The 72,089-nt window shown below is 46.7% G+C and overlaps 1 protein-coding gene across 1 annotated transcript; it reads left to right on the forward strand.

Moving 5' to 3' along the window:
* The first annotated feature begins 3,945 nt into the window (after positions 1 to 3,945).
* acj6 (abnormal chemosensory protein 6) lies at positions 3,946 to 58,840 on the forward strand. Its single transcript, XM_075689234.1, has 5 exons — positions 3,946 to 4,805; positions 50,466 to 50,546; positions 51,785 to 51,910; positions 52,958 to 53,192; positions 53,895 to 58,840. The coding sequence occupies exons 1-5, from the start codon at positions 4,626 to 4,628 to the stop codon at positions 54,548 to 54,550; spliced, it is 1,278 nt and encodes a 425-aa protein (XP_075545349.1). The 5' UTR covers positions 3,946 to 4,625; the 3' UTR covers positions 54,551 to 58,840.
* Positions 58,841 to 72,089: the final 13,249 nt, after the last annotated feature.

Here is a 72,089-nt window from a genome sequence, read left to right on the forward strand (position 1 = left end):
AGTGCTTCTGCTCTGATTAGAAGAGACTTCTGGACAGCGTGGGAAGAAGAGGGACTGCTCACGAGTCTTCGGAAGAGTTACATTTTCTGCGAGGACCATAGACGGTGGGCAAGCAAGTTTCGCGTACTCCGCGCACATTTCTGCGAGAGAGTGAATTGAATGACCTGTGGGGACAAATATCCGTAACACCAGATAAGACGCTGGAACGGAGCCAACTGCCGACCAAGTCTGCCAGACCAGCACCACCTGTAGCAACTCCACCACCGTCACCGCCACCTATGCATTGCCTCACAGTCCTTGCGAGAATTTAGAAAGGTGAAGCGTGTACTCGGGATTCGCACAGTGTATACAATATCATCTTCTCTTGTAATTACTATTGTTTTATTACTAATAATGTGAAATGAAAGGAGAAGTTGGAACCATTACAGGCGCCGTCTACTCCTATTCGCAGGGCAAGCAAAGAAAAACACACAAAAATACTTGGAGGACGCTTAAGAGGAAGCTTTAGCTCGAGTGCTCCTATCTAAATACATGTAAAAGGAGAATTCGTTTTTCTCGGTAACCACTGCACCAAATTTGACGAGGTTTGTTGCATTTAAAGGACAAACTTAAAATCTAGTGACTGTTGGTTTTGAATTTTTGAGTAAGATTGTCAATTTTTTATTAAAAATTGGCAAAAATTGGAAATTTTCAAAAAACGAAACTATCAAGTTTACAACTCTGTAACTTAACCACTAAAAATGATAATACAATTCTGTGAATTGCATCTAATAGTACATCTAAAGCGGACAAAATTGATATGTTACACATGAATATAAAAAAATTTAATCATAGGGAAATACAACTTTTGCAAAACCGTTGTAACCAACGTAACAAATTCACGTAAGATGTAAAATGATATTTTGAATTTGTCCGCTTTGAATGATCTAATGAATGTCGTTTACAGAACCGCGATATCAGTTCTTGATGCAAAGCTATGAATTTCTAAACTTCGTGATTCTATTTTTTTCAAACGGTCAAATATTTGAAAATCGTTTTAAGAAAATTCAAGCCCTAAATCGAAATTGCGCTTCCAACAGTCACTAGAATTTAACTTTTTCTTTCAAATGCGACAAATTTCATCAAAATCGGTCCAGGGGTTATCTCATAAAAACGTTTTTGCGTTTTACATGTATTTGAATAGGCCGCGTCGGAGTTGGGCCCGAGCTAAAGCTTCCTCTTAAGCTTCGCCTTTAAGAGAGGAACGTTTAATCAGTACATGCCTCTGACACACTCCATTAAGACAACAACTCACTCACTAGGTCCCCATAGTATCCAGACCTAGCGTCCGCGTCCATTAAGACAGACCTTAAACAGCAGCTAGAAAATTGGTTTGTATTTAAGTTTCCGCGTAACAGAATTATGTTTTCTCGCATATTCAAATTAATATCCGACGCTATCGTGCGTGTAGGCTGCGTGTAGGTTGCGTGTAGGCCGTACTTTACAAATTTTCTGGCGTATTTTATTTAAGGAACTCAATTAGTTCAGCACCGCCTATGCACCACTCGGACGGCCTGCGCGGTTCGTGATGACGCTTCTCTAACGGATAACGAACTTCGACACCGGATTTTCTGCGAAACGCGCCCTTAAACGATATCGCGTTAAATGTGATATGCACTGGTGACAACCAAATAGCACGAACATTTCCAAAGTTCTACCCACAGAAAAAGTAGGAGGACACTAAGAGACATGCACAGTTCCATAAACCGGTGAAAGTGTACGAAAGAGATCGAAAGCACTCACATAAGTTCCGTTCATATCCACATAACAAGATGCGTAACAAAGTATAACAACGCTAAGCGTGAGCTGCATACATACAACACACTATACAACCGGTGACATTCAAATAAGGTGTAATAGTGGGGTCGACCACAATATGTTAATATATTAGTTTCTAATACCTAATATATTAGTTTTTTTTTCATAAAAAGGTTTAAAAGCCACAAGTGTCATTTTCTGTAGCTGCGTAGCTGTATTGTTTGCCAGCTTGAGAGTAAAATGTCCGTGGTCTAACTACATTAAATTGGCCTGTAGTCTTCGCCTCATGACATAGTGTCGGGAGCGATCGAGAAGGAGATGTTGTACGTCTTTTTTATGTCATTACATTGTTCCCACTCGTTCCCCTTCCACCTTGGGTTACGCAAAGGGGAACTGCAGTATTGTGTAAAAAAATTATGATAACAAAGCCAAAGAAAGTAGCGCGATTGACAGCAGGAGCTCATTCGAAATATTGCTCCGGGCTTTCATGAAATTATTCCAGAAATTTATTTTAATATGATTGACAATTCTCGCATTGTCTTGTTTTGCCATGATGATATTGTTACAGTTGCTCTGGACGATCACTTCGCTTTCCGTCTTGAGGTGACCCATTCCATCCTTCATGTGCACTAATCTATTCACATCTGTAGATAAAGACTGTGTGCTAACGTGGAAATTAGAGCTGCATCAAGGGACGTGTTCTGCGACGATCACTTTCGACGGTCGTTTCACCTCGGCGTTAGTATCGCAGTCAGGCGCGCGCTGTTTGGCTGGCTGAGCACCATGTCACGCGAAGGCGATAGTATCGCCGAAGCGATCGTCGCAGAATACGTCCCCAGTCGTCATTTTCTGTATTGATAAAATATAGCCGGAGTAATACCTCATTTGTTGCGATAAGCGAGGCAAAGTGCCATGAGAGCACTGAAATTGTGTAGTGGTTCCACAACTTCAGTACTTCGTACGGCTTATTAAATACGTTGCACATTAGTTTACACGTTATAGTGTGCGGTGATATATTCCGCAGCAGTTGGTCGTAAATCTACGTTTTATATTCTTTGCGCAGTACTAATCACTTTGGTCTAAAGGTGAAATTTCTAGACTATATGGAACTCTTTGTCCTCATCCCTTCTTTTAGATTTAACAAAGATTTTCAGCAATTTTTTTTAAAAAGCCATGAAAAAAGAGCGTGCTTATTTTTTTGACAGTTCAACATTTTTCTAAATTCCTGTCCACGTGGAGGCCAATACACGCAGTTTGAACATTCTTTCTGCCTTGTTAAAGTGTATCTGTTGAACACAAATGTGCAATAGTGACTTGTCTAGTGTTCGATACACATAGGTTAAGCTATCTATTTGCATCAAAGACTAGCAGTAGGTTCGTGTAGATGAATTCTTTTTGTATTCTGTTCCAGGAAAAAGTAAAACACCGCTCCTTCATGCAGATGAATCCTTTTTGTATTCTGTTCCTAAAACTAAACTACTAAAACACCGCTCCATCCAACTGGACTGTTCGTATGACGGTGCATCCAACAAGCGAAATTTCCAGGCTGGCACCCTATGCTTGCTCGACAGCCACGGTTAGTCCGCAGCTATGGGCGCACGGCGACTGTTCGCCGTGCAAGCGTGCCACATGGATTCCGTTCCTCCTCTCTTCCTCCTCTGGATCCACTTGAACGTGACGTCACGTGCACCTGACCTGCGCACGCGCAGAAAGGAAAGGCGCAAGCAAGCGCTCACGCCCAGCCCGCTCGCTCCTCACGCCTTCTCTCGCAGCGCCGCCAAGCGACGCGACGTGCCTACGCTTCCTTTCTCTCTCTCCCGAAGGAGACCAAGGGAGGACGCTGCGCCCGCTCTCCCGTAGATCCCGAAAAAAAAAGTACTAGCGGCGGGGAGAAGGGAAGGCGGTCAGAGCCGGGTGCCGGAGAGGAGGAAGCTCCGACAGCTGCCGCGTCGGAAACCATGCGCTCTCTGCCACTGCTACTTTCGGGAAAGGAAAAAAAAGGATGAAAGAGGAAAGGCTGGGACTGGCGTTGCGCGCGCGCGGAGGAAAGGCCGCCGCGAAGACGTCGGGTCGTCCCGCACCGCTCCCGAAAAAAGGCGGTGCCTCCGAGTTGCCAACTCCACAAGAACCCGGGGCGCCTCCGTCGCCGGCCGCTGTTGTGTGGCTCCACCGTCGCGCGGCGCAGCACGACGACGACGACGACGAGGCTCGGAACCGCCGCTGACACGGTGCTCGGCTTCCCCTCCTCCCCATTTCGAGGCACAGCTGAAGCGCCACCCTGTGAATCGTGCGCGCGTGCGGTATCGGCCAGGTTTCTCAAATGCGTGCTGTACAGAAACCACAACACTCGTCGGTGAAGCAGGACCAGTGAGCCGAATGGAGCACGGAAAGCGGGGATAACCGCTGAAAACCGTTCCGAAGCTGTGTTCGAGGAGCACGTACGAGACAGACAAAAAAGGTCGCGTGTTCGTTGTAGCCGAAGCTCCTGAGACACTCCGAAACTTCGCCTTCGTCGAAGTGCGTGCGCCCGACGCGCACGGGGCGGTCGCTAGCTCTCCACTGTCGGAAGCAACGAGTCGGCGCTCGCCCTCCGCCCGGTACGGGCGGCAAGACCAGCCGTGTACCCAACCGTGCCCCCGGGGCTCGACTTTGGCTGCGGAAGCGGCGAAGAATGCCGCGCAAGCGGCGCGAGTTATGAGGTGGGCGGCGGCGGGGGCCGACTGAAGTGATCGGCGCCGGAGAGGCGGCGAGGTTTTAGCGGTGCGCGGTGTGCGAGCACGGCCGCCACGACGAAGCACGAGGGCGGCTCGTCGCTCAACTGGGACTGCATGGCAGCCATCATGAACGGCGGCAAGCAGCCGGCCTCGATGCCGCTGCCGCCTCACCTGGGCTCGGCGGCGGCCGGCTCCTGCTTCTCGGGACGATACTCGCCCACGTACCGAGCCGCGCCCCCAGACCCCATGCGGGCCAGGCACTGCGCCATGGCCGCCAACGCCGCCGCGGCGCCAGTAAGTATTGCCTGCCAACCGCGCGTTATTTGCCGTTCCTCGTGCCGACCCGTGTGTTCTGCATTCTTCTATTGCGGACACTGTGGTATTAATTATTACTGACTGCTCCCACGTTCCGAAGTGCGCTTTTACAAAGGACTATACTTTGCAGTTCGGTGTTGGTTGTCTTGATTCAAAGCATCGAAAAAAAGAAAGGACTGCGTAAATGTAGTGACGGGGAAGGAAATACAAGTGGGGAAAACAGCAGCCAGATCAATTGGCGCCAGGAAAGTGTACATAACTCCCACGACACATTATGATGGTTTCTGGCATTTTGCGTGAAAAAATGCGCCATTTTTGAAAATTTTTCGTACTGAGATGGGGCTGGGGTGAGGGGGGGAGGTGGGCTTTATGACGACAGAAAACCTTAGCCTCAGCGCTTCATTGCCTGATGGTGGTGGGTACAGCCCAATCCTGTTTGTAGGATACTTTCTTTTTCTAAGTGTGATCCTTCTAAATGCAGTAATGCCAGCGGGAACATGTAAAGGTAAATGCAACGTTCGGCTATAGAAGCAAGAAAAGATACAGGCAAATATTTTGTTATGAACAGTACTTATTAACCTGTACAACATTGGCCTAAATTTCGCCTCTCCCGGATGATAACTTATTCAGGCACACATTAATGATATGCATTTCCGCATGAGAATGATCTCACAAAATATTAAGTCTTGGCTCTCTGGACGGTGCTGAAGGTCGTGTGCTTCCAGTGTGAAATGTCCCGCTGACAGCCACCCACTACCATTGAAGTTTGCACTGGCAAATTCATTTTAATAAAACGTAGCATAAAGCCGCACTATGGTTCCATTTTATTAATGTGAGATAATGACTTCATATTATGCAATCGTTACTACTGTTAATTGAACACGCCTACCTGATTGGCTGAGCTCAGGCTGTCACCTCTGACACCATTCCGCTTACATAATAAAGGTAACATTGCTAGAGGTTGTATTAGCCCCGATCGCTAATGCTTTATACGAGCAGGAAATGCCGTATTTCTTTATGTATTGTTCAAATAATGGCAATATTCTTACAATATTATTATGCACGTTTTTGTACAATGTCTACTGATGTCGTTGCTATCTTCTTCACATGGCCCTCTCGGACATACTATCTTATGCCTATCTTTGCTGGCTACCTGATTTCTTTTCATTAGATGCTGTTTTCCTTGACATCCTCTAGTAGGACGTGAGGAATTAGCGCATTTCACGCCACAGATTGCCAACTCATGCTTCAGTACCCTGTAAAGCTTGCTTTGGCGCCTAGCGACAATCTGTGAGGCAAAGTTCACACTAGGAACTGCAGGGTAAATTGGAACGCAATGGGGTCGTTCGGCTGAGCTCAGGCTGTCACCTCTGACGCCGTTACGCTTACATAACGAAGGCAGCATTACTAGAGGTTGTATTAGCCCCGATCACTTATGCATTCCACGAACAGTAAATACCGTATTTCTCCGTGTATTGTTCAAATAATGACAATATTCTTACAACATTATTAGGCACGTTTTTGTACAATGTCTACTAATGTCGTTGCTATCTTCTCCACATGACCCTCTCTGACATCCTATCTTAGGCCTATCTTCGCTGGCTACCTGATTCCTTTTCATTGGATGCTATATTTTTTACATCCTCTAGGACGACGTGAGGAACCAGCGCATTTCACGCCATAGAACGCCGCCAACTCATGCTTCAGTACCCTGTAAAGCTTGCTTTAGCGCCTACCGCCGTTGTATGAGGCAAAGCTCACACGAGGAACTGCAAGGCCAATTGGAACGCAATGGGGTCGTTTGGCGCGAGACCTGACTTTCCTGGAAGATGAAAGAAGTAAACAGAACTGAGTCGAGAACAGACGCTAAAATGAATAAAATAAACATCTTGCGCAGGAACCATGAACAATGATCGCCAATGTAATCGAATAGCCGAACGCTTCGAGAAAGCTACACCCCGTATAAAAGGAATGGTGCGTTTGACGGCATTCATTTGTTGCAGTGAAGATATTTAGGCTGCGTTTGTTGTTTCATTGCGCATCTGTATCCATGGTAAAGGTGGGCAGCGAGGGCGTCTCACAAAGCTATGACAGTTGGCGATCGGCAACGAACGCGCCCCCGCAACTCCTGTGTGCGATCGCACGCGACGTGTCGGCGCAAGAATCCGACCTCCGGCCACCACCCACCACGAAAACGGGCGAGAGAGCAAAATAAAGCTATTCGCTTTGAATGTTAATGAGCCGGAGACATGTGCAAGGCGCTGCGGCATGCGTGTTGCGGTCAGTGTGATTGTGCGCGTGTAGAGTTAAAAATTAAAAGAAAGCTCAATAACGTATTGTGGCGATTATGTGTCAGCTGCGCAGATACGAGCTTAATGGCCTTCTTTCTTCGCGGTATGAGTAGACGGGGCAAGTATGTACAATATTCAACGTCAAAATAAATTCAACACATAAACTTCTGCGCAATAAGTAGCATTCGGGGCTCCTTTTTTCAATTTTTTTTTATATGGGACTTTCACCAGAAAGTGGAAGACAAAGGCTGATGAGGTATCTTAGTAAAATATATGCCGCTCATTTTGAGCACTGATACATTTCCATGTCAAGCCCAAATAGACAAATTCGGGGAAAAAAAGTTACTAGGTTTAGTTGTGCACTTCTTTTTAATACCTGCGGATGTCAACGAGTATAAGAGACGAGTACAAGGGACAATTCAAGTTTCTTCAAGGTAAAATACTATTAAAAATACTATGCGCAAGGTACTAAATCTAGCTCTTTTATCTTATTGGTGCGTCAAGGCTTATTCGGTAAATAATACCAATACAGCTTCGCACAGTGGCCTTTTCCTGCGTCAATGTCATTTACAGCTTAACCTGCAGCCACTGTGGCCTGCAATCGAACCATTGGTTGAAACACCAGTTCATTACAGTTCATTATACGACTGCCTTAAGTAGGTTGCTTCATTCCTCTCTTTTTTATGCGATCACAAAAGAGAGAGAGTAGACGTTCCTTAAACCACCGAAGTTATTGAATGTGTAGTATTCCACGCAGGTTCCAACAGTTCACAAACGTAATTTACCTTTAAAGTACTTTTCGGAGGGGCCACCTGGACAGTCACTGATGTGGCAAATAGCGACAACTAAACAAATACAGATCGCAGCTAGTCGGCCGAGATATCTGCTGTCTGACTGGGGCGCCGAACAGAAGTGCTAATGTGAGCTTCGTTGCGTAAAACGAAGTTAAACGCAGCGAAAGATAAAAAGGCAGGGTTGTGAAGGTGAGGGAAAGCGGCCATGGAGAGGTGCTCTTAAAGTAGCTGTGCGTAAATAACCCTTGTTTATCTCCCCTCCTGACATTCTCTCTCTTTGCTACTCATTTGCATTCGTCGCGACAGCAGAGAGAGGCGACGCACGTTCCGAGTACTGCCTTGCCGAGCGTCACGCTTTTCACGCCTCGACGACGCGGTGAATAAATCATTCATAACAGGATGCACTATTAAGTAACAATCCCCCCGCGTCGGAGAACGAAGACAGAAACGAGCGTCAGCAGATAGACAGAAATCCAATTAATTATGAAACAAGACCGGTTGGGTTTTATTTTTACGTTTCTTCCTTCCGCGAGAGGAAAATTGTCAAACACGCAGGCAGTCTATGCTGCCGGCATTTTCCCTCTTATGGTGCTGAGGAAATGCACACTTGTTACCGGTTTCTCATTGTGTATAAAAAAATATTTGAGATCCGCTTAAACGTAGATTGTTGCGTAAGGAAACGAATTCACACATAATTTCTTTGGTAAGAAACGTCTCGCTGTTGCGACTTTAGTAAGAAATGTCCTGATTTGACAGCTTCAGCCATCCACCTTCGCTGATACGTTTCCTATTACGAACCACCGCCTCCTACTTTTTCGATGCGCTCTAGCGTACAAACTGCCTTGTGTAAGGCGGGCCCAGATCAATAAGCTAAATATCCTCAAATGCGGGAGGCCGGAGAACTGTGTGCGTGCGCGGAACTCAATAACATCAATGATTATTCGTAAACTATCGAGCATATTTCTTGAAACTGAGAGTGAGGAAGAAAGAAAACGAGTGGCATTTCAACTGTCTTTGTTATTAAAGCAACAACGCAGTTTTAAGAATTCAGACAAGAGTGGCAGTCCCTTAAAGTTTCTCCACTGAAATTAAGCAAGCGAGCTTTAAACCCACAAAACAAAGATTGGCGTCATCTTTGTGCTCGTCGATAAGGAATTATGTTTGCTGCAAGGAGGCGAAGGCAGATGAATGAGAGACCTATTTGAACACTTCTGCGTTTTCATTTTGTTCCGCATCATGTAACATCACGCACTTGTTAGACACCCAGAAAGTATTTTACTAATACGAGTCAACATATCAGCAATGCTAATTCCCACGTAGCCTTGAATTTCGTTCACATTAGCCCGGACTATAGATCTCGCTCACGATCATTATACGGTGTGTTTTACTACGACAGCAGTTAAAGTTCTCAACAGGGCTTGACTGTGTCCGCCATTCTGTCCTTCCTGTTACGCCGTCGTCGGCGTTATCGTGTGATCGTCAGTTCACGTCACCATTTTCGGCATCACACTTATCACGGGGGGGGTGAAGAAAAAAATTCGGCTGATCTCACGCATGCATGGAAATCACATTTAAGCAAATCGTGATGTTTGCGCAAATATCAAAGCAATCGTTATGCATTTGTTGCGCTAATGATAGAAATGTGTGCACATGCTCAGGTTAGCATGCTCAGGGTAACATGCTGAGTTTGCCGTAATCAGCAGCCCAAGTTCTCTATTCGACCACATGCCCTGTGGCCCAATTTTTTCTCAACTCGCCATGTGGGAGGAAGAGGCAAAGAAAAGTTTTCTTTAGGACAAAACTTTGCTCAGCACAACCGCCGGCAGCACTGGATATCAAAATCATACCTTAGCGGCATGCCGGCAATGCATAGTTCAGAGCTGGGCGCCCTAACCACTAAGATACCATGCATAGTTCGTGCTTGCTAATTTGTGCGAAGTCTTGTGCGCCACTCAGATTCTCCGACTGGTGGTGTCTGGTGTTTGCGAATTCATTTTTTGAGGCCAATGCAAGCCATACTCAGGCGGACAAAGTCGACGTTGGGCGCACCACGAAGAAGTTATTTTCAAGATTATGGCAGTGTTCGCTATGAAAATATTATGTTGTCGCAGTAAAGGAGTCCCGAACGGAAGAGATTGCTTGTCTGCTAATTTCTGTTTCTCCTTAGGGTACCTAAGCTCGCTTTCCCTAACGTAGACAACGCTTTGCATTCAAGCAGCCAGATCTTTAGCGTATTTTCTGACGAAACAACAGCTAAACTGTGATTAACAAGGTTGTGCTTCAGAAGAAAAATTCAACGAATAGACTGAAGCTAGCAAAATAAATGAGCAAATAAAGAAGGAACGAAAGGAGGAAATACAACGAAAAACACCTGTCTCGGTCGCCGATCTCGTGTTTTCTGCATATCTTGATTATACAGCTAGCCGCCCCGACAAAGCTGGCTTTGCTGTAGTCAAACTGCATCCATACTAGTTAAGGTAGCTCCTACGTAGAGTACAGTTATTCAAATGTGAATTAGCGTCACGCTATTTATTATCTGCAGTGGGGTACTATAGAAATAGCACTCAAGTTCTGAAAGCTGTCTGAGTTGCTTTCCGCAAGCATATACGTCGAACAATTTTCAAAGCTTTTATCTTCATCTCAGGGATGTTAATAGCCGTATTTCGTTGCATACATGAGCAAGATAGTTCACATTCTTCTTCTGAATCGGGCAGATTTGTTCGAAATGGTGCAAGATATTGCAGCATTAGCTGATTTCTCTAAGTTGTATTGCAAAATATGTGGTCTTGACAGTCGCAGGAGCTCACTGCATTTCTTGTACCTTGTTAGTCAATTTTTCTGGCTTTAAAACGGTGAAGTTCACTCACACGGGAGACTCAGATGGGTGAAATACTTTAACCTGTTGAATTTTTGGCACCTGTCCCACTGGATCAGCGTCTTCTAGGTTCTACTTTTGAGCACAAAATAATGTTAGGTTTACGAAGTCAATCCTTGTCGGCACATGTCAAGGCGAGGTATAGCGCCAAAATTGCACCTGCACAAAACGCCACATTCGACGCGCACGACACTCTGTCTCCTTATGTCGTTGTGGCTTTATGGGCTATGCCTTTCCGTAACATGATGAATCAACAAACACCTATAATTTTCATTGATGTTTCAATGGCACCATTTTCTCTGACAAATCATATTGCGTGCTTTATTGACTGCGCGGTAGTACAACAGTTTGATTTCTAGTGATTAGTTATTCTTTAAGTTCATGTTAGATGACGTACGTTATGTTCCCGAAAACTACCTTCATAATTGCAACAAATGTGAGTCTGACAACGCAACGATCGACTCTACGAATTTTTGAATAATGAATCTGAGAAAGTGCGCGTTATAAACACTTGAGTTGCAATCTCATTGTCTCGCCCGCGAAACAAACAGAGGTAAGGTTTTCAAAAGCCCCTGTCAGAGTCAACGAATGAGCAAGAATCAATATCTGATCTTAGAATTAGCTGTCCTACTTTATGCAAAAAAAAATACAGATGCACCGCACATGTAGGAATGTGCGTTAAGCTAAGCTTTAGTAAAACTCCTCATTAAATCCTTCACAGCTAACGGCGATGCGTACAATTGCTTGACTTTCATTCTAAACAACGTGTACTCTCATGGAATGTGTATGTTTATCAACCCCAAGGGTGGCAATTTTATTGCCATGTAATTTTTTATGTTTATGCACTGCGTCATTCACAAGCTAGCTATGCCGATGACAGCAACGACGACAGCAGTTGAAGTTCGAAATCCGTGCTATGCACCAGGCGGATGGATGTACAGTGTGAGACGTATACGCAGCGACGTCACAAGGACGAAGGCGATGTATCATGCTTGTGGTGGAAAGAATTGTGATGACAAGTGTATGTGCAGATAAGTACGACACGTATCAAGCCACATTTAGGGATCATGTACCTCTTGTGTCACAGTGGGATATGCCCTTGCTGGAGCATTGGTCAAGAACGGGAACACACACCCAGTAATACATGCCGATAGGCTAAATCAGAGAAAATAAAGTAGATCAAAGAATCCATTAAACATAATTCACCGTTTCAATAATAGATCCGTATGCTTAGAGATGCCTGCGAGCCGACATTATATGTTCAGGTTTTATGTCAGAAGTTATTATATTTTTTTTTTGTTACGCAGAACAAAGGTGCGCATATTTGGCCAGCATACACATAAACCAGCTTGCCGGTACTTTCATTCGGCGCACATATAGCCTTTGCATATATATCAACAAAAATATCCGCCGTGATAGCGACCGACCCAACAGCACCCAGCAGCCAGGAAGCTGCGGCAAATCCAAGAACTCGGCTCCAATCCACGCTGGAAAGTTGATTGACTAGCGAAGCCGAGGTATATCACCTGATCCGATAGACCAATGTGACGTAGCCTTGAACGATTGAGTAATGCACTACATGAAATGACTGACAGCAAGACAATTAAATGGGCACGACGCCGCTGTGCATATTGACGTTGCTGTTCCCTTCGTCGCTAATCGTATTCGCACTGCCCGTAAGGCGTCCTAAGTGTGCGTGGCTTGGTTTGGGCAAGAACCGCTGCGTGATGCCTAGCCTTAGCACGATGCCGTCGGTTATATTGACGTTGCTGTTCCCGTCCCCGCTCAACATGTTCACGCTACTCTTCAGGAGTTCTAGCTATGCGTGTCCTTCCTATAGCGCTATCCCAACACAGATTCAGCCACTTGTCAATCAGGTTATTATTTTACATATGAAAGTGCAATGACGTCACTTCCTGCTTCGTTTGCTACAGCTGTCGCTTCCCGGAAACTGCAGTTTATGCAGCCGTAATCTTTATCGCGAAACGCATGCTGCGAACGCTACGTGTTTCGCATTGCTTGAACGCGCCTTATTATCTATCATGTGGCTTTGACACTCGTTTTGTGCTTTTGTTTATTGAAACGAATACGGGGGTGTGTTTTGCATGTGTGATTCCAATGGAGATAGACACCTTTCGCTTCAGTTCGTGGAATGGTTTATTGTCGACTGTCCTATCGACGGAGATGAGGAAATTCCAGGACCCGAGTCACATACAGCTTCACTGTGAAGCTGCTCGCTTTAAATTGACGTTCGATAGTAAAAGAATGCCGGGGCCATTTCACAGCCGAAATGATTCAGCATGAACCATAGTAGGTGTTTTCACATGTTCCCCGCTCAAGCTGATCTATTATAAGGTTATGCAAAGAATATAAAAATACCACGCCTGGCTTATCTACGCGAAAATGCAGTTTCTAGAGCATAAACCCAAACATAGCACGATAATGTCCACACCAAGCTTTAGCTAGCCCAAACGAAGTGGGGGACCTTTTTCAGAAGACAAGCGGGAAGTTAGAGAGTTCATAATGCAAGATTGCTTTCTTCCCTTAGGTTATTCTTATTGTCGCCGCATGCACAGTTCCCTCATTCCCCAACCGACCCCAGTTCCCGTGCAAGCTGTCCCATGCCCATTCATCATACCTTCTCATAATCTACGGTAGAAAGCAGTTAGTTACCAGTTCAGCTTTTTATTTTCGGTTTCTTTTTCACAAAGCATGCCTGATTAAATGTGGTAAGCAACGCTGAAGAAGTGAAAGCACGTGAGGAAAGTGATGTGGCCAGGTCGTAAAGGAATACTCCTGTCACATGCGCGCTTTAATGGAACCTTCAAACCGATGGCGAACGATACCTGCGAATTCCCTTTGGCTCCCTTCCACGAGTTTGAGCAAAGTAAGCAACAAGACTCGCCGATTTCAATTTTCTTTGTTTTTACTTCTCTTTAGATGTGCCCTTGTGACAAAATTATGACATAAAAACTAAAGACAGATAGGAAGTACCAAAAACGCCTAAAATCACTACCCCGCCCCAAAAACGTAATATTTTTACAAGGAATCCTGCTCCTGCCACGGTAGCGGCCTGTTGGGGATAATTATGCTTAGAGGCAATCTAGATTTTGGCGTTGGTTTTGTTCCGCTGTTCTTTTTTCCTGCTGCACGATGGTATATAGTATAAGTAGGGCCAAGCGCAATAATCAATCAGTTATTAGTAGCACTGTGTCTGCGTCTTCTCTTTCGCCTTGAGTGCACTTCTGCACTGTACAAGTCATGAAGTACCGACTATCCCACCAGACTGTTCCATTTGATCAGTTACTCCATTTCTCAAACTTGATTCTCCTTCAATGTTGCTTAGCTTGCGCCTCTCTCGAAAAGAACCGTATAATTTATTTCGGAAGTCCAATATTTATCTTGTATAAGTTTGTCGCGTTGTGAGGGTCTTTGTTAAAATCATGGGCTAGCGTCATGGAACCATGACGTTGCATTTCCATAAATTGTATACAGAAGAATGAAACTCATTAATAAGTGAACCTGTGCCTTGGAAAGCAAAACAATAATTCAGTGACGGTGATGCGGCGATCGTGGTCGGTGGCTGTTTAATCGAATTCCACTGGTCAGTTCTGTTCGCTCTTTATAGATGCGGAATAGTATGCTCCAGGGTTGTCGGGGATGCTTGCCTACATTCGAGAAACTGCCGCGTTTTTCACGTCACGCGCACAATCTCTTCAGACAAAAATTTCTTGCTGACGAGTTCGCGACAGCCTTTACAAAAGATCTGATAAAGCAAACGTGTTTCACGAGAGTGCAGTAAGAAGATAACAGTGATGATCCTATGAAAAAGATCTCCTAAGAAGAGTAAAACGAAGCAAGTGGAACAGTATGTTCTCTCGGTCAGCATTTAATATAGTTACGCTGCATTCGGATAACTCTGCAACAACCTGTTCTCCAAGTGATGCAGTTCGGTATTTCGGGATACATTTAATCGTCTATACTAAGTCAGGACTGGTGTGACGGCGACTTGAATATGAAAGCCGCAATTGGCGGGTTTGCTTCAGTGGTTGAGCAGAGTACGGTCTCATGCTCAACTAAAGATATAAACAGACAGGGTGATGCAGGACTGATTAGTGATCGCGAACATTACGTGTGGCGCTCTGATTTGATTTAGAGTGTTTTCAGTGAAGAACACAGAAAACAAAAGCAATTTAAAAGCACGCGAATAATTGCGTTGGCGAGTGTTGTTGCGAAGCGTCTTCAAGTTTAAGTGCTAAGATGTGTTTGTTTGTGAATAACGTGCAAGTGCAAACAAGTACAGATGAGATATAACCGTCCTACGCGTCGTATCAACCACCCAAAGCCTGCGTCCTGAAGCACTTGGAATTTCTTCCCTTTCTTTTTTCTTTTATTATATGTTTATTCCATCTCAGCAATTTCTTTTTTCACGAGCACTGTTTTCTGCCACTCTTTTTATTATCTCTTTCAGATATGCGATAGCCCACTGACCTCCAGCACAGCAGATAATAAAGAAGTGCTATGCACACGGCCGTTGACACGCCGGCTTACACATGGCCGTGTCGTTGGCCGTGTACATAGCACCCCTTCATTCTCAATTCTACACCTACGCCGCAAACACACCTTCGGTCGTTGCCTCAGCCACCCAGCTTACCCCTTCTCCTCTTTAGAAGAACCCTACCTACATGTGCTGTGCCGAGGAAAGCATATGCCGCCTCGAAGAAGACAAGTCCACTTGTCGAAACTTTGGCTCTCGCTTTTACCTTCTTCTCGTTTTGCTCACTGTCTTGAATTTCCCTCTCCCGCCTTCCGCGTGTTTTCCCCTACAATATCCGTGCCACTTAAAACTCCATCCTAGCGTTCAAGTTTTGCCGCCGCGACGCTAAGAAATAACGCCGAGAACATCAAACAGTTAGAGCAAAATAAATCGAGGCGCTCTCGAGCCTTCGCGGCGCGAGGTAACGCAACACGGCGAACCACGTGCGTCCGTCACCCCGCGCGAGAGGCGGCTGCCGTCAATGGGGTTCCGCGAGCGCGCTGATCCGTCGCCGCTTGGCGCTAAAGCGTCGCCGTCCTTTCCCCGCGGCCGCGGGGGAGCGAGCGAGGCGTGCGAGGACCTGTTGTTTCGAGCGGTCGCGCGCGCTGCTGCTGCTGCTCTAGTTGGCCCAAATCTGCCTTTCCAAACCTACTGAATTATTACGGGCGCCGGCTCATTAAGATTTAAAGCCGCCGCGAGGACCTCTCCCGGGCGCCGCCAACCCCTTTCCGTTCCCTCCGCGCGCACCGCCACTTCGGCGGCGAGCGCGCGCTGCCGAGCATGTCCCGCAGCGTGAGGGACTCTGCGAGAGCCGGACGCGAGCGGTCGGTCGTTCGGTACGCGGTGTTAAATTACGCTGCAGGAAATTCGCTAACGTTCGCACATAGGCAGAAACAATTACTACACGTTCTGCTCGCTGTTCCGATCATTTACGGCAGTCATGGCAGCGCGGTGAAGTTTTGTTTTCGCGCATATACATCTTAAAGTTACACCTACTCTACTTACTAACTACTGCACCACTGATTTCCTGCAATTTTTCTTTTTGTGTTCGCTCAGTGAATCGGCGCTATCGCCCCACCAGAGTTCAGGTTGCCTTCCAAGACACAATGTAATTTTGAATACCTTTACTCGATATATTGAAGATAGACTTAGCTTGAGGAGAATGAGGCAGTGACAAGGAACCAATACCTCAAAGCCAGTACCTCAAAATGTTCCCGGAACTCAGGCAGTTGCCGTTTAAGCTAGAAATGGAAGCATAAACTTGAAGGATAAAGAAACTTATTGGAAAAAGAAGAGCACGGTGGTTCACAGACGCATATTGCTACCTATCGTAGTCAATGGGGCTGCTGGCTGAGATTGATTTGTCAATTTCGTTCCGCTCAGGTCTCGGCGAAATTTAGATGCAGGTCACCGGCGAACGAAGCGCTGGCCTTCATCTCCCACATCAGTCATGAGGGCGCGCGTTCATGCTGACAAGACGCGCGGAATATTAATTATCAGTCTCGCCTTTATGGTTGTTCGTCATGTGGGGAACAAACCCTACTAAACGGAAAGAGAGAGAACAATTATATGCCAAAGGCAGAGAAGGTAATAAGATGACAAACAACCAGTTTGCTACCGTGCACGAGGAAGGGATTAGGGAAGACAGAAAGAGTACGTAGTACACACAGTGCCAATTTTTACATCAGCGTTTGCACAATATTTCGTTTAAATAAGCCGATGATACCTACATACATACATACATACATACATACATACATACATACATACATACATACATACATACATACATACATACATACATACATACATACATACATACATACATACATACATACATACATACATACATACATACATACATACATACATACATACATACATACATACATACATACATACATACATACATACATACATACATACATACATACATACATACATACATACATACATACATACATACATACATACATACATACATACATACTTGGCCCGCAAGTAACTCCGTGGCTTCATAATAGTGTACCGTGAAATACGAAGCCTGTCTCATAAGTTCGTGCAGTTCGTTTAAAACTAAACAATTTCACAAATTCTGAGATACACCAATGCCGTCATCTTTAAAATATTCCCCTTTAACGACAATTGACTGGTTCCACCTCTTTTTCCATTGCTGAAAGCGCATTTAGAAATCCTCTAATGTTAACTGCTTCACCAGCGACGTCGTTTGTTTTCAAATTGTCGACACACCCACGAAATGCCGCCCTCGGAACACAAGCTTTCATTTGACAAGAAGTCGCAGAGCGTTAAGTCCGACGAGTATGGAGAGTGTTCAAGGGTGGAACTGCGTGCCAAACATTTCATCAGCCCTTCCACTATGTGAAGAAGGACGAACAGCGAAGCTGTGATGTGTTTCACCTCAATCGACGCATCTATGTATATGTAGGTATTATTATTATTATTATTATTATTATTATTATTATTATTATTATTATTATTATTATTATTATTATTATTATTATTATTATTATTATTATTATTATTATTATTATTATTATTATTATTATTGAAGGACACGTATAACGAATACATCTGTTCACTGTGGAGGGATTTATTCTTATTCTTTTATGAAGTAGGGACGTGTGCAAGTACCACCGCATGGCAGACGAGAATTCCACAATACTTACAACTTCACTGTGAACTACGTAATTAAGAAACGTAGATGACACTCAGCGTAATATTAGAGTAGTCTTGGCGGCTAATTGTCGCATAATTTGTTTCGGGATAGTTTGGACAAACGAAGAGTTACAGCCGTTTTCTGTAGACGGCCATGCATCGACAGCAGACGGGAATTCTGTAACGTTTACAATTTCACTGTGAACTAACTAATATTGACACGTAAATGAAACTCGGCGTAATGATGCAGTAATTTTAGCGGCCAATTTCAATATATATATTTTTTCAAGATGTCTACGTTAGATTGAGAGCTACAGAGCATTGGGGACGAACTGGAGACGAAAATGTTTTCGTGTCGACGCGACGCGTAGACGGACGTACATCGACTACCGCCGGAAGGCTGCTATACACAGCTTTGCTGTAAATGTCGCGCGCTGTCAATGAATAATGCGCAGGGGTATTATCGCGGCGCATAATCTAGCGACGCTTTTTCGACAAATTTGGTCGGATGCGGCGCACAATACCTAAGACGCTTGATGAAATCCACGCGAAAGCTGCATTCATCGTTTGAACTCCAGATACAAATTCGCGGTGCACAATTTCGTGACAGACAAAAAGCACGATCAACATGACTTTGATCTTTACTTCGACCTCCCGCGCTTTTTTTGGCCTTGAGTCATCTTTCTTCTTCGCACCGAGTTCTTGGTCTGTGACTTCAGCTCGATGTCGTACTCGTGAATTCAAGTTCTGTCGCCGGTGACGACACTTTGTAGGTAGTCATCGCTGTCGTTTGAAGTTTTTCAATCAATGCAGCATTCTTTCCGTGGCAACTTTCGCTCGGAAATCAGCCGTTTCGGCATCATCATTGCACAAACCTTCTTTCTTTTACGAATAGTCAGTCAAAAATCTGATCTGGTTTTACTGGATCTCAAATGTCTGTGAAGTAATTTTCTATTCTTCTATGTTTGCTGAAAACTGAAGAACTCAGTACAAGCTCCACCCACGAAAGCGCAGTGCATGCGCCCTTCACCTCTGAAAGAGAGGCAAGCTAGCTGGAGTTCACTCACAGCTTAATGACTGCGCTTTGTTAGGCTAATTGGGAAATAAAAGCTCGTTGTTTCAAACTTTAACATTATCTCTCGCTGAGCATTCATATTATGATCATCCATAAGTTATGTCAAGACGTTCACGTTGCCATCTAAAACCAGTGACACGAAGACAGATCTGCACGGTGAACATAGTCGTTTTGAACCCGCAAAAGCGCTTGACGTCACAAAAATGAGCGAGCTTAATTGGCTCAGTGCGAATTGTATTCGAGTTGGACAGCGTAGGTGTAACCTTTTAAGGCGCGTTTGCGGTGTCGGCTGCTCCCCTCGCAGAATGCGCACAACGACCCTCAACCCGCGCGCCACTTTGAACGGCCGTCTGCAACCGTCGGCTTCTTCCCGCAGTGCATTGAGGGGCGGTGCGGTCGGCGCGACCAACGCACGGATGGAGCAATTGCATCCCGACTCCGGGTGCGTCGGAGCTCGTTGGCCGCGTCCGGTTACGTTGGCTTCGCCAGCGCGTCGAACTACAGACGCTGTTGTTCTCGCCAACGTTACGCAAGGTGTGCGCGCCCTCACGCTACGTCGGACTATGTTTAGCCCTTTGTTCTTAGGTTGTAACCGAGTTACCATCTTTTAAACCATTCTGTTGTAGGAATCGACAGGCAAGCGTTCAAATACGCACGAATAGGGACTTCGTGCAAATGAATACGTCATCAGATTCTCTATTCAGTACCACGTTATAGAACATTGTCATCATGGAACTCCCAGCGCACAACTGAACCACTTGCACACCATCTTTAAATAACAACTACAACCTGGTGTGAATAGCTATACTTCAAAATAAAACTATCAGCCCAAGCACTCCGTACATATGGTTAACCAGCGGAGCTCAAACGTGCGGCCCCGGTGTTTATCACTGAGTAAATCCCGACGGTTCATTAAAGTATTTCGCAATTATTGGTTACGCCTTTGTGTTTCTTAATGAGGTTACACACACGTTCGGCTGCGACGGTGAGAACGACGTCATTGGCGGTATGCCCGCAGCCCGCCGTTGTCGCTAGCGTTCGATGTCTCGAGTTCGTTCGGTGGCGTGGTGAGCAGCGCTCCGCCCGGCATTGCGGTATGCGATTCTTCAAACTTAAATTGATTCAGCAATAAATCTGTCCACCACGTAAGGAAATAAATGGCTCACACCCCCGTAAATGCGGCCTTCCCATGACGGCGACAGAAGAGAAATGAAATACTACGTTGGAATGATGAGCGGCAACGGAGCCAGCTGTGGAAGGAGACGCCGACGCTCGAGCCATTGCTGATGATGATAGCGTTTTTCTACACGTGGACACAATAGTGGGGAAACTAACCCTTAACAGCTTCGCTGTAAAAACCCAGTTTACATCTTTTATAGGCTGATAGCATTCTGTCTAAAGCGGTGAAGGCGAATTGAATTTAACGTGCAGTGCAACAGCATAGTGAGGCTTCGATGCAGTTCACAATTTTGCGGACGCATTTTACTTTGAAAAATTCAGCTAATTCAGTAACTTGTTAGCGCTACACGGAGAGCCTACGGGTTTGAGTATGCGTGGTACGGAATGATACATCACGAAATAACGGTCGACGCCAGACATCCGACGCCGACGTGTTATTTTCGGCGACATGAGGCCCTAGAACGCTATCGCGCTAAAACGGGACACAGAAAAGGAGCACACGACACAGGCGCCCGTGTCGCGTGCTCCTTTCCTGTGTCCCGTTTTTACGCTGTTTGCTGAATCATGCCTTCGTATCAACAAGCCCGGCTAGCAACCATTTGGAAGCCATAATCAAGCGTCCAAGGGTAACACACTTCAGCAGAAACAAGCCACACAAGCACAAGTAAAAGAAGCGATGGGTTGTAGCATGACCACCTATGTACCTTCCGTGCCTACCCGTTAACCAAAAGCATGGAGGAAGGAAAACATTAAGAGAGAGCATCGTGCAACGCGATCGAAGCCAAACCTGTCGGCACAACGCGTTATCGCACGGCAGCGGTTGGCTTTAGTGTTCCCGCTCTGCAGGCAGGGTCACGGCAGTGTAGCCGAACAAGCGCGCACCAAATAAAAACTACTGGGATAGCTACTGGGAACCAAACCTCTCCGCAAATCTCGATTCTTGCTCCGGGACCTCGATGCAAGAGGTCACGTATTGGGCCGCCACTGAGCAAATGTATGGGCTTCACGGAGCGTTCGCTTGCCGAGTTCGCTTGCTTGTCATTACAACCACGGTTGTAATGTGTGTTCGTAGCCACTGATTTCGTTTTGAAGAGCAACTATAGTACACCTGACACACGGGTGGACTGAGGACCTTCGAAGTAAACCCTTTTCTTTTACGCTGAAGGACCCCTTATCCCAAGGAGTTTCACCGCTAAGACCTGGTACAGCGCGGTCTCCATTATGTGCTTTCAGTAAGCAATGTAGCAAAGCATATGACGCAGGATCGAATCCTGGCCACGGCGTCCGCATTTCTATGAGGGCGAAATGCGAAAACACCCGTGTACTTAGATTAAGGTGCACGTTAAAGAACCCCAAGTGGTCCAAATTTCCGGAGTCCCCCACTACGGCGTGCCTCATAATCAGGTCATGGTTTTAGCACGTAAAACTCCAATTTTTTTTTTTGAGCAAAGCACATGATACGGCTTATTTATACTGAAACTGACGAAACGCTAAAAAAACAGCATATCTGATCAAATTGTGTCATTGCTAAATGTAAAATCGTTTTTGCAAACACTAAAATTAATAATAAGGCAGCATTGTGTTTCGTCAAGTTTTGCGCTGTTGAAAAACTTCGCATGAGGTTACCACTTTAGGTGCACAAAGGAGTTTGGATATCGCCCCTTCCGGGAGGGACCTTCCCCAAAAAGGAGATACCCCTTTGTCGTGTGTCACCCCACGTGAACTCATCTGTGGTAGATGTCCCCTAGTCTAAAGGCCTTTGGTGTGGTCGCGTGTCAGGAGTGTAAGTCAAACATTCATATTTCCGTCGTCGCTACCACTCTTTCAATTATGCTTTGCGTTAGTCTGTAGAGAGCACCAGAAAGGTGAAAGCGGAGCAGGAGTCAACCTACGTAAATGTGTCTCAGCTATAGTCCCAACAACGACCGCATTTCATTGCGTTGCCGACGATTCGGCAAGCACAGAATAGACAGACGGTTAAGGCTGTACAGATGCGTTTTTACGTCAGTGAAGAGAAACCGTATGTGAGCAGAATACGTGCGCCTTGGCCACATATCGAGAATTCAAAATAGTTTCAGCAAGGTTTAATTACTTTCATGTCCCTGTAATCGCTTGTGGTTCCAGTCGTGTAACAGTCTGCAGCTCTTAACTGGTGTGCCAGAGGTACGACACTTTTATTGATGTAATTATTTAATGCTCATAATGTGTGCCTGACGTGAAGGCGGATTGTGCTCGGGTTATATAAGAAGATAACTGTGAATGTACTGAGAGATGAGCTGCATGCTTATAAAAATAAAAAGAAACTTGAGCAGGATGACAGAGCCCGGGATCTTGTAATTTCTTACATCATTAGCACTTATAGGAATCTTCCTGTTATGTTTGTAGCATCGTCGTAGGGAATCGAGGTAGTCCGTTGTTGTAGCAGCGACGTTGTATTAATCATCGAGGCTTAACGCCGACACTATACTAAATACATACGAAAGAGTAAAAAAAACACAATAAGGGAAATCCCAACAGTGCAAAACATACACAACCCTTCCCCATGAAGAGTAATGCTCGAGACAATTGCACCATAACGAGGCCTTTCCTTTCTCTTTCTCTCCTCTCTCTTTATTGTATAGTAAAATAGGAAACAAAGAACGGTCTGCAGCACGGAACATTAACAGTGAACTTTTCCAGTTACAAATTTTCTGAGACTTCGGGAAAAGAGACGCAGGCGTTGAACATGCATTCAATTTGGCGATGAGTCTTGCGCCACGTGCACGAACGATGCACCCCCCCCCCCCCCCCATTTGGTGCCGCTTCACGAAAAAGAGAATACCTGGTCGCATAGGCATCTCGTACAGTGGTGATGTTTCAAGCTTTAAAGCACCGACAAAGTGCGAGCGTTAACGGCAGACCAATGCCTCAAAAGGCAACACTTTCGCCGTCCGGTTCCCCCGGTACGCTACACACAGTCAGGCACTAGCACCGATGTGAAAGAAGCAAACCAAAGCCTATGCTGCAAAATGAAACTCGCTCTCTCTTTCCCTTCCCCATAACGCTCCCCACGAGTACTGTAGCAAACTAGACTAAGTCTGGTTAACTTCCCTGCCTTTCCTTCCTCCCTTCTCTCTCTCTCTCTCTCTCTCTTGGCATGTCAAAAAGAAAAAAAAAGTTACAATTTTTTTTTTACATGTGCCAGCGTTTCGTAGTGACAGTCTATTGATGGTGGTGCTTTTATATCGTCAAAAACATTGGCCGCCCTCATTCAATGCTTTCGTCACAACATATAGTTTCCAGTTACTTGGTACTTTGCCATGCTGCAAATTCGCAACTTTTCGCGTGACCTTAACGCTTAGAGTGATCGTGTACACTACCGGAATCATACGCACTCCATGTGGCTCACTTTGCGCGGGTATTGTGCATCGTGGGTAAGTGCAAATTGGTATCCTGGCCTTCGATAGCCTGTACACATGCGATGCTTTACTTCAGACTGAGTTTACTGCAAGCGATACGGCGCCGAACACCGTGAGTATTACGGTGCGTAATACCGTGCCAGCTTGTCGCTGTCCTTGATTTTGGACTTTGGACAGAATTGACTTCCATCTTTTTTTTTTTTTTGCGTGATCTTGACGAATGAAGAATAAGCGAGCGGTTGATGGACTGCGTGTGTTGCGACTGAGTGAGTGATTGAGTGGATTGAGTGAGTTAAGGGAGTGAGTGAGTGACGGTGTCAGTGAGATGGTGAGCAAGCTGACCGACTGGGTGCATTCAGGAGCTTCTTCGGGGGCTTTTCAAGAGAGCCACCACCATGCCGAAGTGCTAATTTCGCCAGAGGCCAGCGCTTCGTCAGATTATGAGATCAATGGGCGCAATCCCCAGAGCACTCTTAAATAGGCGGGCTGGCACTACGTGTTTAATGAGCCTTCCAGTGTCTCGGCGGAAACAAGGACCGCGTAACGGGGCAGCCGACAGTCACGGTCGGCGCACTGGCCTCGCGGTGGGGGGATGCGAGGGTTGCTGGAGGTTAGTCAACGCTCTGTTGATGCCAGCTACACCGCTGTGTCCACCCCTGCGCACCGAAGCGAGACCCTGCCCTGCGGCGCGTGCTTGGGTTCGAAACGTGGTTCCGGTGGCGAGCGAGATGTTTTTGTTTTCGTTGCTCGACACACAGCCAGTGCGAGCGCCGTTTGATGCATTTTGCACACACGACGTATTTGCAGATTTCGATGGGATGGTTTTCTCTGCATGTAGCAAAATCGGTCCTCTGGCGGAGAGCGTCAACAAACACTCGTAGCCTGGCAAAACGCGAGTGTTTCAGTTATGTGGATTGCAATGAAAGAGCTTTAGTATCTCTAGTAAAGTTGGTCTAACGGAAAGTTAAAAGGTAGGAACGCCTTTTATGATCGTCTGTGACAAGTTTGAAGCCCGAAGCAAATTGACCCGAAGCATGCAGAGACTATTCATTTCAAGAGCTCTGCTGTGACTTACAACTGTGACAGCGTTATCAATGAGACAGAAAAAAGAGAGAGAAAAAGAAAGCAGAAAGGCAGGGAGGTTAACCAGTAAAGAAAATCCCAGGATGAAAGTGGTAGAAAGATAATAAGAAAGTAGATCGAGAGAGAGAGAGAGAGAGAGAGAGACAGACTCGCATGGTGCATACACAAGATCAATGTCGATAACAATCACCATTTACTACCACAGATCAGAATCACGGGCAGAACTATGAATACCGCGTCAGGCTAAAGCTGTTCTTGTAGGTTCGTAGCCCATTGGGAGAAAGTACCGGTTATAGTAAAATGCAGAGGCCGAATTCAGAAAGCTGCTCGTTCGTAATTTCTATTTTCCATTCATCGGCAGTCGTAGCTAATATGTCCACATCATGATTGGCTGGCGCTTGTTGTTACCAACAGCTCTGTAGTGCAGAAGCTTTATCTTTTTGTCTGAATACGTGTATAGATTTACGTTATAGTGGTACTGCTTATGCAGTCTTGGACTAAGGAGAATGCGAAGAAAGAAAGAAATTGCCTTGGAAGTTGGTAGTCGGTACGTGAAGGTGGGAGTAGCTGGGGGCGATTTGCACGTTTAAGGAGAGAGAGAAAATGCACATACATATTTTTAACATACATACATATTTAACATACATGTCGGAATCTACGTGAAGTGGACCTTTAGTGAAGCGATTAATTGAGGGCTATACAATTAAACGTGGTGCACAAAATTGGTTTTATTTTCATCTCGTGCAACATGTAAACTCATTTAATGTTTATGTTTATGCACTGCACAAAAAGAAAACGAAAGCACGCGTCCTCATTGGAAAATGTTCACACTATTTATTTTCTTAACTAAAAAAAGTTAACGCATCCAAATCTTACACTATTATTAGGTGAAATAAAAAGAAGGCCTAGAGCCTAATATATTCTGATAGCTCGTGACAACGTTGGCGCTATTTGGCTAGAACTGGCCCTTGCGCCAATAAAACCTATCAATCAATCAAATCAACTCATAACGCAAGTGCAAGTGTGGATAGCACGCGAACACACTGACAGCAGGTTTCTTTTTCCTGTGCTTCGGGTAAAAAATGCGGATAAACAGGAATTTCTAAACCGAGGTTGACAAAAATTTCAACACCCTCCGATATGAAGCGCTTTACAATGTGGAAAATCAGCGACGACATAAAAAGTTTTCATAACAGTAAATTGTTTTTTTTTAAATCTTCGGGAAATGGAACTGGAAACGAAACCCGGGAAACGAATCAACGATACTATTGCAGCACTGTCGCTGCGCTCATTATTATTAGAACTTTTCACTCTCTTGTCTTCTTTCAATTTTTGCCCAGCGGACCATCAAAAACCTTATTTCGCTTCAGAGAAGTCGCGTTATAGGCTGAAAGCCTCCAGTGGTAATACTAAGCAACGTAGCACCGGCGTCGTGCTCTCGCGAAGAATAGTTCGAGGAAAGCCGCTACTTCAACGAAGCTCTACCCTACAACACGCGTCTCCCTAAAGCCTATTCTCGCAAGGAGTTCTAAAGAACAGTCTGGGGAGAAAACTGAGGCATCCACAGCTAAAGGTTAAATTATATCTTACGGCCCAAAATGTGGCTAGAAATGCGACCGCGTCTCGAAGTTGAGTAAGTTTAGAAAACTGATGGTAATGTTCTTAACTGTCAACTTTTCAGCTGTTTTTATTACGTTTGTTATGTCCTTGCTGTAGCGTTTAATATAATATGCCATTGAAGCTACTTTATGGCAACAGCCCGACGAATGGTCCAAACGATGTTGCTGTCGCGGGATATTTCGGATCACGCGCGTTCCTTTAGAATTTGCAGAAGCAGCTGCATAAAAATTGAACTTAATAATGAGAAGAAAAAAATCCAGTGAAAGGCAGCCTTGTCGTTACACTTGCCTACGCAGAGTGTAGAACGTTACAGGTGCATAGCATAGCCTTGAAGCGACGGCTTGACTGCGTCTTAAGTAAACTGCAGCACCTGCAGCGTCCAGAATCCATGCTTCTTTCACGCTGCTGATTTCATGCAAAGGACACAAAGCTGTGGAAAGGCGTGCCGTTCAAACCTCCTTGGAGCACGGTCACGGCGAAATCGCAAGTTTGCGGCCATTAAAGCTTTCGCCTTAAAAGTGACAAGGCAGCGGCGCAGGAGTTGGCCGCTCAATTCACGCCAGTGACGTGCTTCAATCCGTCGTAGCCATAGAATTTTCTACAATAATTACAAGAAGGAGCTTTGGCGCCGCGATCGTTCATACACTGTGGGAATGATGGGTAGTACATGGATTTATCTTATCTTCTTGCTTTTGACTTGGTACATTCTTGTGGCTTTGTTTACTACAATTTATCTGACTTTAATGGCCTAATCTCAAAGCGATCTTTCTTTTTTTTTTATATGTAGAATAATAATATTTGGGGTTTTACGTGCCAAAACCACTTTCTGATTATGAGGCACGCCGTAGTGGAGGACTCCGGAAATTTTGACCACCTGGGGTTCTTTAACGTGCACCTAAATCTAAGCACACGGGTGTTTTCGCATTTCGCCCCCATCGAAATGCGGCCGCCGTGGCCGGGATTCGATCCCGCGACCTCGTGCTCAGCAGCCCAACACCATAGCCACTGAGCAACCACGGCGGGTTATATGTAGAAGGCAATTAGAATCTGAGAGCATGCGCAATCGCTAATCATCGCAGAGGTTCCGCCTGACGAAGTGATTGATTTTGATTTTATTTGTTGCAAAATGTTTCTTTAAAAGCATCAATGAGGTGTGGTAGTGAAATGGAAACACGATAGGCGTCTCAACGGTTTGGCTTGCCGCGAAAAATTCTTAAGTTTGTTCTATGCCGCATGTCGACGCATGCCTCCGTACCATAACGGCTTCAACACCGGGCTATTGCCCTAGAGGTCCTCTGTTAGAATCCTGTCGTCGGAAAATGTTACTTATTCATGACGCGGTATGTCGCTAAAAAAGTTATCAGTTCACGAAGCCGTTTAAAGTCAAAGGACGAACCTAAGGCAAATCTGTGTACTAATGAGCGCTCCCGTACTGGTTGAACCACACTGCTTGCAGCATCCGCAGGCATTAGCGCTACAATTTCCTTCATTGTCGTTACTATGTTATGAAACCGTGTCGTAAGCGACGTTCATAATAGCGTAAAGTGGGTGCCTGCCAATCTCCCTGGTCACCTGTTAAGCTGCAGCCCACCAGACTAAATGCGCTGTTCATTCATACGCGGCACGTTTGAAAGCACTGTCATCGAGGAGCATAAGTGGGCATGTCACATGCTTTTTTTTTCATATTAAGCGGGCTTTCTTTAGGATGTAGGAAAAAATAAAATAATTTCGCAACAAGTAGGAAGTAAGAAGCTGATGAAATAAATGTTTCAGAGAAGGCTTTACAACTTTCTCAGTGCAAGTTCTGTGCTAGAATTAATCCCTGCGAAGTTCTGTAATTAGCCTTGTATAATTATGCAATTAAGCAGAATACAAAACCATTGTGACTTGCTCCGTACAATAGCCAACAGTATGCATTAGGCTCGTCCTTATAAAGTGCCTTGGCATATTTTTTAACCTTGGCAGAAGTTAGATGGGATACATTGTAAATCATGTTGCTTAGTGCGTTGTTGCGCTGAACTAACGAACAGTTGGCCTATTTGGTCCGCCAACATCGCGTCCTCGCTATTTCAGCACGTACGTAAAGCCGCATGGACGACAACCGTCTACAAGCATTATGTCCTAAACTTTCATGCAATGCACCGCCACTTGTCGCGCCACAGTGGACACCATGAGCTACCCAGCGTTTCAGCTCCCCTCTCACATCATGCTGGAAATGAAATGCAAACTTTGCACAAAGTGAGAAGTTGCAGTATAAGACAGAGGCGTCATAACAGCATAAACCTCAAAAAGTGAAAGGAGCGTACAAGAAAGAAGCATGGCAATATCGCAGAAACAGTCGAGCTGTGACCGGTGATGTGCTTTTGTCCAAAGATCCGCGGGGACAGTGAGAAGCTACAGGATTAAAACGAGGCGTGATAACACCATAAAGGTCCACAGGAGATTGAAATGGTCGGAGGCCAAGCGAAGCAAACTACGATAGCTTCTGTCGGTGTCCCTTAAATTTGACATCCACGACTTTACCACTATGAAGCCAAACAACAGACACGTTGTTCTCCTTACCGAAACATCCAGTGTTGCTGGTGTTTTGTTTTTGTTTTTAATTTCTACTGAAGCTGTCTGAGAGCAGACAGATTGGAAGGGCACATGCTGCCCTCGCTGTGTACATTTAAACACCGAAAACCATGAATTTGCTTCATTCACAGTCTTATTAAAAGAAGAGACCAAACATAGTTGACTCGTCCGTCCTCAGTGATAAGTTCCCGTCGAATGAATCAACACTAACGTCATGTTTTGAAACTTTTCTTTATCGTTTACTGTTTTCTCAAACTTCTGGTGTCCACTAGAGTTCCTGCTTCTTCTGGTGTCCACTGGAGTTCCTGTGTCCACTGAGTTCCATTCCTGTCACTGAATAAATTATAGGAGATCCAGCGTAGGTCCTTTAGTTCGAGGAAAGCGTTCCAATTGCCCTGAGACACTGAGCGCCGCAAAACGGGGCGCTTGAATTCCGTCGGCGGGAATCAGACATCGAATCAAACATCAAATCAAGCTCTTCTCGAAGCCTGGAAACATACCTTTAGCGGTACGCATCACGAACAAGTGACAACGCAGCTGAACGGGAGCAGAAAGTTAATTACAATATTTGCTTGAGAGGATGAGGAAGAAGTAATAATTAGTAGTTCCAACTGAACTGAAGTTTTACTCTGAGCCTCTTCGATATACTCAGCCTCCTGGCCCAGTACCATTCTTGGGGCCCTGTAACGTAGAGCTAACTATTCCCATAGGATTTTATTCTAATCTTTTGACGTCAAATTTAGGTAACCATCGAAGCAAGCATCGGGCGGTGACCCGCAGCGTTGTTTGACCGGGCCAATAGGTCACTTTGCTTTGAAAACGAATAGTATTGTCTATCTTAGCAGGATGTAAATGCGCAAGCATTTCTATGGTTACCCAACGAGAAAACTGTCTGTCCATCCTTCCTTCGCGTAAGACGATTTCTTTCAATATAGGGCCAGCCAGCTGGGGAAGAAGACGAGGACTAACGCAAGAGCATTGGCACGAAAATTTGGGGGTGGGCCAACTTGAAATCTAGGGGTAGGCCAACTTGAAATTCGGGGGCGGGTGAACATAAATTTGGGGGTGGCCCGACTTGAAATTTGGGGGAGGGCCAACTTAGACTTGGGGGTGAGCCTAAGTTGGGGATGGCCAAATTTGGGAGCCTAAATTTGGGGATGGGCGAAGTTGAAATCTAGGGGTGGGCATACTAAAACTTCAGGGAGGTCATCTGAAATTTGCGAGTGGGCCAACTTAAATTTTGGGGGTAGGCCAACTTGAAGTTTCGGTGTGGCCCTACTTGATTTTTTTTTCTTATTTAAATGGCTGAGAAGAGGTGAGGAGTGCGCAGAAGTGGTGAGCATTTCCCTAGACTTGAGCTATCACAGAGAAAGTGGGTAACCGGATGAGGATGGCGGTGCCGGCGTCTGCAATGGACCCACTACCCCCTGCTTAGCGTGAGGTGGCTGGTCGAAAAGTGCGACGGCGTGCAACGGGGAGTTAAAGATGCCGCTAAAACGGATCCTCAGAAAAGAAGAGCCGGCACAGCGATGTCGTATACGTGCGGAAAGGGCTCGATAACGTTATACTGCCACGCAAAATTTTGTATTATATGCAAATAAATCCACTCTTCCCGGCAGTTCCGAGCAGTCACTGCCACAGCAATCAATGGCGAGCCATCTTCTTCTCGTAGGAAGGCAACCTCCGGCTATTCATTAACAATTTCAGTTTTATGCGGCATATTAATGCATGTTTAGTACGTGCACGTTACTTTGACGTGATGGGCTTTCGCGGTTCAATGATGTCGCGTGAAAGGCAGGCTATGTGGGCACCGCCCAACAAAGTTTCACAACAGCGGAGTCGTGCTCTGCTCCCGATTGCCGGGACGCTGGTTGCATAATAACACGTACATGGCGGTGTTCTTGGAAGTAGAGGCAGCGGGGCGCTGCCACAAAGTGTTTTCAAAAGGTTGGTTCTGCATCCTCTACAAGTTAGGTAGCACGTATCACCGTTAGCAGCATCTGACCATGGTTTGAGACGAGGTTGGCACATCGAGACTATGGTGTACCTTGAGTTGAGCTAGTTGGTACGGGATTAATTTTCCTAACACAGCGTGAGTGAACAACGACGCAGAGAAAACACACGAAAAACTGACAACACGAGCGCTGACTATTCAGCCTGTGGTAGGTTTTTTGTGTGTCTTCTCGGTGTCATTGTTTGTTGGCGCTGTATTAATAACATGATGCTACAATGATAATCACCTCGGTGTCCAATGTCAGGGAATAGTGAGGGGCTTCGAAGCTGCAAGTTTCGTTTGTTGTGCGCTACTTCCGTTATAATATTCACACTTTTCTGTACTTGCTCTGTTGTAGACGCTAAAAAAAATTACCATAGTTCTGACCGGATGTCAGCTATGATGCATGCGCTTATTGCAGGTTTTGTATATTCTCTAGCTGAGGGCTATTAAAGTTATACGGAAGAGGTACGACATACAAGATTCAATGGATCTTTTCTCCTTAAGAGACACCGCGTGCTTCTGGCCATGCACGTGTTTGAAGCACTGCGAACATACGGCAGTCACAGACGCGTGCGGCATAAATCGCCATGCCATCTCTCCACCACGTCAGCCTTTAAGACACGTCAAACATCACCAGCGGGGAGCACCGCGTTTCTCCGCTTTTGCTGTCCGTCACTTGTCCTCGCGCAATCAAAGGTAACACGTAAAATCTGAACTGAGCTCCCCTTCTGGCAGTGCGGCGAGGCTTTCCGCGTCTTGCGGCTTGTCGAAGCTCCACCAGCGCGGGAAGACAGTGAAAGGAGCGAGGGAGGGGACCAAGGGGGAAGGCCGGGAGACGGGACGCGTATCCACCTCATCGCTGACGAAGCGTCGTCTTCGCCGTCACAAGGGCGCGCTGGCAGAGACGGGAGAAGCCCGTCCGACCGTCCCCGACGGCAAAAGCAGGAGGAAGAAAGGGTAAGGCAGAATAGAGAAGAAGAGGTCGACTCCAGGGGGAGGAGAGTAGAAGTGGCGGTGGCGCTGCTGCATCGCGCCCGAGCGGCGCTTGCCCCATCAAATATTCACGGCTCCGGCGGCGGCGATCGATGGCCGGGAGAAATTGCCCCGCTGCGCCGCCCACTCTTCTCCTCCTTCTCTGGCAGCAACCCCTCCACCCCAGCCTACCTCCGTCTCTCTTTCTCCTCCTACATGCATTGCCGTTCTTTCGGGCAGTCCGTATATATCTCTGATGCAGAGGACGGAGACTTGGAGGGGGTGCATAGCGCGGCGGTGGCTGCCGCGAGCTAAGATCCCATCCGAGGCAGCCGTAGGAGCACCCCGCGAGCGGGTATATATATATATATATATATATATATATATATATATATATGCTTAGTTGCCTCCGCTCTCACTTTCTCTGGTTTGCACAACCTACGCTTGTTCCTGCATAGTTCTCGCCTCATGCACGTCTGTGTGTGTGCCTTGCCAGTCGGCCATGCACACGGGCCATGTACAGCCAGTGTACGAAGAAAAGTGCTGCGAGTAGCCTAGCCCCAGCCAGCGGCGTTTCTGACTGTTGCCGCAACGCTGCACGCATTCTAGACGAGGAGCATCCTATTCTACTTGTGGACGCTGTCAGTAAACTCTAGCGCGGTGGCAAGAGTGGCACCACGCTCGCGCCAACTTTATACAATAAAGAAGCTTTTAATTTTTCCTTTCAAGTGCCCAAGCACGTGCAGTGTTCATATAATAAATGTTGCTAGACAGAGCTGGTAAAAAAAGTCACAGGCCTGCGCACAGCACCCAGCACAGTAACAGCGTAAGCTGGAGGAGCGGCTCTACGGGAGCTCCATTTTCAGAAGCTCGCACTAGAGGGCCTTTGCGGCGAAGCCTCTTTGCGTCGGTTTCGCGAGGACGATCTGAACTGTCCGCCCGGCGTCGATGGCGAGCTGCGGCTGGTGAGGCTCTCTGCACTGCGGTTTGCTGAGCCTGACCTTGCCTGGCTGTAGCCGCGCGCGTGCTACAATTCGCTTCTTCAACAGCGGTTCGTAGCTTGCGAGGACGCGCCATAAGGTGTAAACACAGGGAATGAGGCTACGCGTCGCACGTATAGCATCCCTTGACCCGTGGCACGACACGATGTTGTTGATGATGATGATAACGATGATGATTATTTATTGGCATCCCCTTTGATACAGGGTGGTGACAAATAGTCACCTAGCCTGCCTTAGTTAAGCATGTTCAGCTGCATGCAACTGCCACACGTCGGGACACCAGGTGTAATACAACGCAACCGCAATGCAAAGTTTGCATATATCGACGCTACGCGGCGCGCATGTCGCATCGCGTGACCAGTGTCACGTTCGGATACTGATGCTGCTGCTGATGATGATGATTATTTATTGGTATATCTTTTGAAACGGAGCGGTGACAGTCACCTAGCCTGCTTGATCTAATCAGGTATGCCACACACGCTTTTCATTTTGGCATTTGTAATCTTCTTTTTCTTCCTCAAGACAATCCGTTCATATCTTGGCCAATCCCCCAAACTGGGTAGGGGCCACATGTATGAAAGGAAATCCAAACCTTGTACCACTACCTATGCAACTGCCGCATGGCGTGAGACCTGGTGTAATAATATGCAAATGCAATGCAAATTATGCACGTATCGACGCTACGCGGCGCGCATCTCACATGGCGTGAGAAGTAGCCCGATACGACGACGACGACGACGACAACGATGATGATGATAAGGATGTATTTCACATCCCCTTTGGAGCGGGCGGTGACAAACAGTCAGCTATAGCCCAAGTGATTTAATTAGGTATGCCGTACATATATTTCATGTATGTTTGGCGCCGGCCTGTGGCGTTTTATTTTTTTTCCTCGAGACAATGCAACCACTGTATCCCATCCTCCACAGAGGGTAGGAGCCTGGCGATAGCTGCGACGGACAACATTGCCAACCAAAATGACTATTGGAATGAGCCCATAACAGCTTACACTTTAAAAGAGTTCCAAAAAGACCATTAAACATCTATTTCTTACCACTCGGTACCCGCTTGCAGGCACGGCATGGAAGCTTTAGCTCGGGCCTAACTCCGACGCGGCCTATTCAAGTACATGTAAAACGCAAAAACGTTTTTCTGTGCTAACCCCTATACCAATTTTAATGAAATTTGTTGCATTTGAGAGAGAAAGTTAAATTCTAGTGACTGTTGGAAGTGGAATTTCGATTTTGGGCCTCAATACTGTTAAAAAGATTTTCAAAAAATTGGAAGTCGGAAAAATATAGAAGCACGAAGTTTACAAGTCAATATCTCTGCAACAAGAACAGATATCGCGGTTCTGTGAACGGCATCCATTAGACCATTCAAAGCGGACAAATTCGATATGTCATTTCACATCTTACGTTAATTTGTTAATGGTTACAAGGGTTCTGCAAAAGCTGCATTTACATATTATAAAATTTTTATATTCATGTGTAGCATATCAATTTTGTCCGCTTTAGATTTACTATTAGATGCAATTCACAGAATTTTATTATCCTTTTTCGTTGTTGAGTTACCGAGTTGTAAACTTGATAGCATCGTCTTTGGAAAATTTTCAATCTCTGCCGATTTTTAATAAAAAGATTGATAACCTAACTCAAAAATTCAAAACCAGCAGTCACTAGATCTTAAGTTTTTCTTTTAAATGCAACAAATCTCGTCAAATTTGGTGCAGTGGTTGCCGAGAAAAACGAATTCTCCTTTTACATGTTTTTAGATGGGAGCGCCCGAGCTAAAGCTTCCTCTTATAACGACGCAGGTCAACTTAGACCGGCAACCTTCACGTTATCTCACTGATCCATACGAGAGCAGCATCTTGTTCTTCGCTCGTAATCACCCGTTCCCGGTTGAGCCATATGCGTACACTACTGTGAAGCTTCCAACATGGTTCTCCTGAGCCAGCCTCACCAATCGGAGACGAAATAGTTATGCCAAAAGTAACGAGAATCACATCTCAGATTTCATACACAAAAGTGCACACCGTTACAAACGAATATGTGCATCATTGATACACGCACGACACGGGCTACTTTTCTGGTGACCGAAGATCGGATTTTTATTGCTAAAATTGCCACGGATTTTACGCATGCCGACTTGCCAGCGCTATGAAGCAGCGAGTGCAACAGATGCTGACATAGCCGCGTCGAATGATTGAAAAATATAAATTAGAAGCGGAATCTTTGGACTAAAAAGGAGTGTGCATAATTAAGGAAAATTAATCACATTCGATTATGGATGCCCGCCTGACGTGCAGACTCGATTGCTTTGCTCGATTGGCGTTGGCTGGGGGTGACACAGTCAACAAATGAGGTGACAGGGTCGAGCGGTGCTTCTGCCGGAGATCTCTGCATCCGGAGCAGTCCCATAACATGTACCTGGCGGTAGGGCTGGTGCTTGTTCTACCCGTGCGACGCGCAGACGTGGGATTCTTCGCTACCTGCGGCAACTTGTTTTTTCATCCACTTTCATTGCCATTAATTTATCGTTTCTTTAATTCAATTACTAAGTACAAGTAAGTTTCCCCCCAGTTGTCCTTGGTGTTTTTGTTGGCTTCTCTTATGATATCCCTCTTCAGCGAGTATGTCTTTCATTAGGTGATTCCGTCCGGACCTTGTGTATTAGGTTTAACCGCGTGGCAGTCTCTGTGGCTACGGGCACTCCTTGAGAACTTGTTCATCGTTCTTGCTTGACCGCAGTGATTGACATGGCGGGATCGGCGTCGGCCGGTGCGGGCTGGATGGTGCTTTAAGCTATTGCAGGCAGCGTCGCAGTGATGATCAATTATAGGATCAATTCTGAATGCGTGAACGTGCGCTACATACTCCACGTGCGGAAGACTGTGCAGAAGTTCCCAAGTACAGATAAAATACATTATACTTCTATGGCACACCGACCATGTTTGAGGGTTGTTTCTTACATTTGCAGTTTGTCTGCTTATAAAGTTCACGAAGTTCATTAAACACGTTGCTCAAAAGCGGGGCCACTGCAAAAAAAAAAAAAAAGTACTTCTTCGACTTCCTAGCTGATCACGAACGTGCGGGTATTACTTGCGCTTCCAGTTTCGCGAAAAATGTGTACTCTTCACCGCTTGCGTCGTGTTCTTTCCGCGCGCTAAGTGCGTGCAGTGAAAGCTTATGGCTTTCGCTCAGAGAAAACTAAGCACAAGTCATTTTGTTTTTTTCAGCGGCGCTATGTAATTCTAATGGGTTTACGACTCCCGGGAAAGAGCTCTTAAGCCCTTTTCGCCACGTGGGAAGTTCTCTCATAAAGTGCTCGTTCCCGTACAACGCTTTTGAGAGCTTTCGAGAATTATAGTTTTATACCTTCGAGGGAGGTCACTTGCAACGAACACCTCGTGTTCGCTTTACGTGCGCGGCAATGACGGCATGTTTCTTTTTCAAAGTTCACGTGTGCTGCTGCGTCTCAAAGCTACGAGTGCCGGTATTTTTCTTTCCGATCAGTTCCGACGATTCCGGCGAAACGGCGCTTCCGCCCACGCTGAAGGACTTCGCTTCGAGAAAATGCAATAGACGTTATGCACACGTTCTCATTTTTGCCTTTCGCTCGTGAAACCGCCCGGTGGGGCTCATTTTTGGTATGGCTCGAACTTCAAAAGGTTTCCTATATCGAAGAAACTTGCGCCGATCATTAAACTCGCGGTTTTACAGCGTACGCGCATATTCTTAGAAATCATTCGCGCTGTCACAGGGGCGGGGGAAGTTGGTCCCTTCGAGTCCCGCCAAACTCAGATGCCAATTACTGCACTGAAAATGAGTAAAAGCCGGCGGTTTCGCCACTCTCACCAGTGAACGACGATCCCTGTTTACTTCACGCTGCGCACGTACAACATATTCGGACCAACCTCATGCATCTCCCCGCAGCGCAAGTATTTCTGGCAGTCATTTTATGTTCATATGTCACTTTTCGCCCTCTCCTTTATTTACGCTTGGAACGCCGTCATGTAAACATGCACACGTTGAAGTTTAAGAGGTTAAGCGTGTTGCCAGCCATCACTGGTGTAACTTTTGCAAACAGCGCGCCGTCGCTGCTTCTTGCTACTGACCCACGGCGTTGTGTCGGAAGTTTCTGCGTCTTTGTTAGTCGAGCCTTCTTTTATTTATTTTTTTTTCACGGGCGCCAGACGCTTGCGCCTAGGAATACGTTAGGCTCACATGGAAGTCAAACTCGTAGCGGGATGACACGGACGAAAAAAAATAATTGAGGCAACCTTGAAATTAAACGCGGGACTTCATCGTGTTTGGAACGGCGAAACGTCTGTTCTTGGTATACAGACCCTTAGCCAATGCGAACATGCTAGTCGTTTGCATGAACCTGAAAAGGAAGCACGAGTAATTTTATCAGAATGGAAATAAACCTGTCAATCAGAGTGAGCGCGGCATCAGAATGTCTGTCTGCCTATACATTGCGAAAGTGCATGCAAGCGCCGTCGAGTTCTGATGTCAGTTCGTATACGCGGAAACAAAAAGTGTGAACAATGATCTCTCTTTTTTACTTTTCTGTTTTGTTTTTTCACATAGCCCAATCATCTATTGCTGATATTTCCATCGATGACTTGATAACGCTGCTATCAGCTGAGGACTCCAATGCTTCTGGAAAGGAAATATTTTCTCCAGTTCTGGCTGGATGGATTTCTTGGCATTCCATACAATTTGCTTTGTCTTCTTCACATTCTTCTCTGCAGTATATATAAGTTTCACTATGTCGCAAGTATTTGCTCCTGTGTGTTCATGTCCTCAGGCAGCTAGCTCGGGCCTCAAAAGCTCTACCCTTTATGTTGCTGTAAAAATTGTATGCTCTGTTCTGTTTTGCCAGCCTTATAAAACTTTGAGTACCGTTCTTTTTTTCATCCTTTGCATCCGCCGTCACTTGTTTCACTTGTACCTCCAGTTACCTTGTAGTTGGTAGCCAGCTTCCTTGACCACTTCTTCCATTCCCTGTCCACGCTTTTGAAATGTATATAAGTGTGCCCTCTAGTTGGCCATTTGTTACATTCATGTTCCTGAAGCAAGGGGGTTAACCGAAGGGCCCGATTTCACGCCTGTGTTGTCCTTGGTGTTCTTGTTTGCTGGCTTCTTATGATATTCATATTGCTGAGTCATCCCTAAAAACAAACTCTGTTCTGCGCGAACTTTGCTTTGGGATGCCGCCGACAGAAAAAAAAAAGGGTTCCCAGTTTGCATTGATTATCTGGTAGACGGGTCTGATTTTGGCATGCATACCTACACAAAAACATGGCCATTCGTGCTTCCTGTAGAACAGGAGGTTCACGACAGGTTTTCTGTCGGCGGCATCCCGAAGCAAAGTTTGCGCAGAACAGAGTTTGTTTTTAGGGATGACTCAGCAATATGAATATCATAAGAAGCCAACAAACAAGAACACCAAGGACAACACAGGCGTGAAATCGGGCCCTTCGGTTAACCCCCTTGCTTCAGGAACATGAATGTAACAAATGGGCAACTAGAGGGCACACTTATATACATTTCAAAAGCGTGGACAGGGAATGGAAGAAGTGCAAGGAAGCTGGCTACCATCTACAAGGTACAAGGTTTTTTTTAGTATCCTTTTTCTACCATACATCCATCTCTTCTCACCCCTCTTGCTGAGTTGACGATCACAACGGCAGTGCCGGCGCGGCTTCGTGCAAGCGAATGACGAAGGGAACGAAGTAATAAAAAAAATTAAGAATAATCGTTAAAAACACGGCTCCGTGCAGGGCAATGTTAACCTCGTGCGCTCATCCAAGGCGGACGCGTACTGAGAACAGAACAAGGAACTAAATGGTGTGTCAGCATTCACGGGTTCACTGAAAGCACTCAACTCAATATACCATTCACCGCGGCCGTCCGAGATCCGCAGTGCGTGTCGTGATCAAAACACAGTGAATCGCTACACACTGTGCGAATCGACAAATTCTTTGCTCGCGTGGACGCGAACAACAATCAAAGAGACGGCAACGATTTTCCACGAAGAAAGAAGAAAACTTTAAACACTTGGGCATTTGGGGGCAAAGCGCAAGTTCCCGCCAGCCTCCCCAAGTATTATGGGGAGGAAAAGAACAAAAAGAAGGGGGGGGGGGTAGAAAGACGGAGCGACAGGGTGCGTGACAGTTGGCATGCGTGATCAACAGAAATGCCGAACGAGCACTTACACAGTACGAGTGGTGGCTCTCGCTACACCTTTACTGCGTACTTTTTTGGCTCTTTACTGTCGCCGCATCGCTGTGTTCTACTCGCCGCGGGGGGACCGCCGCAGCCTGCTCCCCATCAGAGCCCAGTCTGATAGCCCCCCCATCCCGTGCTTTTCTTTCGTGCTCGGGGCGCGCAACACAAAAGAGCTGCGTCTGCCTTTTGTCCGCCCGATCGGCGTATCTCGTCGTGGCCCCGAGCGCAACCCCGGCATTGTCTGGCGAACGCACAATAGGCCTCTTTTTGCGCCAAATCGAGCACGGGCCATGGCGCAGCGCCGAATACCCGCACCCCGCGCCTGGTTTCAATGACACGGTGCCTACTGCTGCTGTTGTTGCCGTAGTTTGGAAGGAGAGACACCATAAACTGCGCGGACGTCCCGCTTACTGCTCCGCCCATCCGGATAGATCGCGAAAACTCGAAGTTTATCCCCTGTCTGTTGCTTGTCATTATCTCGATCGCCGCTATAGCGCCGGTGCCTGCGATGGTGTTTTTCGCAACGTCGAAGTAAAAGATGTGTTTCACTTTGAGTTATTATTTCGCTAGTACATTTCACTGCTGTTACTCAGAACAAAGCATAATCGAGGCTGGTGCAATGTCAGGTATTAACTTCTCAATTTATGCCATCAGAATTGTTAATTGTAGTTACATATAAAAGAACTAAAAAGAAAAATTAATCGAATGACGAAAACATTCCGAACCAGAATGCCATATTAAGAAATGTTTATTATTAAGCTGCCAACTAAAGAAAGGAAAATAAGGTAATGAAGCATCAGCTTTCTAAGTCATTGTCGGGAAAGCTGGTGAACCTTTGGTGGAGAAATTCTCTGCATGCCAATTCGCCCTAAACACAGACACGTGTGTATCCGTGTCTAGTGTAACAGCGTCAACTCCAACTGCGCAAGAAGACAGCAAACCGTTCGAACCATGAGACATCCGAGCATATCGCTTCCTCATAATAAAACATACGAGCCTCCTTGAGACACAAAAGCTTCTACATTATTGCTAACGAATATCAGCAAAGAAATTCGGTTTAACTTATTTGGATGTAGTTGCAATTGTTGCCAACTATACCTTTGTCGGCTTCTATAATAACTTTATTTAGCTAAATGATTGAACAATGATAGGTCATGATAACATGAATTGGAATAAGAGAATTCCGGCAAAAGAGGCAGTTTCTCACAAACCTGCAAGCATGGTCACATGAACGCATACAGGGAAAAAAAGGCAACAACAAACCAGCGCGATTAGCAGTTCGCGCTTGGGCAGAAGCCACTAAAGGTACTCCCAATAGAATAGCCAGTGACATACACACATTATAATTGAATAAGTCCGAGGACATTACCTGCCCATAAAAGATACATAAAAAAATGAACTCAGATTCCGCACTTGCTGCTACTGTACTCAAATTGCCAAAAGCATCATCGAGGGCAGCGCGTGCATAACATACAGGAAGTCTCGTGCGACGTGCTTTATTCACCAAAAAATGGCGGACCAATTATCGCGGCCTATGTATGTCACAGTACGTTGCCGGTCGAAAATCGTGAGAAACCATCCCTCGTGCCACCTCGTTTAGAATCATTACCCTTGCATGTCTCGGCTAGCTGTTTCCCTATCCACGCAAAAAATGGTGGCATGAATTGAACCAACTGATTACCTGATGCGAAAAAGACGCATTGTGTCCAAAAGGAACGAAGCGCTAGTTTCTTCTTTGTGCCATGTTATGTTTTATGGGGGGCGGGGGGTGAGAGGAGGAAGGTGCAATGTGCGCGTAACCAACAGGAATACCACTTCGTCCTTTACGTAGAGATTTTTCATGGCACGTTTGATATGCGAATCGACTGATTCCTGTCGTACTTATATATACAGCGCTGCCGTGCAACTGCACGTAAAGGCAAACACATTCTTCGCTAGGCACTCATGACTCTGTTCTCCGTCTCCTCTAGAACTTACAAGAAATATTCAGTTCAATTTAAGAGGATAAATCTGAGTGAATCAGAGTTGGGATGTCGTATTGTGGGGGGTTCATAATGGGAGCGTCGTGATGTAGCGCAAGACATGGGGCGGGGCAACGGCTATAGGAGACACGCAAGAACGACACACGAAGCTCTTCGTTTCCATAAGCTGTAATTTCACTACTATGAAAAGGCGCGAGAAAATCTTTGCATTTTAACTAATTTTGGAAGCATTTGGCATTTCGTGCGTGTGCTTTATGTTTCTGCCGAAGTCCTAGCGGCTTTGTGCGCTACAACCCACTACAGCTCAAGGTAAAGCTAAGACAGCAGAGCTCACAGCCTCCGTTTCGTACCGATGCAGTCCGCTCGATTCTGTGCCACTCTTACCATCCCCCGTTCATGACCTGCTGATCCTATTGATAACGCGAGTGGAGCGTCGCTCAGAACACTGACGAAGCGTGAAAAGGAATAGCATGATAAAAGGCATCGCAGCGAAATCGTAGCCCAGATAATGGTGCCAAAATATATGGCAATGAGTGCCGTTGTCATCTAAGCATCTATTTCGAAATTATACGGCATTAGAGCGAAACCTGCTGCTGGCGCCAGCAGCCAATCACCAGCCCGATTGCACGAATGCGTGTGCCCATGTTCCTTGCGCCATGTGTTTTGCAATCGAAAGTCCCTTAGCGTGGGAGCTTCGTCTGCTCCCACGCGAAGACGTTTAGCTTTCCTTTTCTTCCTTTATTTTTTTTTTTTAGGAAGAGAGAGATAGAAAGTGCCTCGAGCGGCCAGTCACGTGGAAATTTTGCGTGCATTCGCGGGCTTCTTTCACTGTCGGAAAAATATTTTTATGTAGCACGTATTGAGCAACAGAAAGCTGTACCGGTAGTTTTTCGTGTTGCTCTACAATTTTCTCTTTTACACTTTTAATCTAACTATAATAATTGAGACGTTCATTCATTAAGAGTAATTATCTAATTAGGCAGTATGCCAAAAGAAATACTCTGAGTATTTACAAGCGACGGCAAACAGCATTACCTTGATTCGGTCCAGCTACGTGGCATTTGCATATGTTCAAGGTTTGTCTCAAGTTACGTGAAACACACAGTACAGTTTTCCAGTCATTTTTGGTTGCTAAACAACTTCTGGAACGCAGCTCTTAGGCGCCTGTTCCTGCATTAAGCGTCGGCGTGCCTCGACATACCTCGACGCAACCGAGTGAACGAGCACAGCGAAAGATGAAAGAGCGAACGCAGAGCGTAGCGGGCGATGAAAGACGGCGATAGCGAAGAGAGCGCGAGGAGGAAAGCGAAGGAAGCCACCTTGAAGCACCACCAGATGGCACTCCCGTCCACGCATCCGTGGCAGCAGCGGTGCCGACCATCTGGGGGAAAGAAAAAAAAACTAGAAAGGTCGCCGTCGCGCATAGCGTTCGCCGCAAGCGTTTCGCGGTGAAGATTACGGTTGCATAACATACAGTTGTCGGGACGCGGCAACTGTGTGGCCGGTCTATATATAGCACCGCGCGTCGCGGCTCTGCCAGTCGGTGTGGTGATCGGTGCGATGCCTCAATACAGGTATATCGCGAAATGAACACACGTATAGAGCTGCGCTCAAGTTTCGCATTAAGGAGTATTGTAATCGTTTGTGAACTTTTTTTGAGCTTTGGTTTCCTCTCAATGTAGAAGTCCCAAGAGATAGAGAGAGAGAAGACAAAAGGTAAAGGCAAGGAGGCCAACCCGACGCCAATCCGGTTTACTACCATACAGCGGGCGAGAGGTATAAGGGATGGAAGAAAGAAAGGAGTGAGAACACCCGATGGTGTTGCTTCATTCGGATGTGCGCGCAGTCACCACAGTTGGTCACTGAGGTCTGTTTAGGCCGGTTTCTGATATTGCGGGATTGGTTCTTGGCACAAAACTGCGCCGCAGGGACAGCGTGTAAGAGGTACGTGCAGACATAAGTGAACCATTTGCTATGAGCACTACCCGTCATAGAGTTGATCGAACATAAGAGTGGTCTGTTCAGCTATAAACGACCACTGTTGTGTTCACTGGATGTTGAAGAGTTGATGAATTCGTAGCCAATATAGTGTAATAGAACTTGATAGTTTAGGTTGGAGGCCAATTTCTGAATGCCTGGCCGACGTAAGGATGAAATACGAGACATGATAGAATAGAATAGCTTTATTTCCATATACTTGATGGAGGAGGCTGCAAGTAAAAGCTGCTCCAGTAGAGGCAGCTTGACGAGGCCCGCCGCCCCCCCCCCCTCATGACTCTATCATTTCCACATCTCGAACTTCTGTCCGAAATGATGACAATAGGTGATCAATGATGCCTACGCAAGGCATGCAAGCACTAGATGCAAGACGTTCTGTATCTATAAAGCGCTTCGATGTGTCTGTACTGTTTGCATTCGCTGTCTGCAGCTTAGTCTTCAGTGTGTATACTAAACCCAACGAGCTTCCGACGCGTCAGTTGGCATCCCGTTGTGTAAGATCATGTTCTTTGATTTTGTGCATCATGTTCGCTGGTACGCTAGTGTATGCTCATGTATATCGTCCATATCATGTGTTTCATAATGCACCAGTTTGAGCCTACACCTTTCACCGAGTTCATATGCATAATTGTGTGCCAGTGCGTGATACTTATAAACTTATGTCCACGGATTCTGCAAAAAAAAAAAAACTGGAACAAAAGGACGACGGAACTTATGAAACTTTCGTGCTAACGTTTCTACTGAGGCTCGGTCATCGTCAGAGTATCATAACTACGAGTACTTGCCAGAGCATTCTGGCAAAGACCGCGACCAGGCAAAAACATCAGCACGAAAGTTTCATACGTGCCCTTTTCCTTTCTGTGGGCCGGAAAAGGAAGTATACTGAAGGGTTCGATATTTTTCTACAACCGCACAACATCAGCAGGCAGTGAGGCAGAGGAAAGCATAGGGGAAAGTAACTGCACTTTTTAAGTGAATTGTAGAAATCATAAGCAAAAGGGAAATAAAACGGACGAAAAAACTATCTACCGCAGGTGGGCGACGAACCCACGTCCTTCTCATTACGGTTGCGGTGCTCTACCATTAAACTACCGAGTCGGCCATTCTCCCACCCACTTTCCTGGGTATTTGTGTGTGTGTGTGTCTGTACTAGATATAGCCCTGGGAATGTTTTCTCAGCGCCACTCGCGACTAAGGTACCTGACGCGAAACATTCTTTCAACCGCAGGCATCACGTGGTACGTCAACTTGGGAGAAGGCAACTGGCCTATATGTATGTATGATACTGAAATCCCGCTAATTCATCGTCAACCTTCAACCTGAGTGTTTTGTTTTTACTTTACGGCTAACAGCTGATAGTCTCTTGAAGAACAGTTTCCCTATTGACCTCCCTTGTTTATCATTCTCCCACACCAGCCAATTACTTGCTTGCGTCGCATGCGCACGGGAGACGTACCACCCGAGGGCTATTTGCTTCTTATGAAATGTGTAGAGGCAAGGCAGCAGAATCTGCACAATTTGTTCAGTCTTGACGTTAGTATTATGCGCACATAAGGCAGATACACTTCGTGTGTGAGCTACTCGTTCGCACTGTGTGATAGGCGTCAGAGCGTACCAAACGGAAGGCTACAGCCAGTGATAAAAATGCAGGAGAGATTCCTCCTACTTTCTCTCAACGCACTGCCGGAACATGTCTATTGATGCAGAGTTTACTAAGTCAAAGTGACATGCACTGTCGGCGCTGGTGTTTACGTTTCACCGCATTTACATAGTAGGTAAACTAAATTTCACACTCCACAAGATACCATTTTGATGCAAAGTGTTGCGGGCGCTCGATGCTGGAGCGTTGAGCGGTCATCGTAAAAGGCAAACGCTTTACCTGAAACCATGTGCACCATGGCCATAATTGAAATTACAATAATTTTTCTTTGTCAGAAATGTTTATGCGTACGCCCATGTGCGCCGATCACGAACTCAGCCGCTTCGCTTGGCCTAATATTTGGTCGACCTTGCTCCTCTCTCTTTCTCTGTCTATCCCCACTTCCGCGCTCTTTCTCTTTTTATTCCCCTACTCCTTCCCTCCGGGAAGGGTAGCCAACCGGACCATTGCTTAACCTCCTTACCTTTCTTTGCATCCTCTCTCTTTCTTTCTTTCTCTATCTTCTTCCTTTCTCTCTCTCTCTATTTCTCTCTCCTTCTCTCTCCCTCTCTCTCTCCCCCTTCGTCGATGGTCGCAGGGAATAATATCGGCTTTATTTCGGCACTGGCGAGTGGCGGTGGCTGAAATTCGCACATTTGAGTTTCAGAAGCCTTTCCCGTAGACATTAATCATTTAATTATGGGAATTTACATGCCTAAACCACGATCTGATTATGAGGCACGCCGCAGGGGGCGGGGGGGGGGGGCGGGGCGCTCCGTAAATTTGGACCACCTGGGGTTCTTTGACGTGTTTCACGCCAAGAAGACGTCGAAGTGTTTTTTGATACACTGCTGTTCTTTCTAGCTGCGGTTTATTTCTGTGAAAATCTAAGTGAACCCGCTGGTCCTCGCTCCCTGCTCGGTCGTGACGGAAATGGGCCCCCCCGCACGACTTCGGGCGACGGCGGCGTCAGCAGTGGCCGCCTCCAGGAAGCGCACCGGTCAACAAATCGACAGCGACAGCGAAGACACCCATGTTCACTCTCTCGGCAGTGAGGACACTTCCGATGACGACTTCCAGCTTGTGCAGCACCGCAGAGTGAAGAGAAGGAACAAGAGGACGTCTTCATCGTCAAGTACGCAAACTAAGACACACGCAGACGCCGGACACCAATACCACCATATTTGTGCCGTGCTTACTACCGTCAACATGAGGCTACTTAACACGTAATCTGTGTCGATGTCACTGGAAGCCATGGTGCCAAACGAAATATCGGACATTCGAGTGAATACCCTAAAAACTTTACTGGCGGTTGATGTCCAGCATGCGGCTGCTATATGATCCCTCTATGCAGCGTAATGGACCGCGATGGCATTCAGGTGCGCTCTTACATCCCTGTGGGATCTGATGCAGCCGACGGCGTTATCTACGACGCAGACGTCACCATCCTTATTAACGAATTGCCGAGGTCATGGTTGATGCTACCCGGCTAGGCAGTTCACACTGCGTGAAGATCGCATTGCCGATTGATGAGGTCATTGATGAGGTCATTGTTGATGTTACTCGCCTAGGTAGTGGACACTGCGTGAAGATTGCATTCAAGGGTAAATATATACACTCGTATGTTATGGTGGGACACTTCAGACATGCTGTGCGGCATTTCATTTTGAAACCTCTTCAATGCCGCAAGTGCATGGAACTGGCACACGTGAACAGTATCTGCGAAAATCAGGCAGCATGCCCCCGCTGCGTCGAGCCCCATGCTGCAGATAAATGTCGCGCGACTGTAATGAAGTGTTCGAACTGTGGCGAGTCACATGAAACTTCATTGAAGGATTGCCCACATATTAAGAAGGAAACGGTCAACATTAAAAGAGATGCTGAGAGATCATTCATCTCATCGCGACGCCATCGATAAAATCAGGAAGCAATGTTCCCATCACCGACGCTCCTCAAGGAAGGCTGTTGCCTCTGCGACGCGCATGGCACTTCCTACAACACCACCTCCTCCTCTGCCGCCTGCAGGCCAGGTACTGTGAAAAGAACCACGAAGAAGAAGGCCACGGAGAAGATGACATCTGCCGAATCTGGGCCGGCCCTACCAAAACGCTAGCATTCGCCAAGATAATCAGAGCAAACTTTTGATGGATAACCTCCGCTGATTTGTGCGACCAAGACAGGCAGGTAGCTGTAATGCAGCAATCACTAAATAATACAAGCTGCAAACACCAGCAGCTCGAAGTGCTCGGCAAGTACTGGATGCAGTAAATACAGTGCTGGCTGGCATCGTTTAACCCCTTCACCGTTTTTTTATATCAACGAATTTCTCCACAAAACTGCTTATTTTTTTTATTCCTGATTTCGATTATTATTGCAATAAAAAGCATGTATTCGATCTTAAAAAAATATTTAAAGCAAACACGAAGTCAAAGTAGCATATTCAAGTTTATTGTTTCTCAGAAAAAAGAAAAGGAACTTTCTGCTGGTAATGAACAATAAAAATTAAAGAATGACCACAGCCACCGATTTCTTAACTCTTTCACTGAGTTGTGGTGACAAAAAGTTGATTGCTTCACCGAGGAAGCATTGGGACGGTGTGGTAAATCTCAAAACAAGGGATCACGCATAGCGGTTTGTTGCAGCTCTTGCAGCATCCGCATCAGGAGCTGAAACCGGTTGCCACTCATCACCTCTCCGAAAATAGGTGTGAATAAGAGCTTGTTCCTGGACCAATACCAATCCTGTCGTGGCTTCTGCACAATTCCTTGCAACAGCAAGAGACCAAGAAACACCCACATCTCCTCCTCAGTCACCGGCACCCATTTTTTGACGCGGCTATGCTCACACGGACCGCAGCCCTTCACCTTCTCAGCAGCATTGCGGTTAGTTTCTTCGACCACCATTGAAATGAGTTCATCATCGAGGAAACGCTGAATATATTCAAGCAAGTCACCAGGCGAGCTTATAGTGAACGTCTTACCGGGAACTGCCAGAAAAGGAAACCGAGGAGGTCGTGTAGGAATGTTCGTGACGTCGATCTTCATCCACTGACGCGCGCTCGCAAAGTTCGCTTCCGAGCAATCATCTTCTTCATCAGAAGAGCTGCTGAGTACAACATCATCACTGTCATCCTCGCTCCCTGAAACAATGTACACATCAGTGTCTGAATCACCATCGTCTGACGAAGATGACGACGAAGAAAAGCGCCGTTTCCGAGAAGACGGGCCAGCAATACACGTGTCGCCTCCACTGGATGCCATTTTAAAACCAAGGTTGCCCTACGAAAAAAAAAGTTTACGCGGTTGAAGAAAAAGAAATTAAGCGGTCAGTGCTGCCATCTGTCGAGTAAAAATGCAAGCTACGCCACAAACGTGCGCCGCTCGTCCGAAACGCTGGAGGGAAGAACGTATTCAGCGCGGACGAGCTACACTCGTCCAAAACGGTTTGGGGACGGCCTGGCAAGGACGAGCACAGCTCGTCCAAAACGGTTAAGGGGTTAAGCACCATGGCTCGACCAATAGTCCGCTTCTGCAGTCAAGTTAAAAGTGTGTCGATCTTTCGATGGAATGCCAGATGTCTCAGGACCCGTATAGCAGTCTTTCGCTAATTCGTTTTTACAAATCGCTTCCCCATACTGGTCATTTGCGAACCAAATATATCAACTCTACTCAGACTGTCTGGTTACAAATCTTTCATCTCGTCTACATTTGGTGCGCGGATCAAAGTAATCATTTACATCCGCACGGACTTTACATATGTCGCTAACGTAGTAGGGCCTCATGACGACAACCAATATGTCTGCCTGCATGTCAAAAAGAAGGCTGTGTTATTTACACTGGTTGGAGCCTACAAATTCCCAGCGGGTCACTTTGATGGCAAAAGACTTAAGAAAATATTAATAATGACCAATGGCCCCTGGCTTATCACAGGTGACTTTAACGCGCATCACGAGCTATGAAGAAGCGCTTAAATTGACTCCAGAGGCAGGAGTCGTGCCTCCTTTGCTGCATACCATGATATGTGCTGTGAATGAATGCAGCCCTACAGTTCTGTGAGGCACGACCTATAGCATATAGCTGCTTGTACTTTGGTGTCGCGGAACCTTGCCTCGAGCGTTAAATGGTTTACTGACATAGAGACACATGGAAGCCACTATATACGAACATATATAAAGATTAGTGGAGTTCAGCAATGCTCCTCTACTGTCTTCCGCACAACCCGCCGTGGTTGCTCAGTGGCTATGGTGTTGGGCTGCTGAGCACGAGGTCGCGGGATCGAATCCCGGCCACGGCGGCCGCATTTCGATGGGGGCGAAATGCGAAAACGCCCGTGTGCTTAGATTTAGGTGCACGTTAAAGAACCCCAGGTGGTCAAAATTTCCGGAGTCCTCCACTACGGCGTGCCTCATAATCAGAAAGTGGTTTTGGCACGTAAAACCCCAAATATTATTATTATTATGTCTTCCGCACAGTTGATTGGTCTTGCGCACAGCATATGGATGACGAATTTCGGGAAGGCCTTTCACACAATATCGAGGATGCAATCGCAGAACCAACGAAAGCATTCATCTGCTCGCCCACAAGGTCAGCAAGGCGAACAGACTCGGATATAGAACTGGAGAGGCTGCGTGCGGCACGCCGACAGGCGGAGAGAAGGTATCGGCGCGCGAAGTCAATTTTGGATCTGAGGGCGCCCAGATCCAAAACACGGCCTTTTCGGCCTTTGCGGATACACGGCCTTTTCGCATCTGAACGGGCTTGGTGTACATGTCAGCTTGGGTATTCAAGAATATGTGCTGGCTTTCACCGTTCTGTGTACAACTGCAATGATTTGGCCACCACGTAGCACTTTACGGAGTCCTTCCGTCGTTATACTGAGAAGCGAATTGATGCATTGCGGAGAAGTCAATTTCCAGGGGATTGTGTACAATGCTTAGTGTTTCTTGAAGCTAAGGAGGTCGTTTGAAAACAAATATTGGGCCGCCTGCCTTCGCTTCTTCATGACGGCAGACTTTTAGGCTTGTGGTGAATTGCTTTATACCCTGAAAGGGGTGCTAGACGCGGATTATTTGCCGGCCTTTACTACCAGACAGAACCCGGATGTTGTGGAATAACACCCCCCCTCCCCCTGCAATCTTTCAAAACGTGATTCACTGGCACTTGACGTAGAAAAAAAAATAGAGGAAGAAAATGGCCGACTGCAGTAGCCCCTGGTTTTTAACACCTTTACATGTGTTCTGCTGCACCCAATTTTAATGAGGTCCCAATTGACTCATTCTTCTCGTTCTGTCCGAGCACCAAGCCTCGGCTTTCTGCCGTTCTTATCACACCTCCATTTTTCAAAAGTTTCAGCCCACTGCATGGAAAAACAGAGCTGCGCCCAGATCACTCCACAGGATTACTGTCGTGTCCAAGACATTTCAAAGCTCTAGAAGTCGAGAACCCCTGTACTCAACTTTCTGCAGCTTACGTACATCAGAAGTGTCGTAGGCGCGCCACCACATAGCCCAGAATAACGCCTACAAAGGCAGCTTTATCAGGCAGTCTTCTAAAAGGTCTGTGCACAGTAATTGAAAATTGAAATGCTTCCCTTGCGCACGAAAACGTGTCGACACTCCAGTTAATAAAAGAAGCGCTAACTTCAGCGTGGTCTGCAATCCTTACGCGAAAGTGGCGCAGCGAGACTTCTGCTTTTTTATTTACTTTTGCAGGGTCAAAAATCTAATGGCGAGTTCATGGTTAAGACCGAAACAGACTCATGGACCTCTAGGAAACTTCAGCTAATGGACGATGTAAGTATCACTCGTTTTCTTTTCTTTTAAGTGCACAGTAGCCATAGGCGATGTGCCCGTTCAAGAAAAACAATGCTGTTCACTACATGTGTTCCATGCAGTAACTGTCAAAATAGTAAGGTTTTCTGTCCCTCTGCCGATATTCTGCAGACCATTGACGTGAGATAGCGACTTGCACTGGGGACATCGGGAGAATGCAAACGTATAACTGTTCTGTCCTTGTGAAACTAAACGCTTCTGAACGACGTCGACGTGGTGCACTACCACTATGGTCACTATGAGACATCACCAGAATGCACAAAACTTAAAGGAAGCGTGACGTCTGTATTAGGCAGCACTTTTGGAATTGCACAGATTTCCCCGAGTCAATTATGGTCAGCTTGGTGTAAGATTACAGTACAGTTATAACAGAGGTCCCATTGCAGTGATTTCACTTCTCTTCTTGTGTGTAGTTTGTAATCTGTATTGTTTCGCCGAATATATATGCTATAAACTTCCGTTCAATATAAGTGGATAAGAATATCAACATTGAACAGTTACCACCCTCTTCCGTACGCAATGAAGAAATCAATAATACAACTATTTAGTCCTGCAACTAATTTTTCCTCACGAGCTTTCACTTCACACAAGACAAACGATAAGCGTGACATAGATGTTATACTGCCAATAATTGAGGGCTAAATAAGAACAATTAGCTAATTTCGAAAGTGGCCACTGTACAGCAGTTTTACTTGGTTGCCATTAGAAATTCATAGTGGACAACGGCTCTTTCCTACTAGACCAGTCACCTGATCAGAAAGGCACTCGTTATCTAAAAAAATCACAACCTAATTAGGTATTTATTATAAATATACGGTCAACAAACCTTGTACGTTCATTATCACTCAATCTTAGTCGCTCCTTCAGGAAGCTTGGCGCAGACACCAAGACTTCATAAAGTGCAACCTACTTACGTGTGTATAGGGCCAGCACGCACAATTTCAGAAAACTTATTTTCCGCATATTCAATGGCTTAAGTGGAGTCACCGAAAGAGGGAGAGAACTATTTTATGTTGTGTCTGGCAGGAAGGGCACGTCGTTTATTCACCCTCAACCGCATTTATCTCGGTACAACCGTTAGGACTACGTCGCTGGCTCAGGCATTCTTCTTCAGTGCAACAGCAGTTTCTTGTTTGAATTAAAATGCGCTGCAAGTGCGAGTTGCCCGGGTTGCTTTTCAGGATTTCACTTCCATGCAGGCCATGCCGGAAGCGGAAGCCCACAATCGACGGTGGCGCTGCTTGGCGGCAGCGCCACGGTTCCACTACGCGGATATGTCCTCCGGGCCCGAAGACCCGGACAACCGATATCGGATGCAGAACCTGGTGAGGAACCACCACGCTCAAAGTTGTCGCAGAACGTGGAGCCTTAACGTGACCGCTTACGTATAATTTTCTATAGTATTTGTGATTCCCGACGTGTTGGCACACAGCAACGAAACTTCTTTAGACCTCCCTTGCTACGACAGGCAGCATCATTGAAGACAACTAGATCCTGCGCACGTTTCTGTCATATCGTCTACGCGACAATGTCCAGCATGAAAAGCTGTGTGTTGCGTTATGCGTCATACAACAGAAAGTCGAGCGATGCTGCGCATTACGTTATCGTGTCAGGGGGAAAGAAGCGAAACTCCCCAAAATTCTTTCACGTAATTTGTAATCGTACAGTTAGTGCTGTAGAAGCCATTAAAATTCAAGCCATGAGCTCATGCAACAAGCAGCGCGAACGAAACACGAGGACGCAGTAAATGGCAGGACCAGCGCCGTGTCCTCGTTTATCACGTCCTTGTCTTTCGCGCTCACAGTTGGTTTCTTACCATGAGTCACCAACTAGCCCAAATTGACACTTTACTCAATTTCATGACCGCAAGTGGCATGCTTCTTCAACTTTCAAACCCACCGTGGTTGCTCATAGCTATGGTGTTGGGCAGCTGAGCATGAGGTCGCGGGATCGAGTCCCGGCCGCGACGGCTGCATTTCGATGGAGGCTAAATGCGAAAACACCCGTGTACTTAGATTTAGGTGCACGCTAAAGAACCCCGGGTCGTCAAAATTTTCGGAGTCCTCCATTACCGCGTGCCTCATAATCAGAAAGTGGCTTTGGCCCGTAAAAACTCCATAATTTCTTTTTAAGCTTTCAACCGCTACTGTCTTACACCGAGTAAATTGCGCCAGCATGATGCTGTTTACTTAGTTCGCAAAGCTAGTTTTTATTGAAAAGACTGATCCTTCACTCATGTTCGGCGCCAGCTATAACATCAAAGAAGTTACTGAGGAAAGAAGCACGTATTGCAGTGTATGCATATATATGCTCATATTGTCTTCAGTTTTCGAAACAGAGGAAGCCTATAAGTGTTATAAAACCTACTACAGGGCAACTTCTTTCCCGGCCTGGAAGAAGCCGGCCTGATGGGCCGCGCTGAAGCGCTTGTGGACATCAGCAAACACTCTCCCCCAACGGGCGCCGCGGCAGGGTTACCCATCCGGCATGACATGATGTACCACGCGATGGGGCCTCCCGGAGGACCAGGGGCACCCGGCGCACCACCCACGTCGCGCCCGGGACCGCCTCACCACCAGATGGGACACCACCCTTCCACCATGGACGGTAAGAAAACGCGCTAGTCGCTGGTCGTTGACGTCACCCTATTTACTCCTATGAAACGACAGCAATCCCGTGTTTGGCAGCAAAAGCGAGAAAGAAGCGGCCCAATCGTGGCGTGGTCTGACGATGCCACCAGCGACTTCGACTCTAATGTACTTTACCTGGACAAGTAGCAAGACGAGCAAGTTCCATGACAAATTGAAGCTCCCAGCTAATAAGGTACAATGCTTCGTGGTGTAGCTTCTTTCCAGTATAATCTTCTAAAAAGTTCTATAAGCCTGCAAAAAGAGTTTTTATCTCATGCTTAATAACGAAAGAAAGTTCAATGGTAATTCGAGACGTTAGCCTCGCTACAGGTTTGGCATGCTTCTTAATATGAAATGAACGATTTTAAGTGAAGTTTATGCACAGGTACTGAGGGCAACAACAGGGGATGATGGCCCTCACTGACAAGTTATTCAAGCTAGGCTTTCTATTAGGCTTTGACAAAACGGCGCTCTACTTCAGCAGCACAGTGCGCACAGTCAAGCAGCAGGTTGCTCTCGTCGCAGTTGCGAGTACGGAGAGTACGCCAATGCAAGCAACTGCTAGCACGCGACACAGTGTTTGAAAAAGCGCCACAGACGTTTCGCGTGGATTAAACCGGGAAACGCGTGCCGACGGCTTTCCTCAACGCCGCCGCTTTCCCGCTTCCATCGCACGCAGGTATGGATCTTCTCGACCCGCTGTGCCCGTCGTCGCTGCCTGGCCCGCTGGGCGCCATGCAGGGCCCTCCGTCCACGGACGGTGTGGGCCACCAGCTGCCGCCCCTGTACGGCATGCATGCCGGCGGCGCCGGGGGCGGCTTCCCCGGATCGGCCGTGCACGACGCCGACTCGGACCCGCGCGAGCTGGAGGCGTTTGCCGAGCGCTTCAAGCAGCGGCGCATCAAGCTTGGCGTCACGCAAGCCGATGTGGGCCGCGCGCTAGCCAACCTCAAACTGCCCGGCGTGGGATCGCTCTCGCAGAGCACCATCTGCCGCTTCGAGTCCCTGACGCTGTCGCACAACAACATGGTGGCGCTCAAGCCCATCCTGGGGGCGTGGCTCGAGGCGGCCGAAGCGCAGGCCAAGAACAAGCGCACCGACCCGGACCTCCCGGGTGTGCTGCCGGCCGGTGAGAAGAAGCGCAAGCGCACCTCGATCGCGGCGCCCGAGAAGCGCTCGCTCGAGGCCTACTTCGCCGTGCAACCGCGGCCGTCGGGCGAGAAGATCGCCGCCATCGCTGAGAAGCTGGACCTGAAGAAGAACGTGGTGCGCGTCTGGTTCTGCAACCAGCGCCAGAAGCAGAAGCGGATGAAGTACTCGGCGGTGCAGCACTAGCGGCTCCGGTACGAGGCCGCGCGGCTCTCCACGAACGTGCAGTGGTGTGACTCGGCCGCGCCGCCAGCCGCGTTGCGTTGCACGCCCGCGCTGGAGATGGCCTGCTTTGGTGGCCAGATGCCACTGGCATCGGGCCACCAGGAGAACTGTCAGCAGAATCAAAACGCCTTCTGAACGTAACCCGCGGTGAAGATGAAACGCAAAGCAGTCGCTCGCATGCCATATAGCCTTTAGGCCCGTGCAACAACTTGCTTTCTTGGGTTTTTAACTGATTATGCCCCTTTGTTATTATCGGTCCCGTGCAGACTCTTCTTCACCCCTCTCGTGATCAACGCGAATAAATGGGCCCCGATTTGTTGAATCCCGTTCCCACGAAAAAACAGCCTCTTAGCGCGAGCGTGCAAAAGTCTATACGATGGTGGAGCACCGAGCCTTGGTGCTGATACTCTGACAACTATTTATTTGCCAAAGATGATCATTTAAATTCTTCACGAGCACACTGTTCTTAGCACAGAAAGTGAGGGGGCTCACCGTTTCTTCATCAAATATATATAACCTTCTCTCTAAATGATCGAAAATTAAGTTCCCCTGAACCATATGAAGCAGCGAATTACATTATTAGGCCAGCTCACCTTGTCAGAAGACACCACCCGGTCTCGCGTCTTTACTTGCGATTGCCGACAGGCGCGTCACCTTTTCAACTAAGGAAATTTAAAGGTTACGGTACGAAATCGTTCTGCGGCAGCCATCTCCAGTTGCTCCGCGGCGAGCGACAGCCGAACAAAAAAAAAAGGAAAACACGCAACGTTGGCAACTACGGGACTTCACGCAGTGACTGACTGCAGCGTGTGTTCGTGACAGTGAAATGGGACTTCTGGGCTGGAGCAACAGCGTTGATACGGCGTGAATATGTGCGCCTTCCTAGTCTATCCAGCCGTGCACGGAGCTTTCTCTCATCCTGTCGGCCGAAGCGTATCCCGGGCCGTGAAGTGACAGCGCTTCTCCTTCCGCGCGGAGCGTTTCGACACGAGGCGGCGTCCGAGCCGTCGTTACCAGAGCCGGCAGTGCGGCTGTCGTGTGCGACTGACTCTGACCTGACGCGCCCGTGACGTCCTCGTGACCCGACTCGGCTTCCCTGTCTGTCGTCCCATTTCGCAAGAAATTTCAGTGTTGCGACTGTGTGTTTCTACGCGTTATATATAATTTAACTTATTAAAAACGGAGTGGCGAATGCGCCACCCTTCTGGAGCCGCAGAATTACCGAAGGGCGATATTTGTCGAAAGCGCAGCGTACCAGCACTGTCTGTAAGAGAGAGGAGGCCTCCGAGAGTCAGCGTGATGTGGGCACAGAATTTGGCTTCACAAAGCACGTAAGCCGCTGCTATTCCAGCAACAAAACGAATGCCGCTATTTTTTAACGTCCCCGGTGTATCATCGTTACACCGATCTGTATTCGGCCGATAACTCAAAAATTAGGAGACGTTCAATCTCTTGTAGATAGTGCTGAGTAGCCTTCAAGAGGCTTGTTTTCTTAATGCGGCTGACTTCATGTCTCGCGAACCACGCCGAGGTGATCAGAGGTAGTGACTTGGCATCATTCCTCGGTTTTTGGAGAGGCTTCAGTTTGACTTGGTCGGTGTCTATTATGGTAGCTGGAAAACTTAAACGTCCAAAAACTTCTTTAATGAAAGCGTTTGTCACATCATAGGTGGAAATCCCAGTTTATTTAATGGAAGCGTGATTAAAAACGATCGTGCTGTTTGCCCGTGTTATCGTAATGCGAGAATGTTGTGATTGGGCTTTACACATGGTGAAAGAAAGGCGTTGTATTGAGTAGCGTTGCATTATGCGTTTCTTAGCGTTAAGTGTTGCAGAGCATTCTTGTCGTTTGTGGAAAAAAACAAGCTGTTCCTTGAACAAGTAGGCCGCATTTTGTCCCCTGGTTGTTTGTGTCCTACTGGTCAAATTGATACACGGAAACACTGACACACAAAAAGAAAGGTGGAATAAAAGCGTTTTCTAAATACAGCTTAGGGCATGTGGTCTGCAGAGCACGCTCCGGTTACAGGCAATCGCCTAGTCTTACGTCGCCAAGCTTACACGCTTTTCCAACCAGATATATCTCCCTGAACTTGTTATATTTCGTTTTATTTTTCGTTTTATTTTTTCCAGTGTGACGACAACGAGTGATTAGTACGGCCGTTGCACGAAGTTTCAGGGTCGGTGGAGTGGCACGAGTGAGAGTGCTGTAAGGTTTCCTGGCGGTGAGTGAATGACCGCGGTTCTTTTGGGGTAAGAAATCGTCAAATAAAACCAAGAGATGTCAGAACACATATCAGAAACAGTGTAGCTAGGCTTTCGGAAGATGTTAGCGCTCATGTGCGTAGAACACGGGCGAAACGACAGAGCAGGTTTGACCAGAAAATAGTAGAGGATGACAAGCGGCCATGGATGCTGCGTAGGCTCGCCCCGGGGAAAACGAGATGATAGCCAAAGCTTGCGTCGATCACGAAGCATTCCTGTGCAAGCCTGCATGAACTGCTTACAGAGTGCTCAAGGGGTAACGGCAACTATTGTTAGGTGGTGTGGCGGTATCTTACGTGCAGCTTACGCGGAAAGTAAGAAAACTCATTCCGCTACAGATGTCACACGCATAGTTTCAACGGCAATTCATGTCGCAACTCGGTCTATGCCAGATCGCGAAGGATAGAACGCCGAGCCAGTTGGCATTCCACGCTGACGACAAAAATCAGTGTCACGCGAAAGAAACAAGGAGGCAGCGACGAAGTTGCTGTCGTCGAATAGAAATCTGCGCCGTTGCCTCCGTTTGCATCTCGTAGTTCGCGAAGTTGGAAAGTCGCCACGCCTGAACGTAATTCTTCACCAGCGAGCCGCACAGGAACAATTCATGCTGTACATGCTGATCAACGCATAGCCTCCAAAAGCCGTTGAGACTGTTCATGTGACAAAGTCGAAACTATTGTTCTAATTATCACTGCCCTGCGCCAAAGAAGCCTGCAGAAGAGTCACCGCAAATAGTGGACTTGTGGTGCAGTCACGCTTTTAGCAAGTGGCACAAACGTTTCCGTAAGGCTTGCTTACATCCGACTTCAAGGCCACAATTCGCAAAGCTGCTGATGCGTAAAAGGACTTTGTGGTTGACTGTCGCCCAGACGGTTCTTCTTTTTTTCTTTACGTTATAACGAGACACCGCAGTCCGGTTATGATCAGCCCCCGTGGCGGTAGAACGTTTAATCGGTGTCACTTACGGACGCCTTCATAATCGCGACTTCTTGTGTTCGAAACAACAAAACTTCTTTCGCCTAACACTGCTTTGTCACTGGTCAAAACCACGAGTGTTGGTCAATCGCGATAGCCGAAGTTGCGGTAGCGGAGGCACCGTCCAATCACGAATTGCACTTGCGTAAGAGAAGACCAGTTTGTGGAAAGCTATACAAATGTAGTTGCGGGCAGACCTCGAAAGGATTATGCGAACTAGGGACGAAAGGTGTTTTTCGTGATAAATCTCCTTACATGACGACGCCCGCGATTAACTGCGTAAACGCCAGCAGGTGCATGAGCGCCACGTTATCGGAAGAGAAAAATTGAGCGACGGAGAAGGTTCTTAGGAAAACGTACGTGGAGAGCGTGTGAAAGTATGAAATCGCCAAAGAATCCAGAACATTGCAACGCGTCGAAGGGTCGTCAACACGATAAGTGTGCTCTCACCACAACGCTTTAACTGAGGGACTCGTACTTGTGGCTCGCGCTCATAGTTCCTTTTGAAGGCGTTATTGCTGTGCTGCGTTCGATGTACTTGCCGTTTGACTGCTGGGTGCGTGGTAAAGGTTCCTCAGCGCTGGGAAATATTGGCCCTTTTTTTTCTGCTTACATCAATGTTCACGATGGCCCAAAAGCCAGCGGAAGCGAAAGAAACGTTCAAATACTTTAGGACGTACGGACGGAACTCTATAGTTCTGATCTCGAAGTGTGGTACATTTGCTGTTGAGTCAGTGCACATCCTGCGATCGTCTAACAGCCAAGCATTGTTTCGCGCGCGTTTGTAATGCAAAACAGCGCGAAGGGCGCGCCTAACTAAAAGCCAGCCAGCCAACCTATCTTTATAAAGGGCGGTGTGCCCAAGAACTGTTCAGAAGTGTCACGTGTCATAGTTCCGTTTGTTGATTTCTTTGCGCAATGGATTGCCCAGCTTGTATAATTTTCGGTGGGATGTAAATATTTCGGGGGGAAGTAAACACCACTGTGAAGCTCATTAAATGTGTTTCAATACCTGTGAAGACCTTGTGTTGTTCCTGCTGTACGTGTCAGCTTCTTGCTTGCTCCGGGGGTCACCATACTGCGACATCCTCGCCGGAACTGGAGAAGGTATGACGTAGAGGTCAGTCAATATAAAAGGAAGGAGGAGAGGCGGTAGAGTCGAGGAGCAGCAGCATATCTTTTTTAACAGTCGCTGTACAAAACTACAAGACTTTTATACGGATTTTTTTTGTTTGAAGTACACGCACATATATCAGACATCGAACTACATGTTTGAATTTCACGCTTACAGTATGCTGAATACGTTCTTACAGCATATCGGTTATGAGACAGAGAGCATTCATTATTTCTTCTTAATGTTAAAGAAAAACGTACGGCGAGATTTCCCGATTCGTTTTAACCATGTGACACGAACATACAGCTCATTCAACAAACTCAGGGGATTCCACGAAACAGCAGCCCCAACTCAATGGTGCACAAGACAAGGAATTTGCGCGAATCGAAAAAGAAATCACTTGAGCTTTCTTTCTCACTAGATAATTTAGGCTGCCCCACGAAAATGAAAATAAACAGGAAAATAATTTATTGCCGATTTAGCGGTAAATGCTAGAGAAATGCCTAAGCATTACATCTCAACTCCGATGTCAACTTTGGAGTTACTGTATAAGCTACCAAATGAGGTCACAGATGTATTATTTAAACCACGAATTCGGCTGAATTGCCACTGACCCAGGGTACTATTCTGCGCACTGTGAAATTCCGCCATATTTTCAAATGCCACCATGGTGGCGTTTTGAGTCAATCAGAGATGACGTAGTTTCCCTGTGGGCAACTCGGAACTTACAGTAAGGCGAACTTTACAATACTGCCGAATTTAACCATGCGCGAAATAGTACCTCTTTACTGGGACGGCATTCTTGAGCGATCACTTTCGGGAATATGCGATCGCATTCTCGAGATTTCTTGCGACTGGACACCGGACGCGACAGTGTACACGGTCGACAGCGTTCCTGGCACTGTGCGAAGATGGCGAGCTTCTCACCGTACCAGGAACATTGTCGCGACCTTGCGCTCTCCTGCCTGCGAAATTCCTCGTGTCCGCTGCCGACTCACGCGAAGTCACGCAAAAGTGATAGCATTGCCGAAAGTACTCGCTCGAGAATACCGCCCCTGAAAAGCACTGTGTCGAGCATACTCCAAACAACAAGGAGTCATGTACCTTCTATTGAAACTAAATTCACCTATATCCACTATCTGTATGTATATTCATGTACATTTCGGCCTCAGCGGTATCGCGAACCTCCTCAGTGAGGCGCTGCCAAACGCGTTCCCCCCGAAAAAAGAGATGCAAGCAAAAAGCGCCCGCCTGCCCTGCCGGCACCCTCAGATCGGCGGCCAAGGCTCAGAGGGATTAGAGTAATTCGTTTAAGTCGGCCCCGAGTCTGCCCACTAATAGTAATAGGAGCAGAAGCGAGAAGAAGAAGATCAAAAAGCTTCCTTCGTGTGACGGGGCAGAGGGGCGAGCGGCGGTCGCGTCCCGCGGCACTTCCCTGCGTGTATACACAGTTCGCCGGCGGCCTCCCACTGAACCTCGCAAATAGATTAAACCTTCGCGCAAAAACCAACAGGGGAAGCGATAGCTTCGTCTGACGGGAAACACACAAGTGAAAGAACGCACTGATACAGAGAGAGCAAGAAGGAAAGTGAGAGAAAAAAATAAATAAAACGCCGATACTCGAGAGAGACGGCACACGGAACAGGTGACTGCGATGAGAACGTAAAAAAGCGGCGCCGCGGGCTTTCCTACACACCGTTATGTCTTCATATTTTTTTTCCATTTCTCCCTTTCTCGACACGGTGCGGCGTGTGCTCCTTTGATGGGGCGCGTGGCACCAGCATGAAACGCCGCGGGACACACAAGGGAACGGGGGAGGGGGGGTGGTGCGCAAATGTAATGGGGCCGTAATGGCAGCACAGCGATTTCCCCCCATGTGGCGATCGCGCGGCGGTGAGGGGGGGGGGGGGCGAGTTTGGCGAGGTTTGCGGATGTGCGAGATTCTCGTGCAGACGTACGTGCGTGCATAAGGCGGCCGCGTGCCGCCGCCATCCATCTCGACGCCACGTGCCACGTGTGGGAAGCCCACGCATAGCCCCCTTCATAGGCTCTCACTCAGATCCCCGACCGTAGTCCGTAGGACGAGACACGACCCGCCTACTCCATCCCTACAGTGGGGCCGTCTAACTGCCCGCCACCGCACCAAGTTTCGCTCGTCGGTGACCGGGATCGTAGGGACCGCCGGCGTTTGCCTAAACAAAGCCAAACAATTGACGATATGGCCGCTGCTGCCTCGTGCCACTGAGAATGCTCCCGCACTCATCGGGTTAGGAGCTCGTTTCACAGTGTGACAGGTGCCGCGTGCCGCAGCGCTTCCTTTCTTCCTTTTTTTTTCTCTCTCTCTCTCTTTCATCGTAGGTCGTAAGCTTCACATTCGCTGGTTCGCGATTCATCCGCTTAAGTGCAGCTGCTGCCTGTCGCGATGGTTGCAGAGTATGCGTCCCTCTAAGCATCATGTCTGAAGTTGGACAGCTGCCTACTGTCCGTGCGAAAGCCTTCGGCGAGGTTTCACTAATGTCAGCTTTGGGATAGACAGCATTAAGACACTCTATATATTCTTGTACCCTGCATTGTTTCGCGCGCAATATGAGAGGGTGATGAAGGCGCCGTTGAGAGAGGCAAGTTGTTTTCTTCAGCGCAGAAGTACCCGGTGGCCGCCAGTGACACCATTGCATTGGTGGGTCTGGTGTGCGAAGAACTGCCTCCGCATCGCTTGCTTCGGGTCTAGCCAGTGCTCGCCTACTCCCTCCGTTATTTTTCTTTCTTGCCATGTTATATAAATTTTGATATCGAGCATCGCCCGTCGTTCTGCCTCAATCTATTCTTTTCTACCATGAAGCTTCCACTCAACCGTGTGTCGTCCCTAATCTGTCCAGAGGCCAGCCAGACTAACTCAGGAAAGCGGCAGTGCCCGCAGCCCAATTATTGCATACGTTTTCCGTACATCACTGTCGCAAATAGTGCGGAATTCACTCGCTGTCTAGATCATTTTAGGACAAATGATGTGAAAAGCGTAACAAATATTTGCGCTCCTTATGAGGGCATTATGGTAAGGTATGATATAGCAGCCTGTATGAGAGACATTCCAATCAATCTCATGAAGAATGTGACCGCTGTACCATGCTTTCCAACCTACGACCTTGTAATTGGCAGCGGTACGCTACAGTGGCGCTAGCATGACTGAGTGCATGAAGAGACGGAGAAATCAGAATTTAAGTGCAAGCCATACCAATAAAAACAACTATAATGCTCCAAACTGTGCATTTTCAAAGTAAATCATCTACTTCACTGAACCAAAGATGAAGTTAAATATGGAAGGAAGAAATGATAAATATCTGAATATTACTGCTTATTCATCGCACAATCTGTACATAGACTGTGTATTTTACGTGCAAGATCAACGGCGCTGGTGCACCATTTTCTCGCCGTGGCCGTTTTATAACAATGAAGACCAAACGAATTGTATGCACAGTTACATGCATACGAAAACAAAAGTGCGTAGAACTAGATGTAGCGAAATTTAGGGGATGTCGTCCGATTAGACCAATACTTTTCTTAGACGGACGTTTTACTTTCGCCGTGCGGATCAGCCTGCTGACACTGAAGCCTAAGAAGAGGCCTGAAAACATCATCGTGAAGGCTTTGCGACTATTGAAAATATACACCGCTGGCATCACAACTGTGATGCTGGTGCAAAGTAAGGACGGTCAAGGTTTTGACGGTGGCAGAAGAGTGTTATATCTTTCATTGTGGCGGCAGACGCCACGGAACAGGCTCTGCGACAGCGTATTGCAAGCCGTTATGGCATTGTTCTACTGATTCTGGCAACATATATATCTGTGACAGTGCGCGGGAGTTGATTAATTCATTGGCTACTCGTGAACTCGTAAACATTAATCCGCAAGGATGAAGAGAATTAGCAGAAAGCATGAGCCTGTCGAACGCCGTCTCACTAAAGTTTGAAAGCCTCTACACTCCCCCTTGAGCGCACAATGCTATTCCCTTTTCTCCAGTATTTATTTTTCGTTCTGTCATGTTGCCCCTGTTTAAGGCAGTGCACCGGACGTCTCGCTCGTTGATCCGCCTGCCTTTTGTTCTCGCTTTCTCTATTACGAGACACTGAGCACTTATTGTGCCATTGTCCTCAATTTCAAGCACAAAGACAATCTTTGTCCAACACATTGAGGAAATTAGATGATCGTCCTCTGAGTGAACGGACAATACTATAGAGCCCCGTCCCAACCGATCATCGGCTCAGAAAGCAGTGAAGGCACTTTTGTGTTTTCTCAGAACTTCTGGTTTGCTCGAGCGACTTTAACTCAAGTGCTGTCCGTACACGTATCTGCACCTTCTCTCTCCCTTCTCTCTCTTCCCCTTCTCCAATCCCCCAGCGTAGGGTAGCCAACCAGACTATATATTGACTAGTTAACATCCCTGCCTTCCTGTATTCCTGTCTCTCTCTCTCTCTCTCTCTCTCTCTCTCTCTCTCTCTCTCTCTATTACGAGAACAATGTTGCCCATCGTATAAGAACCTCCTGTTAAAACCATGAGCTCTATACTTCGCAGCTATCATGTATCTTTAGATGCCGCGACTTGCTCGCGACCTCTTGCTCGATGTTCCGAAGCGATGTCATCGTACACTGTGCATTTCCGCGAAGACTTCAACCAATTTTCAAAAAAATCACCTGCGGTAGATAGCCCAATTCTAATCTGTTATTTGTGTTGGTGAAAGAGGCGGAGTTCGCAAGGCGGATCCACTTGGAACAAGTTCTCATGATGACACATATTTCGAGGTATTCATTACCGAACATTGCGAAGAAATACATTGACGGTCCAGTTACTTTTGTGCTTCATTGCATAAAATAGTGTTTTGATAAAAAAACATAAGTGGAACGACAGCACATTTTTTACAGCAAGTTTGATGGCGTATATCTCGAGAATTGTGTCATCCACAGAATTATTTTCACTTGAATACACTCTAAGAAAAAATGAACTAATAGGGGTAGGGAGGTTAGTCCTTTTTCGGACTAACTGATCTGCCCCAACCATTAGTCCTTTTGGGGACTAACGGACATGGGATGAACTGTTACTCCCCATGCGCTTACTCCTTCGAGGACTAACAGTTGCCCTTTTCCGATGCTCCTCAAAGGAGTAAGGGTAATTCTTTCTGATGTTCCGCAAAGGTGAAATTCATGAAATTAGGCATGTATAGCCGAATAAAAAAATTACTGAGCTGAAAACAAAAAGATACGTACCCGAAAGTAGGATTCGATTTCAAGTCCTCTCTTACAAGTCGGGTACTCTAACCACTTCACTACGGTGGCCGGTTGACAGGACCGGATATCGAGACAAGGTTAAGCATCGGAACGCAAGTGCGGCAATATAGAAGCGACTCGGCATTTTGTGCATGCTATGCAGTGAGAGTATAACGTTGAGTGCACTTGCAACCATAAGCGACTGCGAAAAGAAATCAGCCCGAGTATTCTTAGGGTGATTTAAACTGAGGCACTACGCGCATGCATAGGTGTAAGCGAGCTCAAACGGGGCACCAAATTAAGACGACAGAGAAGGCCAATTTCTCTGTCGCTTAGCGCGCCCCGTTTGAGCTACACATCTCTTCAGTTAAGTTCATAACCTACTTGGAATGGAAGGAACTTAGGTACTATGTTGACCTAGCCGTCTATCAATGACTTGCGTGTTTAATGTGTATCGCTCACTTATGGTGTGCGCACCAAGAGCATGACACTTCCCATTCCAGCTTTTTAGTTTCACGCAATTTTCTCACGAAGAGGCAAGGTGCTTCTTTGCATGTAGTTCAATAGACAGTGCACGAACTTCGAACTATTCACGATTTATAGACAATACCGTTTTCGCCACATCGCTCCATGACACGGACGAAAACAGCGAAGTTCGCGGGGAGTAATTGTTGTCGTTCGTTATCCCGTTGCTCTCTTTCCGACCAGGGACTAAACACGTACTCTCCAAAATTGGCACACGGCACGCACATTCATGCAGTTAGTCCTTTGAGGGACGAAAGGGCCCTCTTTAGGCCTAACGGTCCAGTTACTCCCGTTTTCCCCGGGATTTTTCTTAGAGAGTACGTGCTGCACTATCACTGGCTAGAATTTATAAATTACAATATATGCATTAAGGTAATTAGTTAGGAACCTAATTAGTAAATTTTAAGTAATTAGTCAATTATACATTTAAGTTTTTCGTGCGAAGAACGTCAACCTCTTTTGCTTAATACAGGTAAAGGACTACTATTGCGCTGTCTGTCACAAGCGTCTGTCACAAGCGTTGTCTGTCACAAGCGCCAACGTGTCTAAAATTTGAAAACTCTTCGCAGAAACATCCAGTATAGTCCTTACCATAAAAACACGGTGCAAACAGCGACGTCGCATAAGAGGAGTGAAAGCAAGCCACATACGAAGTGACCCATCTAGGCCATAGGAAACTCATGTGTATTGAATGAATTAGCACTAATCCAGGACAAAATAAATAACATCCACACTGTCCTATGCGTCCTGTATCTCATTACTTTTATTTACCTAGCGATAGGCAGCGACCTATTGTTGACCCCGCTTACCACGCTTAATTGTTTTTCTATACATAAATATGTAGAGCCCCTTGTGGCGATCTATAGGCTATATAATCTAAGAATAAGTAGATTTAAAACCCAGTATACCGTTAGTAAAGCACCATCGCATGCGTTTACAGCTAAGCGCCTGAGTTTCTCAACGAAACGGATCGTTAAGCGGTGGTTCGCTTTCAGCGCACTTATGTCAATGCACTCCAAAGCCCATTAATGAACCTGCAGTGTCGCGCAGTTCCTCGGTACAAGCTATATAGCCAGAATCCCGCTCTGTATACCACGCGCGAGTCCAATACTATACCACGGCAGCTGAGGGAATCTGTCGCCCACCGAGCGTTGTCGACGACTAAACCGCTCGGCAAACAACTCTTTTAATCTGAAAACGAGCCTTCTGGCCACCGAACACGTGCTTACTGCACACACACGCGTGCACAAACACACATCACGGAGCGAACGGCCGCGGGCGCACGCAGGGGGTACAGACGCAATCCGGCTTAACCTCGGCGCAGGATTACAGTTAATCCCGTAATTCCAGACATGTTTTCTTTCCCCCTCCACCCGCTGCAGAGGCCGCATCGCGAAGCAGACGTCGCACTTGGTGGCGGGGCGCGCCCGTTGTGCCCTCGGGCCTGTTGCGAGCGACGCACGCACAAAGCATCAGACTCGGTTGCTCCCCTCAGCAACGCGCCACTCGCGCTCAGATTGGAGAGGGATGCGCTGGCGGGGCCCTAATCCTCGCTGGCGGGCAGCAAACACCGCCCCGACCGGACCCCGTCTAACCTCGGGCGCACTCCGCGCCTGCAACTCCGCTAAGCTCTCTCGTCGTCGGTCCTCGGCTCCGTGTCTGTGTCCGGCGGACGATCAGCGCGCGCTCGCACTCGGTGCCTCTCTCTCCGAGTCGAGCACAGTTGTGCAAGGCTTGTTTTCTCCGGTTTGCTGCCTTATTATTATTTTTTCTTCGCCCTGTCGTGATTACAGTGCTTTAATTATTTTTTTCCCTGCACGTTCCTCTTTTAACTTACTGAAAAGCCTCTCCTCCTGCGGATAATATCCACAAATGCACCACGTGGGCCGGGCTCCTACAACCTGCCCTCCGCAGGCTGAAGGAGGGGAGAAACAACGTGACTTTTATTAACAACAGCGATGCTGCATCCTCTGGCGACCACACAACGATGGTTTAGTGAGGCGCCTTCCTTCCTTAACAAAAAAAAAAGAACAGCGAATAGAACATTTTGTGTTATAGTGTATCGCGTTTCACGTCGACCCTGACTTAGATGCTATCGTGCACGTGACCATCACGTGCCTTAGTATAACACCCCGTACGTTAAGTAATGACCGCGTCAAACGCGAGGGCCCAGCCAGCATGCGGGAAAGTGACGCCCGGCCCGGTGGGCTTTCATGCTCTCCGTTCGAGATAGCGATCGGCTGTGAGTAAAAGAGCCCGATGCAGCGAATGGGGCAGATGGTGCCGACAGGCAGCGTAGTGAGACCTTTATATGGGAGGCGAACGGCCGCTCCCCCCTTGTGCCAAAGCAGCAAGAGCGGATCATCCGTTTGCCAGAAACAAGAAGGTCGAGAATGGAAAACAATTAGTACAAGCAGATGAGCCGCACCACCTTCCCGTTCCCCCTCCCGCCACCACTGCATGTCCTGAAGAGCACCGTAAAATAAGAAGAGGTTCAAGGAACGGCTGATAAGCTTCTATCGACCTGGCTCTTATCACCATTGCCTTCGTTCTCAAGGCCATATTCGCAAACGTTCCTGTTTTTTTTTTTTTATGATATAAGGAGATGTTGACGCACAATTTAATGTGCCGGCTACTCCTTAGCCCTTGAATGGGTCTAGCCTACAACGTACCGGGTTCAAGATATTACATATCAAACAACCTTTTCATAAAGCACCAGAACTCGTCAAGCACCGTTTTCACAGTAACACTATGGCGTAAGAAATACATGGTAAATACAATATGCAAGTTAAATGACACCACAGTTATGTAGAAGAAAGCCTCAAAAATACAAATGATACTGTCGCCTAATACTACAGTCTCTAGTCAGCGGGTGGTGCATACATCGTGCAAATGCACATATAGTCACAACAGAACAGTCAACATAACATAATCCACAAATACATACATATATACAGCGCCATTGCAATGAAAGGAACATTAAAAGCGTTAATAACGGCCAACAATACCGCTGTCCTCGAGAAAGGTTTTTAATGCTTTAAAGCACTCTTCTGCAAGGCTGTTGTTGGCGAAGGACTCGAAAGCTTCTTTAAACTGAAATCTCTGCAGTCTAATGTATATAGGGTTGATTTAGGTCGGCGTCTTAGTGTGTCGTGATGTGGGCAATCTAGACGGGGGTGATGTATATCTTCATCTACAAATTCACACTCACATTCGGGGGTTTCCGCACGGCCAATTCTATGTAAGGAATGTTTTGTGTAGGCAGTGTCTAGCCTTAATCGATAAATAAGGGTTTCCATATTTCTGTCTTATGGCGATAAACATTTGAATTCAATAAACAGAACAATATGATAACAAATCCGAGCTCTTAGAAATATGGTCCAACCACGTATTTCTACACATTTTGAAAGACGTTGCCCTTATAATGCAGCGTAATTCATTGTTCTATATTGGGAGGGGAACCACATCATCTTGAAGGTGTGCTTGTCGTGCTGCTTCATCGGCTGCTGTGCAATCTCTTGGTTACGCATAGCCTCACTTCTATATCGAATAAGGGCAGGATCTGCTAATACACCGGCCTGGTTATTTAAAACGGGGCGAATCAATTCTCCGAACTGTACGGCATGCAACGAGACAGGAGACATTGAGCACTTTTTGTGGCCCTGCCAGCAATTCCAAGATGAAAGAGACACTCTCCTGAAGAATCTGCAAAACAAGGACCTTTCGCATGCGCGCCTACAACACCTTATATTTCCCGAGGGATCAGTTATAGCCCGCAAAGAAACTTCACGTCTCCTCATCGAATTCCTAAGAGAGACTGGTTTGATGGACATATGGTGAAACCCTTCAGCGGTATTGTGCGAGACGCTCGGGCGGAGCAATTGCCGGCTTTGATCGCCAGGCTAAACCCGCCTGTTGCTACAATTCACCACCACCACCACCACATCGGCTGCTGTGTTGCCAGGAATGTTACAATGCCCTGATATCCAGTGGAATGCAATTTCACGCTTCGCTTAGCTTACCTTTGTGAAGTCTTTAAGTGTTATTATACTATTACTGATTGTTTTTTAGGGGTACGCGTAGTGAGCACATAAGGCTTTCCTTATGTGCTCACGCTACTAAGATATAAAATTTAGCTTCAGCTGTAGTTTTAACGGACTTTCCAGCGTGCAACCTAAAGTGCCAGTTCCCGCTTTCAATAGTCTGCGGGGTGGGGTCAAAATCACCCCCTGCCCCCCCCCCCCTCCCCCTGGTAGATTAAACTAAATATTGTGGATTTGTATGAAATTCGTGATCGAGCAACAATAACCCACTGGTTCTTGTTACAAGTTTGATGTTAGTTTTAAGGCTGCTTCTACTTCAAGACGAATGAGCCTCTTTTCTTCTCTCCTTAGCCTCTCATTTTCCTAGGGCTGTTTATTTTTTTTCCCTACAACACAAGTAATCGGCCGTTGCAGGACCTCTGAATAGCGAGAGCGACGTCATCGGTTCTCGCGGGTCTTCCTCTCCGTCACTCTTGGTTGCACTGCTTACTACACTGCTCCTATATTTCATTCATAACTCACTATGAAAATGCACTCGCAGCTCTCGATTTCTGCCGAATTATTGTCATGAGGGCTTCTGTGATATTAAAATTAAACCTAAATTCTTGTTTGCTTCCTACTTTTTCGAGATGCCCGTTTTTTATTTATTATGGAAGCCACGAACAAGAGAAACGTTTCACAAAGTTCTTGTATTTCATGGTGGTGAAACTATAAAAATTAGTGTCAAGAAAATATAGGAGATTTTCTTCACCGTGACTGCGTGGAACAATTTGCGCGATACGTTTAAACTATGTTCGCTGATCTCTCGCCCTAAGTGGCAATTAAACCCCTATCCTTCCAAGACGCCTTTATTTTTTTTTACGCGCTCTTTTTTCTTTCATAAATAAGGCGCCCAGAGCTATGCCTCCTGAGAATTCAGGGTGCCCTGACTTTGTTCTCCTGCCAACAACTCAAAGATTTGTTGCAATCAGTAATGTGACAGGTCTGGTAACAAATATTTGAAACCGGATCCTGTCACGTTCTCGTTTCCAACTTCAGTACACGTTCGTGGTTAGATCAATACCCGAGAAGACGCGCGAATGCAGGACGCCGAGGACAATGTGTTAAGAAAATAAAGCGACAGCATTGGAGCTTTCGCTGCAGGCTAGAGAAAACAAAAACAATTGAACAGAAGTCCAGCTACTCCTCCGGTATTTGACATATTTGACATGGAAAGCGTTGACTGGGAAAGCAACTTCTGGTATATTTGCGTCTCTGTTAAGGATTTTAGCTGAACAGAGCAACAAAATGTTCCAAAGCTGCTATTACTTCACCTATCTTGACGACTGTTCATTTCAACATTCATCAAAATGGTGACCGTGCAATCAAAATCACGCGAGAGACGGAAACATTATACCTGATTGTCGAATTTCGAACACAGTAGGAAGTTAGTCTACGGCCACCAGCACAAATACAGCTTGAGATATCTGAAGTCAGAACCTGCTCGTTAATCCGCATTTCTGGTGAGGTTCACATAGAGACAAATGCATTTTCGCATACCTACAAGACAAGCTGTGAAAAATAGAACTTCCTCAACATGCAGTAAATGCAAACCAACTTCTTTTTTACAAGTTTTCGTCCATAATAATGTATTATTATTAATATCATTATTTGTTTTGAAAGCAAATATACACTTGACAGGGAAGGGAACGCGAAGAGCAGGCTGGCAACCACCACTGGCCCAATTTTTAAGGAATTTGCACGAAAGGCAACCTAGAGTTGACCAAAAAAAATTATCTTGTCCAAGCAGTGCTTAAATGCTCTCTGTGACAATTTTCCTACTTCTATACTTGTCGAAATGCTGGACAGAGTCGCTTTGCTGTTCCTGGTGGCTCTTAATGGGGAATAGCGCCCATGCGAAAGAGCGAAAAAAAATTTTTTTTTCTCCATTTTGCTCTTTCCAATTAGCAGCTACCGCTTGATAGGTGATATGTGATTTTTTTTTCTTCATCTCTGTATGCAAGCACACGCCGCCAGTGCGTTGCACTGCACAATAATAATCATCATCATCATCAGCCTAGTTACGCCCACTGCAGGGCAAAGGCCTCTCCCATACTTCTCCAACTACCCCGGTCATGTACTAATTGTGGCCATGTTGTCCCTGCAAACGTCTTAATTTCATCCGCCCACCTAACTTTCTGCCGCCCCCTGCTACGCTTCCCTTCCCTTGGAATCCAGTCCGTAACCCTTAATGACCATCGGTTATCTTCCCTCCTCATTACATGTCCTGCCCATGCCCATTTCTTTTTCTTGATTTCAACTAAGATGTCGTTTACCCGCGTTTGTTGCCTCACCCAATCAGCTCTTTTCTTATCCCTTAACGTTACACCCATCATTCTTCTTTCCATAGCTCGTTGCGTCGTCCTCAATTTCAGCAGAACCCTTTTCGTAAGCCTCCAGGTTTCTGCCCCATATGTGAGTACTGGTAACACACAGCTGTTATACACTTTCCTTTTGAGGGATAGTGGCAACCTGCTGTTCATGATTTGAGAATGCCTGCCAAACGCACCCCAGCCCATTCTTATTCTTCTGGTTATTTCAGTCTCATGATCCGGATCCGTGGTCACTACCTGCCCTAAGTAGATGTATTCCCTTACCACTTCCAGTGCTTCGCTACCTATCGTAAACTGCTGTTCTCTTCCGAGACTGTTAAACAATACTTTAGTTTTCTGCAAATTAATTTTCAGACCCACCCTTCTGCTTTGCCTCTCCAGGTCAGTGAGCATGCATTGCAATTGGTCTCCTGAGTTACTAAGCAAGGCAATATCATCAGCGAATCGCAAGTTGCTAAGGTATTCTCCATCAACTTTTATGCCCAATTCTTCCCACTCCAGGCCTCTGAATACCTCCTGTAAACATGCTGTGAATAGCATTGGAGATATCGTATCTCCCTGTCTGACGCCTTTCTTTATAGGGATTTTGTTACTTTCTTTGTGGAGGACTACGGTGGCTGTGGAGCCGCTATAGATATCTTCCAGTATTTTTACATATGGCTCATCTACACCCTGATTCCGTAATGCCTCCATGACTGCTGAGGTTTCGACTGAATCAAACGCTTTCTCGTAATCAATGAAAGCTATATATAAGGGTTGGTTATATTCTGCCCATTTCTCTATCACTTGATTGACAGTGTGAATATGGTCTATTGTTGAGTAGCCTTTACGGAATCCTGCCTGGTCCTTTGGTTGACAGAAGTCTAAGGTGTTCCTGATTCTATTTGCGATTACCTTAGTAAATACTTTGTAGGCAACGGACAGTAAGCTGATCGGTCTATAATTTTTCAA

The sequence above is a fragment of the Dermacentor variabilis genome, chromosome 4 (genome assembly GCF_050947875.1).
Source record: "Dermacentor variabilis isolate Ectoservices chromosome 4, ASM5094787v1, whole genome shotgun sequence".
Lineage (NCBI taxonomy): Eukaryota > Metazoa > Arthropoda > Arachnida > Ixodida > Ixodidae > Dermacentor > Dermacentor variabilis.

Excerpts from the sequence above, each read along its gene's own strand:
- acj6 (XM_075689234.1), top strand. The coding sequence starts at position 4,626 with ATGGCAGCCATCATGAACGGCGGCAAGCAGCCGGCCTCGATGCCGCTG. Across the intron at positions 51,911-52,957 it reads GATATCGGATGCAGAACCTG|GGCAACTTCTTTCCCGGCCT; the intron begins GTGAGGAACCAC and ends AACCTACTACAG. Across the intron at positions 53,193-53,894 it reads CCACCCTTCCACCATGGACG|GTATGGATCTTCTCGACCCG; the intron begins GTAAGAAAACGC and ends CATCGCACGCAG.